The sequence below is a fragment of the Eleutherodactylus coqui genome, chromosome 6 (assembly GCF_035609145.1).
Source record: "Eleutherodactylus coqui strain aEleCoq1 chromosome 6, aEleCoq1.hap1, whole genome shotgun sequence".
In the NCBI taxonomy this organism is placed as follows: domain Eukaryota; kingdom Metazoa; phylum Chordata; class Amphibia; order Anura; family Eleutherodactylidae; genus Eleutherodactylus; species Eleutherodactylus coqui.
The window spans coordinates 21,409,543-21,481,631 of NC_089842.1; the positions used below are offsets into that span (position 1 = coordinate 21,409,543).

General features: G+C 46.7%; 1 long non-coding RNA gene across 1 annotated transcript; it reads right to left on the minus strand.

Annotated features, from left to right (window-relative positions):
- Positions 1-7,743: 7,743 nt before the first annotated feature.
- Positions 7,744-20,722, minus strand: LOC136572006 (uncharacterized). Its single transcript, XR_010785732.1, has 3 exons — positions 20,665-20,722; positions 12,529-12,573; positions 7,744-7,845 (listed from the first exon to the last, which is right to left on the minus strand). It is a non-coding gene; the product is annotated as an uncharacterized lncRNA (long non-coding RNA).
- Positions 20,723-72,089: the final 51,367 nt, after the last annotated feature.

Here is a 72,089-nt window from a genome sequence, read left to right on the forward strand (position 1 = left end):
GTGATCGTCCACCACTACGCCCCTCAGTACCTCACAATATATATATAAAGACAAAAGCCCTGACTGACTCACTGACTGACTCGCCACTAATTCTCTAACTTCCAATGTCGTAGAAACATGAAATTTGGCACAAGCATAAATTATGTCATAAATAGGAAAAGCTAATGGGTCCCAACTCGATTATTCATTTCTAAGTGCAAAAGAATTAGCGTCCAAATTTTATGTACGGAGTCTAATTCTCTCATTTCCCGATTTCATAGAAATTTGAAACAAGCATTGATTGTGTCATAAATAGGAAACGTTAATGGGTCCTAACTCGATTACGCAAGTCTAAGCACAAAAGAATTAGCGTCCAAAGTTATGTACAGAATCTAATTCTCTCACCTCCCAATGTCATAGAAATTTGAAATTCGGCACGGGCATTGATTGTGTCATAATTAGGAAAAGCTAATGGGTCCCAACTTGATTATTCAATTCTAAGCGCAAAAGAATTAGCGTCCAAATTTTGCGTACGGAATCTAATTCTCTCACTTCCCGATGTTATAGAAACTTGAAATTTGGCACGAGCATTGATTATGTCATAAATAGAAAAAGCTAATGGGTCCTAATTTGATTATTCAATTCTGAGCACAAAAGAATTAGCATTAGAGATGAGCGAACACCAAAATGTTCGGGTGTTCGTTATTCGGAACGAACTTCCCGCGATGTTCGAGGGTTCTTTTCGAACAACGAACCCCATTGAAGTCAATGGGCGACCAGAACCATTTTGTATTTCGCCGATGCTCGCTAAGGTTTTCATGTGTGAAAATCTGGGCAATTCAAGAAAGTGATGGGAACAACACAGCAACGGATAGGGCAGGCGAGGGGCTACATGTTGGGCTGCATCTCAAGTTCACAGGTCCCACTATTAAGCCACAATACCGGCAAGAGTGGGCCCCCCCCCCCCTCCCAACAACTTTTACTTCTGAAAAGCCCTCATTAGCATGGCATACCTTTGCTAAGCACCACACTAGCTACAACAAAGCACAATCACTGCCTGGATGACACTCCGCTGCCACTTCTCCTGGGTTACATGCTGCCCAACCGCCCCCCCTCCCCCCCCACAGCGCATACCAAAGTGTCCCTGCGCAGCCTTCAGCTGCCCTCATGCCACGCCACACTCATGTCTATTTAGAAGTGCGTCTGCCATGACGAGGAACCGCAGGCACACACTGCAGAGGGTTGGCACGGCTAGGCAGCGACCCTCTTTAAAAGGGGCGGGGCGATAGCCCACAATGCTGTACAGAAGCAATGAGAAATATAATCCTGTGCCATCGCCATCAGCAGCTGCACACGTGGGCATAGCAATGGGGAACCTATGTGCCACACACTATTCATTCTGTCAAGGTGTCTGCATGCCCCAGTCAGACTGGTTATATGCACCTTAACAGTAACCGCGTTGGTGGTAATGTGGTGGTGACTGCGGACCTAGTAGCACGGTTGTATTTTGTTGGTTTTCGGAATGCGGCCAGGATTAAGTGGGCCGTGGCGGGGGGATGGTGTGGGGGCTCTCTTGTTGTGTCGGTAAAGGTGAAATTCTTGGACTGCCACCAGACGAACCAATGCAAAGGCATTTGCCAAGAATGTTTTCCCTGTTGGAGGAGGAGGGGGATGTTTTTGAGGCACTACGTGTCCTCTCCACGTGTCCGTGGTTATATGCACCTTAACAGTAACCGCGTTGGTGGGAAATGGCCTCGCCGCCATCATGTCTTTGGGAAGCCTCCGTTTCCACACCCCAGAGACATACTATTAGCAGCGGTATAGGCAGAGCCCAGAATTCGTAACATTTCAGCCGTAGCATTAGGACAGGCCCCACTAACATATCAGTAGCAGCATTATAGGAGGAGCGCAGTCTTCGTTCCATGTCAGCAATAGTAGCACTCAAGACAGGCCCCAGTAACAATTCCGAAGCAGCAGTATAGCGGGAGCGCAGTCTTCGTTCCATGTCAGCAATAGTAGCACTCAAGACAGCCCCAGTAACAATTCCGAAGCAGCAGTATAGCGGGAGCGCAGTCTTCGTTCCATGTCAGCAATAGTAGCACTCCAGACAGGCCCCAGTAACAATTCCGAAGCAGCAGTATAGCGGGAGCGCAGTCTTCGTTCCATGTCAGCAATAGTAGCACTCAAGACAGGCCCCAGTAACAATTCCGAAGCAGCAGTATAGCGGGAGCGCAGTCTTAGTTCCATTTCAGTAGCTGCAGTATAGCCAAGGCACAAGTTACATTTATGTAGCTAAAGTGTAGGCCAACCCCACACACCTTTCTGTACCATGAGTGCAGGCAAAGAACATACAAATTGCTATGATTACACTGTAGGTGAGGGCCCCAAAAAATTGGTGTACCAACAGTACTAATGTACCTCAGTAAAAATTGGCCATGCCCAACCAAGATGGCAAGTGAATCGCTTTGGTTAATGTGGCTTAAGTGGTAACTAGGCCTGGAGGCAGCCCAGTGTAACGAAAAATTGGTTCAAGTTAAAGTTCCAACGCTTTTAAGCGCATTGAAACTTATAAAAATTGTTCAGAAAAATTATTTGAGTGAGCCTTGTGGCCCTAAGAAAAATTGCCCGTTCAGCGTGATTACGTGAGGTTTCAGGAGGAGGAGCAGGAGGAGGAGGAGGAATATTAGACACAGATTGATGAAGCAGAAATGTCCCCGTTTTGGATGGTGAGAGAGAACGTAGCTTCCATCCGCGGGTGCAGCCTACGTATTGCTTACGTATCGCTGCTGTCCGCTGGTGGAGAACAGAAGTCTGGGGAAATCCAGCCTTTGTTCATCTTGATGAGTGTTAGCCTGTCGGCACTGTCGGTTGACAAGCGGCTACGCTTATCTGTGATGATTCCCCCAGCCGCACTAAACACCCTCTCTGACAAGACGCTAGCCGCAGGACAAGCAAGCACCTCCAGGGCATACAGCGCTAGTTCAGGCCACATGTCCAGCTTCGACACCCAGTAGTTGTAGGGGGCAGAGGCGTCACCGAGGATGGTCGTGCGATCGGCTACGTACTCCCTCACCATCCTTTTACAGTGCTCCCGCCGACTCAGCCTTGACTGGGGAGCGGTGACACAGTCTTGGTGGGGAGCCATAAAGCTGGCCAGGCCCTTAAAGACTGTTGCACTGCCTGGGATGTACATGCTGCTCGATCTCCGCACCTCCCCTGCTACCTTGCCCTCGGTACTGCGCCTTCTGCCACTAGCGCTGTCGGATGGGAATTTTACCATCAGCTTGTCCGCAAGGGTCCTGTGGTATAGCAACACTCTCGAACCCCTTTCCTCTTCGGGAATGAGAGTGGGCAGGTTCTCCTTATAGCGTGGGTCGAGCAGTGTGTACACCCAGTAATCCGTTGTGGCCAGAATGCATGCAACGCGAGGGTCACGAGAAAGGCATCCTAACATGAAGTCAGCCATGTGTGCCAGGGTACCAGTACGCAACACATGGCTGTCTTCACTAGGAAGATCACTTTCAGGATCCTCCTCCTCCTCCTCCTCCTCAGGCCATACACGCTGAAAGGATGACAGGCAATCAGCCGGTGTACCGTCAGCAGCGGGCCAAGCTGTCTCTTCCCCCTCCTCCTCATCCTCCTCATGCTCCTCCTCCTCCTCCTGTACGCGCTGAGAAATAGACAGGAGGGTGCCCTGACTATCCAGCGGCATACTGTCTTCCCCCGCCCCCGTTTCCGAGCGCAAAGCAGCTGCCTTTATGGTTTGCAGGGAATTTCTCCAGATGCATAGCAGAGGAATGGTGACGCTAATGATTGTAGCATCGCCGCTCACCACCTGGGTAGACTCCTCAAAATTTCCAAGGACATGGCAGATGTCTGCCAACCAGGCCCACTCTTCTGAAAGGAATTGAGGAGGCTGACTCCCACTGCGCCGCCCATGTTGGAGTTGGTATTCGACTATAGCTCTACGCTGTTCATAGAGCCTGGCCAACATGTGGAGCGTAGAGTTCCACCGTGTGGGCACGTCGCACAGCAGTCGGTGCACTGGCAGCTTAAAGTGATGTTGCAGGGTGCGCAGGGTGGCAGCGTCCGTGTGGGACTTGCGGAAATGTGCGCAGAGCCGGCGCGCCTTTACGAGCAGGTCTGACAAGCGTGGGTAGCTTTTCAGAAAGCGCTGAACCACCAAATTAAAGACGTGGGCCAGGCATGGCACGTGCGTGAGGCTGCCGAGCTGCAGAGCCGCCACCAGGTTACGGCCGTTGTCACACACGACCATGCCCGGTTGGAGGCTCAGCGGCGCAAGCCAGCGGTCGGTCTGCTGTGTCAGACCCTGCAGCAGTTCGTGGGCCGTGTGCCTCTTATCGCCTAAGCTGAGTAGTTTCAGCACGGCCTGCTGACGCTTGCCCACCGCTGTGCTGCCACACCGCGCGACACCGACTGCTGGCGACATGCTGCTGCTAACACATCTTGATTGCGAGACAGAGGAGGAGGAGGAGGAGGAGGAGGAGGGTGCTTTAGTGGAGGAAGCATACACCTCCGCAGATACCACCACCGAGCTGGGGCCCGCAATTCTGGGGGTGGGTAGGACGTGAGCGGTCCCAGGCTCTGACTCTGTCCCAGCCTCCACTAAATTCACCCAATGTGCCGTCAGGGAGATGTAGTGGCCCTGCCCGCCTGTGCTTGTCCACGTGTCCGTTGTTAAGTGGACCTTGGCAGTAACCGCGTTGGTGAGGGCGCGTACAATGTTGCGGGATACGTGGTCGTGCAGGGCTGGGACGGCACATCGGGAAAAGTAGTGGCGACTGGGAACTGAGTAGCGCGGGGCCGCCGCCTCCATGATACTTTTGAAGGACTCAGTTTCCACAACCCTATACGGCAGCATCTCAAGGCTGATGAATTTTGCTATGCGGACGGTTAACGTTTGAGCGTGCGGGTGCGTGGCGGCGTACTTGCGCTTGCGCTCGAACACTTGCGCAAGCGACGGCTGGACGGTGCGCTGAACTACACTGCTGGATGGGGCCGAGGACAGCGGAGATGAGGGTGTGGGTGCAGGCCATGAGGCGGTAGTGCCTGTGTCCTGAGAGGGGGGTTGCATCTCAGTGGCAGGTTGGGGCACAGGGGGAGAGGCAGGGGTGCAAACCGGAGGCGCTGAACGGCCTTCGTCCCACCTTGTGGGGTGCTTGGCCATCATATGTCTGCGCATGGTGGTGGTGGTGAGGCTGTTGGTGTTGGCTCCCCGGCTGAGCTTTGCGCGACAAAGGTTGCACACCACTGTTCGTCAGTCGTCAGGCGTCTCTGTGAAAAACTGCCAGACCTTAGAACACCTCGGCCTCTGCAGGGTGGCATGGCGCGAGGGGGCGCTTTGGGAAACAGTTGGTGGATTATTCGGTCTGGCCCTGCCTCTACCCCTGGCCACCGCACTGCCTCTTGCAACCTGCCCTGCTGATGCCCTTGACTCCCCCTCTGAAGACCTGTCCTCCTGAGTAAGCGTTGCACACCAGGTGGGGTCAGTCACCTCATCGTCCTGCTGCTCTTCCTCCGAATCCTCTGTGCGCTGCTCCCTCGGACTTACTGCCCTTACTACTACCTCACTGCAAGACAACTGTGTCTGATCGTCATCGTCCTCCTCACCCACAGAAAGTTGTTGAGACAGTTGGCGGAAGTCCCCAGCCTCTTCCCCCGGACCCCGGGAACTTTTGAATGGTTGGGCATCAGTGACGATAAACTCCTCTGGTGGGAGAGGAACTGCTGCTGCCCAATCTAAGCAGGGGCCCGAGAACAGTTCCTGGGAGTGTTCCCGCTCCTGAGCAGGTGTCATTGTAGTGGAGTGAGGAGGCTGGGAGGAAGGAGGAGCAGCAGACAGAGGATTCGGATTTGCAGCAGTGGACGGCGCAGAACTGCGTGTTGACGATAGGTTGCTCGAAGCACTTTCTGCCATCCAGGACAGGACCTGCTCACACTGCTCATTTTCTAATAACCGTCTCCCGCGTGGACCCATTAATTGGGCGATGAATGTGGGGACGCCAGAAACGTGCCTCTCTCCTAATCGCGCAGCAGTCGGCTGCGACACACCGGGATCAGGAGCTCGGCCTGTGCCCACACCCTGACTTGGCCCTCCGCGTCCTCGGCCGCGTCCACGTCCTCTAGGCCTACCCCTACCCCTCAGCATGCTGTATTACCAGTGATTTGATTTCACAGGCAGGAAATAAATTGGCGCAAGACTGCAGCCAAATATAATTTTTTCCCTTTTTGGAAAACGAAAGGCCCCACTGCCTCTAGTGAATGAATAATCTAAGTTTAATAACTGTGCTGTGTCCCTGCTAATGTGTCACAGAACGTGAGGGTAGCAGAGTTATTAACTCTGGCAGAGCAGGTATTTTTTTTCCCAATTAAGGAAAGCAAATGGCGAAGCCAGGAGTAAAACGTAGCTGGGTGCGTCTGATTTTTAAACGTTGCACACGCAGCCGACACGTGTCCACCGCCCTTAGGACGGACAGAGGCTGGACAAATACAATTATTTTCAGTTTTTTTCCACCAAAAGGCAGCACTGCGTATATTCTATGAATAATAACTGTGTTGTGGCCCTGCCTACACAATTCTTTCCCTGTAGTATCAATGGAGGGTGCAATGCTCTGCAGAGGCGATTTTGAGAAGAAAAAAAATATGCAGCACAGCTAACAGCAGCCAGCACAGTACTGCACACGGTTAAATATGGCCCTAGAAAGGACCGTTGAGGTTCTTGAAGGCTACACTCACTCCTAACACTCTCCCTGCCTATGCAACACTTCTGTCCCTAATGCCGGGTGCAACGCTCTGCAGAGACGATTTTGAGAAAAAAAAAAAATTGCCACTGCTAACAGCAGCCAACACACAGCTATCAGTGGCCCTAATAAGGACCTTTGGGGGTCTTGAAGCCTACACTAACTACCAATTCTTTCCCTACAGCAGCTCCGGTACAAACAGCACTGTCCCTCATCTAACTCACCAGGCATCTGAGGCGAGCCGCGGGAGGGGCCGACTTTTATATTAGGCGGACACCTGATCTCCCCAGCCACTCACAGCAGGGGGGTGGTATAGGGCTTGAACGTCACAGGGGGAAGTTGTAATGCCTTCCCTGTCTTTCAATTGGCCAGAAAAGCGCGCAAACGTCTCAGGGAAGGAAGTGAAAGTAACCAGAACACCGCATGGTGTTCGTTACGAATAACGAACATCCCGAACACCCTAATATTCGCACGAATATCAAGTTTGGACGAACACGTTCGCTCATCTCTAATTAGCATCCAAATTTAATGTGCATAATCTAATTCTCTCACTTCCTGATGCCATTTATATAAAGGAAACGTCGCATGGTTACCTCCACGTGGTGTTTCCTTGGTAACGCAGAGAACTATGCAAAATGGTGAACATATTTTTTTTCTCGGTATCTGTAAAGTAACCACGACTTCATAAGATTTTCCACCAGTACTAAATTAACTCGGGCGAAGCCGGATATATCATATCAGCTAGTATATATATATATATATATCGGTGCCATATTTCTTATGACGGAGGCACTATACAACCCACAGTGCCTATATGTCCATTATACACAGCTGGATTTTATAGTAGTTTTGAGGCTTTACACAAATTCATAGAAAACCAATATAATGTCTGGCACAGGGCATTAGGCGTGGATTGTAAAAGAGAGGTTCTTTATTTCGTGCTGTTTACACCCCCCTCTGCCCCCTTGGGTTCTGTACTCAGTATAACACAGTGTATCAGATTTACCTGGCTCACCAGCATTGCATGGCTTATTGGAAGACTCGTAGTAAGTTCCGCCTTCTTCAGATAATTTGATATCGTAGACCTTCGGCAATGTTTCGTGCCCTCCACATGTGGATAAATATGTATAATATTACACTTCAGCTATATTATATAGTTACATATAAAGACATATCAAGTTTAAGCAGGAGGGGAGAAAGAACGGAATGACAGGAAAAGCAGGTCAAATCTTGTTCCTCTTGCTCATCCTAATATCTTCTAGAGTGAAGGAGCAGCTGCATCCCCCTCCTTACCTATTCCTGTCTACTGGTTAAAGGGGTTGTCCCGTGATAGCAAGTGGGGTTAAGCACTTCTGTATGGCCATAATAATGCACTTTGTAATATACATCGTGCATTAAATATTGGCCATACAGAAGTTATACACTTACCCCCTCCAGTGCTGGCATCCCCGCCTCCATGGCGCCGACCAAAGCTGCCTTCTGCCTGGATTAGACGCGCTTGCGCTGTCTGCCCTTTTCTGTCCGGCTTCGGCGTGCTTGCGCAGCACAGGTCTTCTGCGCATGCGCAGAATGTAATCCTGCCTGTGATGTTAAGGCCCATTATCGCTCAAAATTCATTCAAACGAACAACAACTGTTGAGCAACAATTGTTTAGTGTGAATGTAAAAAAATAGTTCACTTTGTCGTCACGGTTTGTTAAGCTGAGTTTTCAGTCAGCTTAAAAAACCTCGTTTGCTTTCTGGCTTCTTGTCCTGTGTAAATACTGCCTGCTCAGGGCTTTATGTGGGAGGTGAAGGAGCAAGAAGCGGATGAGAAGCCTGGGAACCAGCGACTAGTCGAGAAAGCTTAAAAATCACCAAAATTTCTTTAAAAATATATTTAGCACAAAAATGTGATTTATACAATAGGTCATTTTCTGATGGTACATTCCGTTAAAATAGACTGAAATATGAAAAAAACGCAATTGTGTTATTGTTTTTACGGCATGCACGGTGCTCTAAAAAGGACATGTTCACTTTATTCTGTTAGCACAGTTACACTGATAATTTTTAATTTTTTAAAAATCTTATTACTTCTAAAAATAAAAAAAAAACGATCACTTTTAAAACATTTTTTTCGCCACATATTGAGACATTACTTTTTTTTATTTTTCCCCTTATAGGGCTGTATGGAGGCTGTTTTTTTGTAGAGTGAGATGTAGATACTCAAAAATGCAATTTTGGCATTGCGTATTTTTTTAATGACATTTACTGTGCATTTTACAAAATGCTATATTTTAATAGTTCAGATTTTACATATGTAACAATACCAATTTGTTTGGACTTTATCACATCAGCATTTAGGAGTTCCTCTTTTCTGCTCCATTTGGCCTTATGGAGTTGTGTCCTTCCTGCTCTGTACACTGATACAGCAGCCTGGTTATCAGCCATGTGGACAGGGTCTCCAGCGCCAGACCCCTGCCGATCAGCCATTGATGACTTATCCTGACTATAGGTCATCCATCTGTCAGAGCTGGACAACACCTTTTACGGCTGTATGGTTTAGTTGTTAAAACCGCTGTTTGCTTGAAAATCGGATTGGCCAATAACAATCAGTGTAAAAACCATATCTAGAAGGAGTTGTCGGAATCAAATGAAACTTTCTATTTGTGATTGTAACATAGTTATACGTGATTACAATATCAGAGCAAAAGTATAATTTATTGTAGAATAACAACCTCTTGTAGGGAGGCTCTAGTACCGTGTTGGGCCGCCTGTAGCTTGGATACAAGATGTCATATGGGCGGCATGTGGGCTCTACTATCCTGTTGGGCCACCTCTAGCTTGGATACAAAATGTGATACGGGGGGCATGGAGGCTGTAGTACCCTGTTGTACCACCTCTGGCAAGATGTGATACAGGTGGGCATGGAGGCTCTAGTACCCTGTTGAACCGCCTCTAGCTTGCATGCAAGATGTGAAACAGGCAGATAAGGAGGCACACAGGTTCCTTTTGTTATCCTGCAGCAGGTTAGTCCTCATTTGCTGTAACTGAGCCTCTAGATTGTGTAGACTCAAAGGCTGTCAAAGTTGGCATCCTAGATGTTCCCATCTATTTTCTATTAATAATAAATCTGGTGACCCGGAAGCCACGGAAGTGTGGTAATGTTGGGAGGCATTCCTGTGACATCCTTGTGTGTGCAACCAAGCATTATTCTGCTGCCTCTTGGAAGCCGCCATAAGAGGAACACATGTGGTTGCAAAATGACCTGAACATATCGCTGAGCTGTCAATGTCCCTCGTACTTCTACTATGGGTGACCAACTATCATATGCGATGGCCCCCTAAACCATCACTCCAGCAGTGGGGGCAGTGTGCCACACCACAGCAAAGGCAGGATTGAGGTGCTAACCCCTAGGTCTCCAGACATGAGCATGTAGTGGCCCAAAACACCTATTCCTGGTTCCCCTCATGTGGTGAAGAATAGAAGAGTAAGAGCAGTTTCTTGAGGTCCGCAATGTCAAGAACCAATAGAGAGTGGGAAGTGAGTAAGAGAAAGAGAGCGTGAAGAGTGAGGAAAGTCTAGACCACCATGCAGAGGTACTGTAAGCAGTGAGTGTCTGTGGAGAGTTTTCCCCTTTCCAGGAGCGGCACCCTACAGATAACATGGACTGTAGGGCCGATATCATCCTGAGTATATTCTCTGAGAAAGTTCACCCTTCCAGGAGAAGTACCATACAGATAATGAGGACTGTAGGACCGGCATCATTCTGAGTTACCTCCCTGACCTCCCTTCTGCTGTCTCGCCTGCATTGGTGTTTTTATTCTGTAATGTGCTAAAGTTTTCCAAGTAAATTTTTACCAGGCCCTGACTATTCCCAGGGACTGAGGCACTGAAATACTAGAACGTGTGTTGACTCTCTTTATTAGTGCCGAGGTTCATTCCGGTGACTAGGGAACGGTGGTATCACGCATGACAAGTCAACAGTCCACTACATGTATATAAGCGATCCCTATCCTAGGGGTGTCCGGAAGAGGCCAGCGATACTCAGGCCAAAGTCACGTGCGTACCTCTAGGGAGGAGTCTGATAAGAGACAACCCGGTTCCACTGCATAGTAGTCCAGTTTCATCATTCATGATACCACTGCAAGTGAAATTGACAATGGGTGGGTATCAAAGGCAGTACATGTAATGCACAATGTGAGACCAAGTGTCGTTCAGCCAAGCATCTGAAAATAGTTCCAACAGACACAGGGACTTGTAACAAGGGTGCTATCTGTCCCTGTATGGTGGACAACGAAACAGTTGGAGCCGTTCATACTTGTCGGACGATCAGACCATGCTCTCTATTAGTGTTCTGTCGAGGGTGTCCTGAGCCCAGTTGCTTTGTGTGTGTGCCCTCATGCATCCACTGGTCCCAACACCTAACAGCCTGATCAGAATAGCCCAGGTGGTGGGCAATTTATTGATACGACTATCTAGCTTCTCGCATTCCAATAATGCAGCCCCTCTCAAACTCTTTTAACTGGGTGAAATCTCTTCAATTGCATTGTACAGGCATGTCTATTGGTCAACAAACTCTACACTAGCAGGAAAAAAGTCCACTACACACAAGTACCCTCTGAGAGCCTTTTTATAGGCCTATGGTGGAACCATTTTTAGGGTCTGCAGGTGGCAAGACCATTCATCTAATCATGTCACAACTCTCATCATTTACATACATCTGCATGCAAAAGTTTTAGAGCAAAAGGACAACTCCTTCTAGGTCCTTGATTTTTTTTTGACAAAGACTGTATTTACAGTAAAACTGCATGCTGTCATACGTTTCAAGCATATCTCAGATTCCTGGCAGCAGCTCCATGTGGTTGTGGCTTTAGTCACATTTTCTGAAAAGAATGAGCATGAGTAGAAATAATCTGACAGATGACCAGCAGAGCAGATTCATTGCCATTAACCCTTGCCTCATCACATCTCTGCTGACTAGTGAGTTCAGGTGACGGTGAAGCTACTATGGCTTACAATATGAAGAGGTATATTGCCTGATAGTGTGATGGGGCACTGGCTAGCATTGTGGTGGGGCACTGCAGCCGGCAATATGCAATACTATGGTTGGCATTAAGGTGGAGTACTGTGGCGGCATATAGGTCGCTATGGCTGGTATTGTGATTGGACACTGTAGCTGGCAATAAGCAATACTATGGTTGGCACTGAGGTAGAGTACTGTGACTGCAATATAGGTCGCCGTGGCTGGCATTGTGATAAAGCACTGTAGCTGGCAATGAGCTGGAGAATTGTGGCTGGGTCACTGTGGTTGGCATATTGGTGTTGCACTGTAGAAATGAATATTAAAATCTCATCTTTCATGTTTCACATTTTGGGTGTACTCTATAAACAGAAAAATTTGGCAATTAATATTATTTGACTTTTAGTGAATATTTGTAGTAAATGAAGGGGAGCCCTGGTGTGGGGGACGGCATTGTGGCAAATATGACTTCCCAACATTAACCATTGCAAGGTCATTTTATAGGAGGTGTTCACTAGTATTTGTATCTCTTGGTCCCGGTCAACATGGACATTGAACCAGCCATCTGCAGCGTGAGCCGCTATAACTTATAGCATTCTGAGCAATTTTAAAAAAAAAAATTGCTAGGAAACTCGTTTCTTTCTCAATGACTCCCAACAGTTCCAAGTAACCAACCCATATGACATAACATCATGTATATTATTTCTTACAAATCCGTCACTTCTTTATTAATATCTGGTAAACAGATTTCACATACTTACTATGTTCACATACTTATCATACTCACATTGCCCATTTACCAGTTCTTCACCAGATATTCCAGGTAAATTTCCTGTTAGAATTAAAGACAGAACATGTCTCTCCTCCGATCTCTATGAATTGTCATTCAGTCAGTCATCTCTACATCATAGAAGTTCCCTAAGTTTCCTCTAATTATGCTCTGGTATTAGGAAGTGCATTACTTCTAACAAACTGAGTAATAACAGACTGACACTAAGAACTTGTCCTACTTAGGGTTCAGTCGGACGAGCGTTTTTATGTGCGCATGTTACCTGCGTTTGCAATCTGCATGTATTAAGAACCAATGCTTTTCAATGGCAGCGGTCATATGCCTGATATTTACCTGAGCACAAAAATGTGCAGCGGTAAATATAGGGCAGCACATTTTAAAACGCAGGTAACTGCGGCATCCCTCTTTTTTTGGGTTGTGAAACCCCTGGATGCTATCACATCCAGGGGTTTCACCTTGTGTTCAATGGGGCCGGTGGCAGCAGTGCCGACTCCATTGAGAACATACAGTGAAGATCGCGATCCTCTGGCACAGCCGGCGCTACAGCTGGATCCATTGACAGCAATGAGCTGCCGGCAAGCCCTGCAGCAATTTTCGGGAAAGGGCTTTAAATATAAGTCCTTCCTTGAAAATCATCTCTAAAATCTGTAAAAAGTAATGACAATTATTGAATGACAGCTGAGAGCTGCCTCTGATTGGTCACAGTGCTCCGCTAATCAGAGGCAGCCCTTTCAGCAGAGCACTTCAGAGCAGAGCAGGGAGCAGACCCGGCTGGATGCGCCTAAGCCCCGGCAGCTGCAAAGAGGTGAGTATATATATATTTTATTTTTTTTACACATTTCAGGGATGATTTTTCACGGAAGGGCTTATATTTAAAGCCCTTCCCCGAAAATCACTGCAGGGCTTGCTGGCAGCGAATTGCTTTCAATGGATCCAGCTGTAGCGCCGGCTTCATTGAATTCAATGGGAGAACATCACGCTGCTCTGCTCATCTCTGCCGGGAGCCCCCTTGTCACTGGACAATGTGACAATGCTGTCACAGTGTTCAGTGACAAGGGGACTCTCCACAGAAATGAAGAAATCCTCTGCCAAAGCTGTCACAACTGTGGCAGAGGAGCTCAATGTTTTCTGCCACTGGCCCCATTGGCCGAAGGTGAAACCCCTGGATGTGACAGCATCCAGGGGTTTCACATCCAAAGAATCCTCTGCTGCAGCTGTCACAGTCTCAGCAGGGGATAGTGGGCAGCACAATTTAAGTGTGCAAAAATGCAGCCAAGTGAGGTTTTTTTCAGCGTGCCACCCACTTCAGTTACGCAAGTTTTTTTTAGGCATGTGATTTTGCGCACATAAATTAGCACATAAAATCACCGGTCTGACTGAGCCCTCATCAGGTATTTTCTCTGAGGCCTCTTCTCCTTCACACTCTTTTATCCTATGGTTTATCACATTTACCACCAGTCCACCATCAGGACTGGTGGTGCTTTTATAATTTTGCTGGTTCTACTATTTTTACTGGTATGTATCTATACTAGCATAACTTCTATTATCTCCTGATTAATTTCTTTATGAATGGAAACGTGTCAAGCAGATATGATTAGGACTGACAGTGCAGATTTATAAGCACAGGCACTAGCATGGTTATACCTCAGCCAGAGAGCAAATACTATCAGTGAGCATCGCAATAGTAGGGAAAAACTCACTGAGAGTGTGCGGTAGTGCTAGGTAATGCTATTTGAGTTTGCTCAATAGTGGACCCCAGTAATATGTCTGTAGCAAAAGTATATGTGAAACCCTGAAAACATTCAGTAGAAACTGCAAAGGCGGACCCCAGTATCACCTCTGTAGCAAGAGCATAGGCAGACCCCAGTAACATTTCTATAGCAAGAGTAGAGGCGGACCTCAGTAACATTTCTGTAGCAAAAATATAGGGATACCCCAGTAAAATTTCTGTAGCAAGAGTTTAGGCGGACCCCAGTAACATTTCTGTAGCAAAAGTATAGGAAGACCCCAGTAACATTACTGTAGCAAGAGTATAGGTTAACCCCTCAAACCATTCAGTAGAGACTGCATGGGCGGACCCCACTAACATTTCTGTAGCAAAAGCATAGGCGGACCCCAGTAACATTTCTGTATCAGGAGTATAGGCAGACCCCTGTAACATTCCTTTAGCAAGAGTATAGGCGGACCCCAGTAACATTTCTGTAGCAAAAATATAGGCGAACCCCTGTAAAATTTCTGTATCAAGAGTATAGGTAGACCCCTGTAACATTTCTGTAGCAAGAGTATATGCGGACCCCAGTAACATTTCTACAGCAAGAGAATAGGCGTACCCCTGTAACATTTCTGTAGCAAACGTTTAGGCAGACCCCAGTAACATTTCTGTAGCAAGAGTATAAGCGGACCCCAGTAACATTTATGAAGCGAGAGTATAGGCGGACCTCAGTAACATTTCTATAGCAAGAGTAGTGGTGGACCTCAGTAACATTTCTGTAGCAAAAATATAGGGAGACCCCTGTAACATTCCTGTAGCAAGAGTATAGGCGGACCCCACTAACATTTCTGTAGCAAGAGTATAGGCGGACCCCAGTGACATTTTTGTAGCAAGAGTATATGCGAACCCCTTAAATCATTCGGTAGAAACTGCATAGGCGGACCCCAGTAACTTTTCTGTAGCAAAAGTATAGGCAGATCCCTGTAACATTTTTGTAGCAAGAGTATAGGCGGACCCCAGTAACATTTCTATAGAAAGAGCATAGGCAGACCCCAGTAACATTTCTGTAGCAAGAGTATAGGCGGACCTCAGTAACATTTATGTAGCAAGAGTATAGGCGGACCCCAGTAACATTTCTATAGCAAAAGTATAGGCAGACCCCAGTAACATTTCTGTAGCAAGAGTATTGGCGAACCCCTCAAACCATTCAGTAGAAACTGCATAGGCGGACCCCACTAACATTTCTGTAGCAAAAGTATAGGCGGACCCCAGTAACATTTCTATAGCACGAGTATGGGCGGACCCCAGTAACATTTCTGTAGCAAAGATATAGATGAACCACTGTAACATTTCTGTATCCAGAGTATATGTGGACCCCAGTAACATTTCTACAGCAAGAGAATAGGCAGACCCCAATAACATTTCTATAGCAAGAGAATAGGCGGACCCTAGTAACATTTCTATAGAAAGAGCATAGGCAGACCCCAGTAACATTTCTGTAGCAAGAGTATAGGCGGACATCAGTAACATTTATGTAGCAAGAGTATAGGCGGACCCCAGTAACATTTCTATAGCAAAAGTATAGGCAGACCCCAGTAACATTTCTGTAGCAAGAGTATTGGCGAACCCCTCAAAACATTCAGTAGAAACTGCATAGGCGGACCCCACTAACATTTCTGTAGCAAAAGTATAGGCGGACCCCAGTAACATTTCTATAGCACGAGTATGGGCGGACCCCAGTAACATTTCTGTAGCAAAAGTATAGATGAACCACTGTAACATTTCTGTATCAAGAGTATATGTGGACCCCAGTAACATTTCTACAGCAAGAGAATAGGCAGACCCCAATAACATTTATGTAGCAAGAGAATAGGCGGACCCTAGTAACATTTCTGTAGCAAAAGTATAGGCAGACCCCAGTAACATTTATGCAGCAAGAGTATAGGCGGACCAAAGTAACATTTCTATAGCAAGAGTAGAGGCGGACCTCAGTAACATTTCTGTAGCAAAAGTATATGTGAACCCCTCAAACCATTCAGTAAAAACTGCATAGGGGGACCTCAGTAACATTTCTGTAGCAAAAGTATAGGAAGACCCCAGTAACATTTCTGCAGCAAGAGTATAGGCGGACCCCTCAAACCATTCAGTGGAGCCTGCATGGGTGGACCCCACTAACATTTCTGTAGCAAAAGTATAGGCAGACCCCTGTAACATTCCTTTAACAAGAGTATATGCGGACCCCAGTAACATTTCTGTAGCAAAAGTTTAGGCAGACCCCAGTAACATATCTGTAGCAAGAGTATAAGCGGACCCCAGTAACATTTATGAAGCAAGAGTATAGGCGGACCCCAGTAACATTTCTATAGCAAGAGTATAGGCGGACCTCAGTAACATTTCTATAGCAAGAGTTGTGGCGGACCTCAGTAACATTTCTGTAGCAAGGGTTTAGGCGAACCCCAATAACATTTCTGTAGCAAAAGTATATGCAAACCCCTCAAACCATGCAGTAGAAACTACATAGGCGTACCTCAGTAACATTTCTGTAGCAAAATATAGGCTGACCCCAGTAACATTTCTGTAGCAAAAGTATAGGTGAACCCCACAAAACATTCAGTAGAGACTGCATAGGCCGACCCCTCTGACATTTCTGTATCAAAAGTATAGGCGAACCCCAGTAACATTTCTGTAGTAAATGTATATGCAAACCCCTCAAACCATTCAGTAGAAACTGCGTAGGCGGACCTCAGTAACATTTCTGTAGCAAAAGTATAGGGAAAGACCAGTAACATTTCTGTAGCAAGAGTGTAGGTGAACCCCTCAAACCATTCAGTAGAGACTGCATAGGCGGACCCCAATAACATTTCTGTAGCAAAAGTATAGGCAGACCCCAGTAACATTTCTGTAGCAAAAATATACGGAGACCTCAGTAACATTTCTGTAGTAAGAGTATAGGCGAACGCCTCAAACCATTCAGTAGAGACTGCATAGGTGGACCCCACTAACATTTCTGTAGCAAAAGTATAGGCGGACCCCAGTAACATTTCTATAGCAAGAGTATAGGCGGACCCCAGTAACATTTCTATAGCAAGAGTATAGGCGGACCCCAGTGTGGGGGGTCAAACTCTGACCGTTGAGCGGATGCTGCCTGCTTCCAAATTAGTCTTTAGATATGGGTACCCATAGACGACACAAATGGACAACCACATGCAGGATGAGATTGCCAGAGTGAAGTAAGTTTATTCAAAGAATTTACAGATGATATAGGAAAGGTTTGCTGACGTATTGATTTGATTACTGCGCATGCCCCAGGCATGCATAACATCTGCAGATTTTTAATGAGCATTACACATCTTTCAAAGGAGTCTCCTACATGAACAATGTATCAATGTCCGGTGACACCTGTAATAAAAACAAAACATTCCTTGACGCTTCTGCTAGAAAGGAGTGAACTCTCTCAAGGGAAAGAATGCATGAGAAAGAGGGGAAGCTGATAAGGATTCGAAGTCATTATTATAATTGGGTCTAACATTCTTCTAGGTAAAAGGTGAAATTAATACAGATACATGATTGAAGCAATACAAGCAAAAAGATACAAAATGGAGTCGCTGTAAGAAGACGCAAATTATAAACACATAAGTATTCTGTGAAATACACTTATCAATTTAAAGGCATAAACGTGAATTAACCCCTCACACCAGTAACATTGCTATAGCAAGAGTATAGGCGGTCCCCAGTAACATTTTTGTAGCAAAAGTATAGGTGGACTATAGAGCAGGGCCCAAATAAATTACCCCACTGTACAGCACTGATAACTGGGCCTTAATTCACTGCACACAGAGACTTGTAGATAGCGGAGGCTCTAAGCTGTGACTTGAAAAAATTAACCCGCTGTCTTGTGCTGATACCTAGGGGTCATTTACTGCTCGCAGAGACTTGTAGATAATAGAGGCTGTGTGGAGTGGGAGAAGACTCTAAAGCCAGTGGATAGTGCTGGTAACTGCGGCTATCTCAACCCCACCAAGGAAGTGGTATTGTGAGACGCTCTACACAGCGGCAGAGCTGAAATACTTTGCAGTGGCCCCGGTAATATTACAGTACTGTTTACCGGTGAGACTGCTGTCTAATTCACTGCAGACACAGAACTGTATAACTGAAGTCATTTGCAGTAGGCTAGGAAATGTTAGAGTGCAGTTTCACGGTGAGAGCTGTTTGTACGGCACTGCAGGCTGAGAACACTATTACTGAAAGGCTGGGAACAGGCCTAGATGCATAATACAAAAATTGGTGCACTACTGCTCCCAGCCAGCCACAACTGTAAAGCACACGGTCAGATGTAGCGCTAAAAAGGACCATTGGGGTTCTTGTACGGAGGATCAGCTGTGTATAACTTTCCCTATAGAAGCAGCTCTGTCCCTAAACTCTGCGTTATGCACTGCAGACACAAAACGCTATAGTTGAAATGGCCTGAACAGTCCGAGATGCTTAAAAAAAAAAATGGTGCATTACTGCTCCCAGCCAGCCACAACAGTAATGCACACTATGAGGAATAGCCCTAAGAAGGACCGTTGGGGTTCTTGATGACACGATCCTACTCTAACACTGTCCCTTTATCAGCAGCAGCACTAGCCCAAACCTCTGCCAGCATGCGTCTGAGGCGAGCCGCGGGCGGGACCACTTTAAATACTCGGCGGTCACCTGATCGGCCCAGCCACTCACTACTGTGGGGGGAGAGGACTGGCATGTAACAGCAGGAAGTGGTAATGCCTTCCCTGCAGGTCTATTGGCTAGAAAATGGCGCTAAACATGCGGGAAAGGAAATGCAATTGACTCGAGTACCGCAGGGTGTTCGACTTGAGTAACGAGCATCTCGAGTACTCTAATACTCGAACGAGCATCAAGCTCGGACGAGTGTGCTCGCTCATCTTTAGTTTTTACCATTAGAAAGTCACATTGACAATCGCTTAAAAAAAACCGCAGCGATACAGCGTTAAAATACGCGCAAGAAAAACACAAGTGGGTGTCCACCCTGAGAGGGGAGAACCAACTAACAGTGTGCTGTGGTGTAAGAAAATGTGTCTGTGTGCTCTTAACTAAAGGAAGTATAATTATATTAGATACTATCAACAGTGAACTATATTTATCTAGTGTACTATATATTGATATTACAGCCTGAGTAATACAGAGGGAAGTTCCCAGAACCTGACTGAGGGACTTCTTCATGAATGACCTTAATGAATAGAGTGTAATCACTTATTATACATCCCTATCAAGTAGGAGATTGAGCTCAACACGTTTATGAGAACTCTCTCTATTGTTTGGAGCGGAGGCCCATGCATCATGGAGTCTTATTATTAACCATAACTATGTGGGTTGTCTTTATATACGTGTCTTGCCTTTTTGGCCAATTATTGTAATAAATATCTTAATAAAGTTATATTTTAACAGGGACCTTATTTCTGTGATTCCCCTCTTTTATCATATGGTTTAATATTTGCATTTACAGCCAGTGAAAGCATGTATCTCAACTAGAGATGAGCGAGTATACTCGCTAAAGGCAATTGCTCGAGCGAGCATTGCCTTTAGCGAGTACCTGCCCGCTCGAGACTGAAGGTTCGGGTGCCAGCGCGGGGGAGCAGTGAGTAGCAGCAGTCAGCAGGAGGGAGCGGGGGGGAAGAGAGGGAGAGAGAGATCTCCCCTCCGTTCCTCCCCGCTCTCCCCCACAGCTCCCTGCCCGCCGCCGGCACCCGAACGTTCAGTCTCGAGCGGGCAGGTACTCGCTAAAGGCAATGCTCGCTTGAGCAATTGCCTTTAGCGAGTATACTCGCTCATCTATAATCTCAACCATTTTGAATTTGGTGGAGCAGTCCCATATAAATCCCAGTGGGCAGGAGACATGTCCTCTGGGGTGCCATGAATGGAGGAAAATAAAAAAAGGTTTACACCCCCCATTTACTCCCTGATGCACCAGTCCACACCTCTATGGCCCCTTCTCTGCTGATTTGCCTTGTGGTAGCATGCGATTGCTGCATTACCGATTCTGTGGCTGGTCACAGTGATCATTATGCAGAGTGATAGCACTCCAGCACTCTCCTATACTAATGCAGGGTAGGAGCTGTCATTTTGCATACTGTGGGCAGTGAGAAGCTGGTAGGCTGGTGCAGCCCAGCCCTCCTCCATGACTTGGAGCTCAGCTCTGAGTCAAAGTTCAAAGTTTGTTTATTTATAAACATTACCATTTCAGAATTAAACACCCACGGGGTCATCGTACATACCTGTCCCGGGTTCATGCTGCTCGTAGTACAAGAAGCATGAACCTGATGACAGAATCCCTTTAAGTGGTTAGGTGAGATTCTTGATTACTGATGAGGCAGACAGCCCTATATATTTTTCTAATAAGTAATTAATTTCCATTTGGATCTTACCATAGAATAACACTCCCCATATGTAAAGTTGTGCAATCCAGAGCGCCGCCATCTCTGCAGATAGAAGAGACACAGAATTATACATTATAGAGGACAGGAACCAGCAGTGATATTTATCATATATACTGATTGGGTGAAAGGCTAGGTATAAGGGTGCGTTCCCACGAACGTATATCGGCTCGGTTTTCACGCCGAGCCGATATACGTTGTCCTCGTGTGCAGAGGGGGGAGGCTGGAAGAGCCCAGGAGCAGAAACTCTGCTCCCGCCCCCTCTCTGCCTCCTCTCTACCCCTCTGCACTATTTGCAATGGGGAGAGGCGGAACGGGGGTGGGGCTAATTCCCAGACCTTAGCTCCGCCCCCGTTCCGCCTCCTCTAATTGCAAATAGTGCAGAGGGGCGGAGAGGAGGCAGAGAGGGGGCGGGAGCTCAGTTCCTGCTCTGAGGCTCTTCCAGCCTCCCCCCTCTGCACACGAGGACAACGTATATCGGCTCGGCGTGAAAACCGAGCCGATATACGTTCGTGGGAACGCACCCTAAAAGAGAGGTCCCGGGCTTTGGTGTAACTCAGCAGCTTCACAGAGTGCAGGAAAGAGAGAAACTAAATTAGTAAGAGCTGCAGCAGAGCTGACCTGCAGCTGGACTTATGTACACGAGAGAGGGAGACTCGGGTGATTGAAGCATTGGTCGCTGACAGATGCAGCCCAGGCTCCAGACACAGACACAGATTCAACTGGCACTTGGAAATTGTGGTCACAGATAGCAGGCTCCAAGAGTTTAACGGAGTAAAGGACAATAGCGATGACACAAAGATTGGAGAAACTATCTGAAAAGCTAAGTTTCAAAAGCTTTTGCTGTGGCAAGTGCCACCGCCCCACATCATCTGTAAATGGATTGGATTGTGTTTGACTCACCTGTGTAGAGTCTCGCCAAAGCTACTGTGCTAATCAATTCAATGGACTGTGAATGTATATCCTAATGAGCTGGATTTCAATATTTGGTTATAACCCAAGATTCTGTAGGACTAAAGGCCCATTTACACCAGCTGATGATCTCTAAAAAAAAAATCGCTAATCGGCGATCATTTTAGCGATAATCGGCGCGTGTTAATGTGTGCCCATCATGCGCTTTTCAGGTACTGCTAGCTGATTGTTAAATTCAAGCTAACCTAAAAATCTTTGTTCACTCTTATCAGAAGTTCTCCACGGGGAGTGCTAATAGCATTGTTCCCACCCACCCCCCATGGAGAAAAATGGATCTGAGTGCAGATTATAGCCCCAGATTATAGGATATTAACTTGGTTCATTGAAGACTTCATTTGCACATGTAATTGGAACCTAAGTAGCTGAGTAGCTACTTAATACTTTATGCAAAATGATTGCTCAAAGCTGTCACTCAAACTGTCATTTGAGCGATCATCGGCCCATGTAAACTAGCCTAAGGCTTTTTCACACGAGCGCATATTGGCCGGACGTTTTCGCAGCTGGCCGATATACGCTACATTGTAATTGAAAAATCTGGCTAACGGGCGCTCAAATCAAACGTTTGTGCGCCCGTTCATATGGCCTGATGAGGCTGGCGCAAATGCGTTGAGCTCACCAGGCCACCGCACATTTCCCCTCCCTCCCCATCGCTTGTTCTGTGCAATGGGAGAGGTTGGGATGGGGCAGAGCTAAGCTCTAGCCCGCCCCGCCTCCTCCCAATGATGGCTATTGACAAGGGGTGGGGAGAGGATGGGCACTTGGCTCTGCCCACATGCCGACCCTTCTCTATAGTCATCAATGGGAGGGGTGACTCTTAGCTCCGCCCACACTCCACCCCCTACCATTGCACGGACTGAGCGGGGAGGAACAGAGGTAAGCCTGCACGGGGGGGGGGGAGGAGAACAGAGGGAGGAAGTTTAGCAGCCACACTGCTAAGCTCCCTCCCACCATCCGCTGCTGCCATGGGCTCCCATAGGAGCCTATGCAGTGCCCGGCGTATTCTCGGCACAAAACATAGTTCCAGGACTATGTTTTGGGCTCGAAATAAAAACGCCCGGCACTATATTGGCTTGTCTGTGCATTTTTACGTCTCAGAAATACGTCCATGTAATCTGATTAGAGATGTGTGAGCACCCAAATGCTCGGGTCCGCATTATTCGAGTCGAGCTTTTCATAAAATTCGAGAGCTCTACTCGAGAAAGGGACCCTATTGACTACAATGGGAGACTCGAGCATTTTTGTATGTGGAACGCAGGGTCCCGAGCTTTTTTTTTTTTTGCTTCCTTGGTTCTCTCTCTCTCTCTCTCTCTCTCTCTCTCTCTCTATCCAAAGGAGGGGGCTCATTATCCTGTCCCCAAGTGCAGTGTGTCATTATCATGTCCCCCAATTGTCAGTGTGTCATTATTCGCTCCCCCAAGTGTCAATGTGTCGTTATCCGCTGCCCCAAATCTCAATGTTTCATGACATGTCAAGGACCAAACTACTCACCGACTGTCTATCCGCTGTCTCTAACACCAGGTCCTCTCTCTACCTAAAACTGAACCTCTCTAAAACTGACTTACTGGTATTTCCACCCTTCACTAACCGACCTCATCCTGACATCTCCATCTCAGTGTGTGGAGCCACCATAACTCCTAGACAGCATGCCCGCTGCCTTGGGGTCATATTCGACTCTGATTTATCATTTACCCGCTACATCCAATCTCTCGACCGAACATGTCAGCTGCACCTCAAGAACATCGCAAGAATCCGCTCTTTTCTCACTGTGGACACGTTAAAAACGCTTACTGTTGCCCTCATCCATTCCCGACTCGATTATTGCAACTCGTTGCTGATCGGCCTCCCCTGCACCAGACTCTACCCCCTCCAATCCATCCTGAATGCGGCAGCCAGGCTCATCTTCCTGTCAAGCCGCTACTCGGACGCCTCTGCCCTGTGCCAGTCACTGCACTGGCTGCCCGTTAAATATAGAATTCAATTCAAACTTAATACCTTCATCCACAAAGCCCTCCACAGTGCAGCACCACCCTATATTGCCTTCATCTGAATCCATCACCCAGCCCGGGCTCTCCGCTCTGCTAATGAAACCAGACTGAGCGCCCCTTTAATTCAAACTTCTCATTCCCGCCTCCAAGACTTCTCCAGAGCAGCACCGGTTCTCTGGAACACACTACCAAAGGCTACCCGAGCAATCCAGGACTCGCAGAACTTCAGGCGTGCTCTAAAAACGCACCTCTTCAGGGAGGCATACCGCATTCCCTAAACAAACTCCTCTGTACTCCGCCTGATAACATGCTCTCTGCCCTAGTGACTGCAATCCCTGCTAGCCACCATAAACTGCTCCAGCAGTCATACCGATTCTGCCATCACATGGCCAAATGTCTGACCATTGTCTATATCTATAGCATCCCTCACTCTCCACCCTGCCATACCGTGCACACCGCCAGCCCCTTTACCTTCTGTATCACCCCATTACATGTAGTATGTAAGCTCGTTGGAGCAGGACCCTCACCCCTACTGTTTCCATCAACTGATTACTATGTAACCGTGGTTCTGTAATTTTTGTATTTTGTCTTTCTGTATTCCCCCTGTCTATGTAAGCGCTGTGGAATATGTTGGCGTTATACAAATAAAGTTTATTATTATTATTGTACATTGGAGGCAGTATTATAGTAGTTATATACTTGTACATAGAGGGCAGTATTATAGTAGTTATATTCTTGTACATAGGGGCAGTATTATAGTAGTTATATTCTTGTACATAGGGGCAGTATTATAGTAGTTATATTCTTGTACATAGGGGCAGTATTATAGTAGTTATATTCTTGTACATAGGGGGCAGTATTATAGTAGTTATATTATTGTACATAGGAGGCAGTATTATAGTAGTTATATTCTTGTACATAGGGGGCAGTATTATAGTAGTTATATTCTTGTACATAGGGGGCAGTATTATAGTAGTTATATTCTTGTACATCGGGGTGCAGTATTATAGTAGTTATATTCTTGTACATAGGGGGCAGTATTATAGTAGTTATATTCTTGTACATAGGGGGCAGTATTATAGTAGTTATATTCTTGTACATAGGAGCAGTATTATAGTAGTTATATTTTTGTACATAGGAGCAGTATTATAGCAGTTATATTCTTGTACATAGGGAGCAGTATTATAGTAGTTATATTCTTGTACATAGGAGCAGTAATATAGTAGTTATATTCTTGTACATAGGGGGCAGTATTATAGTAGTTATATTCGTGTACATAGGAGGCAGTATTATAGCAGTTATATTCTTGTACATAGGAGCAGTATTATAGTAGTTATATTCTTGTACATAGGTGAAGTATTATAGCAGTTATATTCTTGTACATCAGAGCAGTATTATAGTAGTTATATTCTTGTACATATTAGCAGTATTATAGTAATTATATTCTTATACATAGGAGCAGTATTATAGTAGTTATATTCTTGTACATAGGGGGCAGTATTATAGTAGTTATATTCTTGTACATAGGGAGCAGTATTATAGTAGTTATATTCTTGTACATATGGGGCAGTATTATAGTAGTTATATTCTTGTACATAGGAGCAGTATTATAGTAGTTATATTCTTGTACATAGTGGGCAGTATTATAGTAGCTATATTCTTGTATATAGGGAGCAGTATTATAGTAGTTATATTCTTGTACATAGGGGGCAGTGTTATAGTAGTTATATTCTTGTATATAGGAGGCAGTATTATAGTAGTTATATTCTTGTATATAGGAGGCAGTATTATAGTAGTTATATTCTTGTATATAGGAGGCAGTATTATAGTAGTTATATTCTTGTACATAGGGAGCAGTATTACAGTAGTTATCTTCTTGTACATAGGAGCATTATTATAGTAGTTATATTCTTGTACATAGGATACAGTATTATAGTAGTTATATTCTTGCACATAGGGGACAGTATTATAGTAATTATATTCTTGTAAATAGGGAAGCAGTATTATAGTAGTTATATTCTTGTACATAGGGAGCAGTATTATAGTAGTTGTATTCTTGTACATAGAGGGCAGGATTATAGTAATTATATTATTGTCTGTAATCCTGATACCATGGATTTACATTTGAATGAATGAACTGTTAACACTGCCTGTACTGTCTTTCTATGCAAACTAATCATAGCAGTTATAATGTATAATATACCTTGTCCTGGGAGCATACAGTAGATTAAATTGTATTCAACAACAAATTTATAGAAATATTTCATTCACATCAGCATCAGAGGTTCTATTCGTAACCTTAGTTACTGATTTCTGCTACAAAATAGGACAAAATAGTGCTTCATGTAGTTCTATTTCATTATGTAAATTATGTCAAAATGGTGGGTAGAAATCAAACATACCCCATAATAGTAAACTGGGGTCCCTTTTAATCTGTTCATTTCACTCATAAGACAGAAATGTTCGGTCAGAGCATGCCGGTTTCCTGCTCCCTGAACAGAACAGGAAAATAGAATTCGCTAATGTGACTGGCCTAAATTCTCTGACTAAGGGTGAGTACCCACTTGCATTTTTCTTGCGTGTTTGTTTCATGCGATATCGCTGCTTTTTTTAACGCAATTGTCAATGGGACTTTCTATTGTTAAAAATTAGAGATGAGCGAACGTACTCGTCCGAGCTTGATACTCGTCCGAGTATTAGCGTGTTCGTGATGCTCGTTACTCGTGACGAGTACCACGCGATGTTCGAGTTACTTTCACTTTCATCTCTGAGATGTTAGCGCGCTTTTCTGGCCAATAGAAAGACAGGGAAGACATTACAACTTCCCCCTGCGACGTTCAAGCCCTATACCACCCCCCTGCAGTGAGTGGCTGGCGAGATCAGGTGTCACCCGAGTATAAAAATCGGCCCCTCCCGCGGCTCGCCACAGATGCGTTCTGACATACTTTAGGGAAAGTGCTGTCTTGGTGGAGTTGCTATAGGGAGAGCGTTAGGGGTATTTTAGGCTTCAAGAGCCCCAACGGTCCTTCTTAGGGCCACATCTAACTGTGTGCAGTACTGTGGAGGCTGCTTTTTGCAGTGTTGCACTTTTTTTTTTTTTGGTATATCAGCCGTGCAGAGCATTGCGCCCTGCAGTAATACTCCAGAGCCAGAAGTGGTGGGGAGGCAGGGACAGAACACATATATTGTGAGGCAGGGACAGAACACATATATTGTGAGGCAGGGACAGAAGACATATTTATTGAATATAGGCAGTGGGCCTTTGCAAAAACATTTGGGGGAAAAAATCTATTTGGGCTGCCTGTGACTGTCCTCAGTGTTCTGGGTCTGTGCTGGGTGTAGTAGTCCTCCTAATTCATACGCAGCCAGCTAAGTGTTACAGCAGGCTTGTGCAAAATTATTTCCTGGCTCTGTGTTGGCTGTTAAATCACCGCTGTATTCCAGTCCACAGTACAACACTCTGCAGTTATTTGACATACTCCAGGGCCAGTAGCGGTGACGCCGAGAGAGAAGAGATATATTTATTGAATATAGGCAGTGGGCCTTTGCAAAAACATTTGGGGAAAAAAATCTATTTGGGCTGCCTGTGACTGTCCTCAGTGTTCTGGGTCTCTGCTGGGTGTAGTTGTCCTCCTAATTCATACGCAGCCAGCTAAGTGTTACAGCAGGCTTGCACAAAATTATTTCCTGGCGTTCCGTAAGCGAAGTCAGCCTCCAACCACAGGCCAATAAGCGGCACATTTAATTACAGCGTTCTGTTTCTGCACTACTGGTAATACACCATGCTGAGGGGTAGGGGTAGGCCTATAGGACGTGGACGCGGGCGAAGACGCGGAGGCCCAAGTCAGGGTGTGGGCACAGGCCGAGCCAGTGCGGTGGCCAGGGGTAGAGGCAAGGCCAGACTGAATAATCCACCAACTGTTTCCCAAAGCGCCCCCTCGCGCCATGCCACCCTGCAGAGGTCAAGGTGCTCAACAGTGTGGCAGTTTTTCACAGAGACGCCTGACGACCGACGAACAGTGGTGTGCAACCTTTGTCGCGCCAAGATCAGCTGGGGAGGCACCACCACCAGCATGCGCAGGCATATGATGGCCAAGCACCCCACAAGGTGGGAAGAAGGCCGTTCACCGCCTCCGATTTGCACCACTGCCTCTCCCCCTGTGCCCCAACCTGCCACTGAGATCCAACCCCCCTCTGAGGACACAGGCACTACCGTCTCCTGGCCTGCACCCGCACCCTCACCTCCGCTGTCCTCGGCCCCATCCAGCAATGTCTCTCAGCGCAGCGTCCAGACGTCGCTAGCGCCACTGTTTGAGCGCAAGCGCAAGTACGCCGCCGCGCACCCGCACGCTCAAGCGTTAAACGTGCACATTGCCAAATTGCTCAGCCTGGAGATGCTGCCGTATAGGCTTGTGGAAACGGAGGCTTTCAAAAGCATGATGGCGGCGGCGGCCCCACGCTACTCAGTTCCCAGTTGCCACTACTTTTCCTGATGTGCCGTCCCAGCCCTGCACGACCACGTCTCCCGCAACATTGTACGCGCCCTCACCAACACGCTTACTGCCAAGGTCCACTAAACAACAGACACGTGGACAAGCACAGGCGGGCAGGGCCACTATATCTCCCTGTCGGCACATTGGGTGAATTTAGTGGAGGCTGGGACAGAGTCAGAGCCTGGGACCGCTCACGTCCTACCTACCCCCCGAATTGCGTGCCCCAGCTCGGTGGTGGTATCTGCGGCGGTGTATGCTTCCTCCACTAAACCACCCTCCTCCTCCTCCTCCTCCTTCAACGCAACCCTTTGTCTCGCAATCAAGATGTGTCAGCAGCAGCACGTCGCCAGCAGTCGGTGTCGCACGGCACGGCAGCACAGCGGTGGGCAAGCGTCAGCAGGCCGTGCTGAAACTACTCAGCTTAGGAGAGAAGAGGCACACGGCGCACGAACTGCTGCAGGGTCTGACAGAGCAGACCGACCGCTGGCTTGCGCCGCTGAGCCTCCTCACTGGGCATGGTCGTGTGTGACAACGGCCGTAATCTGGTGAAGACTCTGCAGCTCAGCAGCCTCACGCACGTGCCATGCCTGGCCCATGTCTTAAATTTGGTGGTTCAGCGCTTTCTGAAAAGCTACCCACACTTGTCATACCTGCTCGGAAAGGTGCGCCGGGTCAGCGCACATTTCCGCAACTCCAAGACGGACGCTGCCACCCTGCAGACCCTGCAACATCGGTTTCATCTGCCAGTGCACCGATTGCTGTGCGACGTGCCCACACAGTGGAACTCTACGTTCCACATGTTGGCCAGGCTCTATGAGCAGTGTAGAGCTATTGCGGAATACAAACTCCAACATGGGCGGCGTAGTGGGAGTCAGCCTCCTCAATTATTTACAGAAGAGTGGGCCTGGTTGGCAGACATCTGCCAGATCCTTGGAAACTTTGAGGAGTCTACCCAGATGCTGAGCGGGGATGCTGCAATCATTAGCGTCACCATTCCTCTGCTATGCCTCTTGAGAAGTTCCCTGCAAAGCATAAAGGCAGATGCTTTGCACTCGGAAACGGAGGCGGGGGAAGACAGTATGTCACTGGATAGTCAGAGCACCCTCATGTCTATATCTCAGCACGTTGAGGAGGAGAGGGAGGAGCATGAGGAGGAGGGGGAAGAGACAGCTTGGCCCACTGCTGAGGGTACACATGCTGCTTGCCTGTCATCCTTTCAGCGTGTATGGCCAGAGGAGGAGGAGGAGGAGGGGGAGGAGCATGAGGAGGAGGGGGAAGAGACAGCTTGGCCCACTGCTGAGGGTACACATGCTGCTTGCCTGTCATCCTTTCAGCGTGTATGGCCAGAGGAGGAGGAGGAGGATCCTGAAAGTGATCTTCCTAGTGAGGACAGCCATGTGTTGCGTACAGGTACCCTGGCACACATGGCTGACTTCATGTTAGGATGCCTTTCTCGTGACCCTCGCGTTACACGCATTCTGGCCACTACAGATTACTGGGTGTACACACTGCTCGACCCACGGTATAAGGAGAACCTTTCCACTCTCATTCCCGAAGAGGAAAGGGGTTCGACAATGATGCTATACTACAGGGCGCTGGTGGACAAACTGATGGTAAACTTCCCATCCAACAGCGCTAGTGGCCGAAGGCGCAGTTCCGAGGGCCAGGTAGCAGGGGAGGCGCAGAGATCAGGCAGCATGTACAGCGCAGGCAGGGGACCATTATCCAAGGCCTTTGCCAGCTTTCTGGCTCCCCAGCAAGACTGTGTCACCGGTCCCCAGTCAAGGCTGAGTTGGCGGGTGCACTGTAAAAGGATGGTGAGGGAGTACGTAGCCGATCGCACGGCCATCCTCGGTGACGCCTCTGCCCCCTACAACTGCTGGGTGTCGAAGCTGGACACGTGGCCTGAACTCGCGCTGTATGCCCTGGAGGTGCTTGCTTGTCCTGCGGCTAGCGTCTTGTCAGAGAGTGTGTTTAGTGTGGCTGGGGGAATCATCACGGATAAGCGTACCCGCCTGTGAACCGACAGTGCCGACAGGCTTACACTCATCAAGATGAACAAAACCTGGATTTCCCCAGACTTCTCTTCTTCACCAGCGGACAGCAGCGATACCTAAGCAATACGTAGGCTGCACCCGCGGATGGAAGCATCGTTCTCTATCACCATCAAAAACGGGGACCTTTTTGCTTCATCACTCTGTATATAATATTCCTCCTCCTCCTCCTGCTCCTCCTCCTGAAACCTCACATAATCACGCCGAACGGGCAATTTTTCTTAGGCCCACAAGGCTCAGTCATATAATTTTTGTAAACAATTTTTATACGTTTCAATGCTCATTAAAGCGTTGAAACTTTCACCTCAACCAATTTTTATTTTAACTGGGCTGCCTCCAGGCCTAGTTACCAATTAAGCCACATTAACCAAAGCGATTAATGGGTTTCACCTGCCCTCTTGGTTGGGCATGGGCAATTTTCTGAGGTACATTAGTACTGTTGGTACACCAATTTTTGGGGGCCCTCGCCTACAGTGTAATCAAATTAATTTTTTGCCCACCTGCATTAAAGCTGACGTTACATCAGCTGTGTTGGGCACTGCAATGGGATATATTTATGTACCGCCGGTGGGTTCCAGGGAGCCACCCATGCCGTGGGTCCACAGGGAGTTGTAACTGCATGTGTCCACTTCTAAAGAACCCCAGTCTGACTAGGGCATGCAGTGTGGGCCGAAGCCAACCTGCATTAAGCACGACATTACCTCAGCTGTGTTGGGCACTGCAATGGGATATATTTATGTACCGCCGGTGGCTTCCTGGCACCCACCCATGCTGTGGGTCCACGCGGAGTTGTAACTGCATGTGTCCACTTCTAAAGAACTCCAGTCTGACTGGGGCATGCAGTGTTGGCCGAAGCCCACCTGCATTAAGCACGACATTACCTCAGCTGTGATGGGCAATGCAATGGGATATATTTATGTACCGCCGGTGGGTTCCAGGGAGCCACCCATGCTGTGGGTGCACACAGAATTCCCATTGCGGAGTTGTACCTGCCTGTGACTATTTATAAAAAAACGCGGTCTGACTGGGGCATGCAGACACCTTGACAGAATGAATAGTGTGTGGCACATAGGTTCCCCATTGCTATGCCCACGTGTGCAGCTCCTGATGGCGGTGGCACAGGATTATATTTCTCATTGCTTCTGTACAGCATTGTGGGCTATCGCCCCGCCCCTTTTAAAGAGGGTCGCTGCCTAGCCGTGCCAACCCTCTGCAGTGTGTGCCTGCGGTTCCTCTGGCAGACGCACTTATAAATAGACATGAGGCCAGCGTGTGGCATGAGTGCAGCTGAAGGCTGCGCAGGGACAGTTTGGTATGCGCTGTGGACACTGGGTCGTGCGCGGGGGGGGGGGGGGGGGGGGGCAGCATGTAACCCAGGAGAAGTGGCAGCGGAGTGTCATGCAGGCAGTGATTGTGCTTTGTTGGAGGTAGTGTGGTGCTTAGCTAAGGTATGCATTGCTAATGAGGGCTTTTCAGAAGTAAAAATTGTTGGGAGGGGGGGGGGCACTCCTGCTGCTATTGTGGCTTAATAGTGGGACCTGGGAACTTGAGATGCAGCCCAACATGTAGCCCCTCGCCTGCCCTATCCGTTGCTGTGTCGTTCCCATCACTTTCTTGAATTACCCGGATTTTCACAAATGAAAACCTTAGCGAGCATCGGCGATATACAAAAATGCTCGGGTCGCCCATTGACTTCAATGGGGTTCGTTACTCGAAACAAACCCTCGAGCATCGCGATAATTTCGTCCCGAGTAACGAGCACCCGAGCATTTTGGTGCTCGCTCATCTCTTTTAAAAATGCATCTAACAAAAATTGCAAAGCGCCAACTTGCGATGCGTTGTTAATAGAGATGAGCGAACGTACTCGTCCGAGCTTGATACTCGTTCGAGTATTAGCGTGTTCGAGATGCTCGTTACTCATAACGAGTACCACGCGATGTTCGGGTTACTTTCACTTTCATCTCTGAGACGTTAGCGCGCTTTTTTGGCCAATTAAAAGACAGGGAAGGCATTACAACTTCCCCCTGTGACGTTCAAGCCCTATACCACCCCCCTGCAGTGAGTGGCTGGCGAGATCAGGTGTCACCCGAGTATAAAAATCGGCCCCTCCCGCGGCTCGCCACAGATGCGTTCTCACTTAGCTGAGGGAAAGTGCTGCTGCTGGTGCTGCTGCTATAGGGAGAGTGTTAGGAGTTATTATAGGCTTCAAGAACCCCAACAGTCCTTCTTAGGGCCACATCTAACCGTGTGCAGTACTGTGGAGGCTGCTTTTTGCAGTGTTGCACATTTTTTTTTTTTTTGGTATATCGGCCGTGCAGAGCATTGCGTCCTGCAGTAATACTACAGGGACAGAAGTGCTTAGGCAGGGAGAGCGTTAGGAGTATTTTAGGCTTCAAGAACCCCAACGGTCCTTCTTAGGGCCACATCAAACCGTGTGCAGTACTGTGGAGGCTGCTTTTTGCAGTGTTGCACATTTTTTTTTTTTTTTTGGTATATCGGCCGTGCAGAGCATTGCGCCCTGCAGTAATACTCCAGGGACAGAAGTGGTGGTTAGGCAGGGACAGAAGACATATTAATTATTGATTGAATATAGGAAGTGGGCCTTTTCTAAAAACTATTGGGCAAAAAATCTATTTGGCCTGCCTGTCACTGTGCTCAGTGTTCTGGGTCTCTGCTGGGTGTAGTAGTTCTACAACAAAATCATATGCAGCCAGCTAAGTGTTACAGCAGGCTTGGGCCAAATTATTTCCTGGCGTTCCGTAAGTAAAGTCAGCCTCCAACCACAGGCCAATAAGCGGCACATTTAATTACAGCGTTCTGTTTCTGCACTACTGGTAATAGAGCATGCTGAGGGGTAGGGGTAGGCCTAGAGGAAGTGGACGCGGGCGAGGACGTGGAGGCCAAAGTCAGGGTGTGGGCACAGGCTGAGCCAGTCCGGTGGCCAGGGGTAGAGGCAGGGCCAGACCGAAAAATCCACCAACTGTTTCACAAAGCGCCTCCTCGCGCCATGCCACCCTGCAGAGGTCAAGGAGCTCTACAGTGTGGCAGTTTTTCACCGAGACGCCTGACGACCGACGAACAGTGGTGTGCAACCTTTGTTGCGCCAAGATCAGCTGGGGAGGCTCCACCACCAGCATGCGCAGGCATATGATGGCCAAGCACCCCACAAGGTGGGACGAAGGCCGTTCACTGCCTCTGGTTTGCACCACTGCCTCTCCCCCTGTGCCCCAACCTGCCACTGACATCCAACCCCCCTCTCAGGACACAGGCACTACCGTCTCCTGGCCTGCACCCAAACCCTCACCTCCGCTGTCCTCGGCCCCATCCAGCAATGTCTCTCAGCGCAGCGTCCAGACGTCGCTAGCGCCACTGTTTAAGCGCGAGCGCAAGTACGCCGCCACGCACCCGCACGCTCAAGCGTTAAACGTGCACAATGCCAAATTGATCAGCCTGGAGATGCTGCCGTATAGGCTTGTGGAAACGGAGGCTTTCAAAAGCATGATGGCGGCGGCCCCGCGCTACTCGGTTCCCAGTCGCCACTACTTTTCCCGATGTGCCATCCCAGGCCTGCACGACCACGTCTCCCGCAACATTGTACGTGCCCTCACCAACGCGGTTACTGCCAAGGTCCACTTAACAACCGACACGTGGACAAGCAGAGGCGGGCAGGGCCACTATATCTCCCTGACGGCACATTGGGTGAATTTAGTGGAGGCTGGGACAGAGTCAGAGTCTGGGACCGCTCACGTCCTATCCACCCCCCGAATTGCGTGCCCCAGCTCGGTGGTGGTATCTGCGGCGGTGTATGCTTCCTCCACTAAACCACCCTCCTCCTCCTCCTACGCAACCTCTGTCTCGCAATCAAGATGTGTCAGCAGCAGCACGTCGCCAGCAGTCGGTGTCACGCGGCGTGGCAGCACAGCGGTGGGCAAGCGTCAGCAGGCCGTGCTGAAACTACTCAGCTTAGGAGAGAAGAGGCACACGGCCCACGAACTGCTGCAGGGTCTGACAGAGCAGACCGACCGCTGGCTTGCACCGCTGAGCCTCCACACCGGGCATGGTCGTGTGTGACAACGGCCGTAACCTGGTGGCAGCTCTGCAGCTCGGCAGACTCACGCACGTGCCATGCCTGGCCCATGTCTTTAATTTGGTGGTTCAGCGCTTTCTGAAAAGCTACCCACACTTGTCATACCTGCTCGGAAAGGTGCTCCAGCTCGGCGCACATTTCCGCAAGTCCCACACGCACGCTGCCACCCTGCGGACACTGCAACATTGGTTTCATCTGCCACTGCACCGATTGCTGTGCGACGTGCCCACACAGTGGAACTCTATGCTCCACATGTTGGCCAGGCTCTATGAGCAGCGTAGAGCTATTGTGGAATACCAACTCCAACATGGGCAGCGTAGTGGGAGTCAGCCTCCTCAATTATTTACAGAAGAGTGGGCCTGGTTGGCAGCCATCTGCCAGGTCCTTGGAAACTTTGAGGAGTCTACCCAGATGGTTAGCGGGGATGCTGCAATCATTAGCGTCACCATTCCTCTGCTATGCCTCTTGAGAAGTTCCCTGCAAAGCATAAAGGCAGACGCTTTGCGCTTGGAAACGGAGGCGGGGGAAGACAGCATGTCGCTGGATAGTCAGAGCACCCTCATGTCTATATCTCAGCGCGTTGAGGAGGAGGGGGAGGAGCATGAGGAGGAGGGGGAAGAGACAGCTTGGCCCACTGCTGAGGGTACAGATGCAGCTTGCCTGTCATCCTTTCAGCGTGTATGGCCAGAGGAGGAGGATGAGGAGGAGGAGGAGGATCCTGAAAGTGATCTTCCGAGTGAGGACAGCCATGTGTTGCGTACAGGTACCCTGGCACACATGGCTGATTTCATGTTAGGATGCCTTTCTCGTGACCCTCGCGTTACACGCATTCTGGCCACTACGGATTACTGGCTGTACACACTGCTCGACCCACGGTATAAGGAGAGCCTTTCCACTCTCATTCCCGAAGAGGAAAGGGGTTCGAGAATGATGCTATATCACAGGGCGCTGGTGGACAAACTGATGGTAAACTTCCCATCCGACAGCGCTAGTGGCCGAAGGCGCATTTCCGCGGCCCAGGTAGCAGGGGAGGCGCAGAGATCAGGCAGCATGTACAGCGCAGGCAGGGGAACACTCTCTAAGGCCTTTGACAGCTTTATGGCTCCCCAGCAAGACTGTGTCACCGGTCCCCAGTCAAGGCTGAGTTGGCGGGAGCACTGTAAAAGGATGGTGAGGGAGTACGTAGCCGATCGCACGACCATCCTCGGTGACGCCTCTGCCCCCTACAACTACTGTATGTCGAAGCTGGACACGTGGCCTGAACTCGCGCTGTATGCCCTGGAGGTGCTTGCTTGTCCTGCGGCTAGCGTCTTGTCAGAGAGTGTGTTTAGTGTGGCTGGGGGAATCATCACGGATAAGCGTACCCACCTGTCAACCGACAGTGCCGACAGGCTTACACTCATCAAGATGAACAAAGCCTGGATTTCCCCAGACTTCTCTTCTCCACCAGCGGACAGCAGCGATACCTAAGCAATACGTAGGCTGCACCCGCGGATGGAAGCATCGTTCTCTATCACCATCCAAAACGGGGACCTTTTTGCTTCATCTATCTGTGTATAATATTCCTCCTGCTCCTCCTCCTGAAACCTCACATAATCACGCCGAACGGGCAATTTTTCTTAGGCCCACAAGGCTCAGTCATATAATTTTTCTAAACAATTTTTATATGTTTCAATACTCATTAAAGCGTTGAAACTTTCACCTCAACCAATTTTTATTTTTACTGGGCTGCCTCCAGGCCTAGTTACCAATTAAGCCACATTAACCAAAGCGATTAATGGGTTTCACCTGCCCTCTTGGTTGGGCATGGGCAATTTTTCTCAGGTACATTAGTACTGTTGGTACACCAATTTTTGGGGGCCCTCGCCTACAGTGTAATCAAATTAATTTTTTGCCCACCTGCATTACAGCTCACGTAACATCAGCTGTGTTGGGCACTGCAATGGGATATACAGTATTTATGTACCGCCGGTGGGTTCCAGGGAGCCACCCATGCTGTGGGTCCACAGGGAGTTGTAACTACATGTGTCCACTTCTAAAGAACCCCAGTCTGACTGGGGCATGCAGTGTGGGCCGAAGCCCACCTGCATTAAACATGAATTTATTACCTCAACTGTGATGGGCACTGCAATGGGATATATTTATGTACCGCCGGTGGCTTCCTGTCACCCACCCATGCTGTGGGTCCACAGGGAGTTGTAACTACATGTGTCCACTTCTAAAGAACCCCGGTCTGACTGGGGCATGCAGTGTGGGCCGAAGCCCACCTGCATTAAACATGACATTCTTACATCAGCTGTGATGGGCAATGCAATGGGATATATTAATCTACAGCCGGTGGGTTCCAGGGAGCCACCCATGCTGTGGGTCCACAGGGAGTTGTAAATCCATCTGTCCACTTCTAAAGAACCCCGGTCTGACTGGCGCATGCAGTGTGGGCCGAAGCCCACCTGCATTAAACATGACATTCTTACATCAGCTGTGATGGGCAATGCAATGGGATATATTAATGTACCGCCGGTGGCTTCCTGGCACCCACCCATGCTGTGGGTCCACAGGGAGTTGTAAATGCATCTGTCCACTTCTAAAGAACCCCGGTCTGACTGGGGCATGCAGTGTGGGCGGAAGCCCACCTGCATTAAACATGACATTCTTGACATTCCCATGCTGTGAGTGCACACGGAATTCCCATTGCGGAGTTGTACCTGCCTGTGACTATTTATAAAAATCCACGGTCTGACTGGTGCATGCAGACACCTTGACAGAATGAATAGTGTGTGGCACATAGGTTCCCCATTGCTATGCCCACGTCTGCAGCTCCAGATGGAGGTGGCACAAGATTGCATTTCTCATTGCTTCTGTACAGCATTGTGGACTATCGCCCCGCCCCTTTTAAAGAGGGTCGCTGCCTAGCCATGCCAACCCTCTGCAGTGTGTGCCTGCTTTTCCTCTGGCAGACGCACTTATAAATAGACATGAGGGTGGCGTGGCATGAGGGCAGCTGAAGGCTGGGCAGGGACAGTTTGGTGTGCTCTGTGGACACTGGGTCGTGGGGGGGGGGGTTGGGCAGCATGTAACACAGGAGAAGTGGCAGCGGAGTGTCATGCAGGCAGTGATTGTGCTTTGTTGGAGGTAGTGTGGTGCTTAGCTAAGGTATGCATTGCTAATGAGGGCTTTTCAGATGTAAAAGTTGTTGGGGGGGGCCACTCTTGCCGCTATTGTGGCTTAATAGTGGGACCTGTGAACTTGAGATGCAGCCCAACATGTAGCCCCTCGCCTGCCCTATCCGTTGCTGTGTCGTTCCCATCACTTTCTTGAATTGCCCAGATTTTCACAAATGAAAACCTTAGCGAGCATCGGCGATATACAAAAATGCTCGGGTCGCCCATTGACTTCAATGGGGTTTGTTATTCGAAACGAACCCTCGAGCATCGCGAAAAGTTCGTCTCGTGTAACGAGCACCCGAGCATTTTGGTGCTCGCTCATCTCTAGTTGTTAACATTAGAAAGTCCCATTGACAATCGCGTTAAAAAAAAGCAGCGATATTGCTTGAAAAAAACCCGCAAAAAAAACGCAAGGGGGTATTCATCCTAACACTAATACTTTCTAGAGCAAACTCTTAATCCTTTACTGACTAATAATTTATATCTACACATTCGTTCCAACGTTTGAGCAACAAAAAAAGAATAAATCTGCTCCCCATGGCATTTTTTGTTAAGTTATTCATCACATTACGCCCACACAATAATACTGCCCACTAGTGACCCTCTCCTAGTAACATTGTCCCTCAGTGACCCCACACAGTAATCATTCCCTTAGTGACACCCTGACAATAAGGAGACCTCTGATACTAACCATGTGTGCTGTCTCTGCTTCCTCAGAACCTTCACCTATATCTCTGGCCAAGCTGAGCGGGTGAGGCTAAGCATGTCTTTACCCCTCATTTCTGCACTATTCCTGTGGTAATCTTTCTTGTAGTGCTGGGTTTGAGGCAAGGTATTTGCTGGCCCAGGGTTCTCTCCCACATCCTATTAGGGCGGCTCTGGATTTGGCAACTGATGTCACAGTGAGCACATACTCACTGCTCAAGTCAGAACAGGGACATACAAGGAACTCATGGGGCCACCCCTCTCACCCCTCAAAAAAAATATATAGACAGAATATTATATATATTCTATAAAGCATTTTTTTTACATCGCTAACTTAGATATAGCAGCTCAGCTCCAATATACCTCTAAATAATGCAGTCAAAATATCATAATCAGATACCAGCTGTAAGCAGTGATAATGATTGCAGTACAATTACCTCCAGTGATCACTGGAGATGTCTTCTCTGATTGCAGTCATCCGTTTTCATTTTTCTTCCTTCTGGACACAGACCTCCATGAAGAATTTTCCAACTCATGACTCTTTCCTGCATAATCTTCCAAGAGCCCCTCTCAGTATCCCCAATCCTCACTATAATACTAATGCCTCACTCTGGCCCCAATTCTTCTATAGACTATTAAACTCGTCTTCTACATTGAGAAAACATAAAAGTAACAAGCATAGTCAAAAGGGCACAATTCCCAGATGACCACTACAGCCCTTTATTTCAATGATCAGTGGTGGTCTTAGCACTCAGACTCCCATTAATCAAAACTTTTAATACGTCTCTATGATCTGTCAAACATTTTACAAAAGTACACTTACTCTTGAGAAATATTCTAATATATGAAAAATGCATCACAAATAAATTGTAAATTAAAGGTTGAAACGGGTTAACAGTAAAAATATTTGGCTTATTTTTTTTTTTCTTTTTAACAAAATTAAATTTGGAAAATGAAACAATTAGATCTCATAGACTTCATAGATAAATGTAATGCCTACCTGCTCCTCGTCTGCCCAGGACTCTGACTACCTTGGCATGGAAAGATCTTTATATAGTTTAATGGATCATAAATGTAACCACACCCAGTGAACCGCCCTTCATAATTATGCAAGAAGCATCCAATTCACTGTCAGAGGACCAACATGAAGATTTCTATGGAAGCGACGGGGAGATATCTTGTGATCATTCACATCTTTATGTGGCATCTCTATAAGATTGTGTGTTACTGTATTACTTGGATTTAAAAGTCTTCACTCCACTAAGTATGTGAATGCATACTTCCTTTATGTCCTACACAGCAACACAATCATAGGGTATGTCTGCCCCTGTGTATTAGTAGGTTAGATGTCATCTTCAATAGATAACTAGAGCTACCTATGCCTATGAGGCTGGGTTTCCACAGGACATCTGTAGTGCAGCAGTGTGCCACACAACCACGAAGCATGCAGCATAACTGTACATGGATTACAATTTTGCAGCAAGTACAGGTGAAGCACACAGGATTTTATGTGCTTAACGTGTACTTTTAGTTTTGCATTAACCCTACTGTAAATGAGGCTCTCAATCTTTGAACCTGCTATAGCCGACTATTATGTATTTTTGCCTCCTTGCACTTGTGAAGGCTTTAGGCCTAAAAGACTCCATGATGTCTGTTTCTATTGCTTGTCCGCTATAATACTTAGCTACACATATATTTGCATGGTTTTTAATTTTGACTGAATGGTTTGAACTTTCACCTAGAAATATGCTAGATTTCACTTTGAATCCAGCTGGAGGTACTAATTGGACCTCCACAAAGTTTCCTGTTCTGTGTTCTTATCTTAAGATATTTCTTGACAAAACTTACTAACAAGCGTTACAGGATGAATCTCAAGGCTAACATCTGCAGAGAGAAGGACAAATTAATAGGAAACTGAATTGTATTAAACCGCTATATGTGCATATTAATTGTATTTTTAATTGTATTTAGCATAAAGCCACTCACTTTGTAAAATCCTATAAAGATTGAGCGTATGGCATAATAAACCAGAATGCGTTAAACATAGCATCATGCCTGTGTGTCTCTGTGTTCTCATGACCGGTCATATTACTTTAATTTCGAGCCCAACAGCATATCAGGAAACCATTGAATTTCCTTACACAATAATAGGTGTGGACCCCCCCTCCCCACAGGCAGGTAGAGAAGGAGACAGTTCAGAATATAACAGGAATAATCTTTACTTGACATTTGAACAAGCAGGACAGTTTCTTTAATTAAGTATAACAGTTTCAAAACATTGCAACACATTCGGCAATACTGTTGGGATACAAAATGTAATTGTTCTCATTAAGAGAAACCAAGTAATCTTATACATTTTTTTGACTAACAAGAAGACGATGTTATAGTGAACTTTCAAATCTACTTAGTGTTCTTTTTCAGGCTTAATGGAATAGATCCTGAAGGAGTGTGTGTATCTCTCTCTCTCTCTTTCTTGAAAAGGGTAGGACAAAAATAACAAAATGAGAATACTTCTTAGCTCATATAATATATATATATATATAAACATTACAGTCTCTTTACCAACTCACCAGACCTGGCGTTGCTTAGTGGACACTCTTAACAGCTTACAATTATGTAATCTTTTCATTCCTATATCAAATATATTTTTACTTTTCCTCCCACTAAGAAGCTCATCTTAACATCTGATTGAAAATTTAGAAAAAAAAGATCAAGAGTCCCCTGGGATAATTATTATAAGAAGATGAGGCCTCCTCTGTTTTCTGTATACATCCTTGTTCTTAAAAATGCCTTTCAGTCAGGAAATTAGATTCCTTAAGGTGACTGTACTGTGAATGAATCTTCATCTCTCTTTGACTCTAGTTTTGCACTTTTTAGATTGGACATAATACAGCTCAGCCTCTGGGTGCCACCTGTTCTTGGTTGTGTACTTACCTGCCCTGGAGCGCTCTGAAGGTATTTGTACACCTGTGAAGCAAGTTATTGTATGCAAATTTGTTCCTTATTAATATGCTTTTATAATTGTTATCTTTTTTTAGACCTTTTTTTAGCAATTTATAGAGGAAGAAAAACCATTTTCAAATGATAGCATTTTTTTCAACAGGGTTTGTGTTATTCCCCTGCCTGATAGCTATGAATTTCTAACTGGCAGGTTTGTCAAATTTGTGACCTTCCTGGGAAATATCTCTGCAAGATATACTCAAGTGAAGGAAGTCCGAACATCCACGCTCAGATGAAAAAGTTATTCTCTCTTCTATCAGTAAAGTGTAAGTGCTGCTGTGTACAACGCCCACAGTTGGAACATCATTATGTTAATTAATTAAGTTTTTTCTGCTGGATTTAAGCCTCATCAGTGCCAACACAGGAGACTGGCCCCACTCCTGATAAAGAATAGAATAAATGGAGGGAGTATTTTTTCCATGAAAAACACAAAAAACTGTTGAAGTCCATCTGGTCAAGGGACCAGGATGTCAAATTGGTGGAAGCTCTGATCTCCTCTTCTAGATGCCATAGAAATATACAAAGTGGATGAAAGTTTGAAAAAAGCTATGATGGCAGAGGGAAAATTTCCTAAGAAGGGACAATCCTCACTATAGATTGAAGTCCAGGTAACCTCTGTATATATTTGTCACCATGTTAAGCTGAAGGTGCCTGCTCTCGAAGTGCAGGTGATGCTAAGATTTAGACCTGGCAAATGTCCCTTAAAGTGTGGGATCCTGTTACAAAAGTTTTTATGGCTATTGCTAAATTCTCCAAGCATGCTGAAGTACATAATGAGGACAGGTTAGATCTTCAAGATACTATGTATTGCCGTACTAAGTTTACAGTTAGAGAAACCAATCCTTCAGCCAGGGCTTGATAACTTGGAGACTACTGAAGTCTCCAAGTCTCTAAGATAATACATGTTTCAGGAGTACAAAGATTTTAATCTCCATCAGTAGTCAGGGTGGCAGCACTCCCCTATCAGGTTAGAGGCACAGTGCCTCATCCAGAAGCTACACCATCTTTGGCTCAGATACTGGACAATTGTAGAAAGACCCTGGTGGTCACCCTCCTAACAATTTAGTTGGGCCAGAGCATAAATAGCAAGGCACACGCGCTGGCACATCTTAGCTAAGCACCACACTAGGTGGAACAAAGGCCAATCACAGCCTTTGGGTGACAACACTGCCTTTTCTCCTGTGTTACATGCTGGCATTGCTGTTCAATCCCCCCAGGATGCAGGCACAAGCCTGCATCCACAGCGTACTGAAATTTTTCCCAGCGCAGTGTCCAGCTGTCCCCATCCCAGACGGGGTAAGGCCCACCCCTTTGCCTACTCAGTAGGCCACAGCATACTGAAATTTTTCCCAGCGCAGCATTCAGCTCTTCTCATGCCACACTGTCGCTTGATAGCCACACCACACTCATGACTATTTATAAGTGCGGATTGGATGAGGAGGAACAGGAGACACGCAGTGAAAAGGGTTGGCAGGGCCCGGCAGCGACCCCATTTGAAATTGTGGGCGATAGCCCACGATGCTGATGAGAATTGCTGATGAATTAATGTATGATCATAATTCCAATCCCATGTCACAAAATTTCATGAGCCATAAACATGGGCATAAAGGGGACGCAGATGCCAGTACTTGTACCCATCTCCACAATTCAACAACCCATTCTAAAACAAAAGATTTTTTTTGCAGAGTGCAGGTGAACCCCTGAAAATGTGTTTCCCAAGAGTGTAGTTGATCCCCTGAAAGATTTGTTTACCAAAAGTGCAGGTAAAAACCTGAAATATTTTTTTGAGCGACAGCTCGTACTTTCTTAATGGGTTTTAGGTGGCGGTCCACCGACAGGCAAGCTACCGCCTGTCCCAGCCCTTACCTCTCCCCGTGGGGCTTGTTAACCAGTGCCCCCGGGAAAGACAGCATGAAATGTAAAGAGATTAGAGGCCTAAAATGGACACCTCGCTGGGACACATTTCCGTAAGCTGTGTGACCCTTTTAAAATTGTGCTTCATTGCTGACAAATCGCATACAAATTAATGTATAATTATAAGTGCCATCCCATGTCACCTCCATCGCAGCATTTCATTAACCACAAACGCCAGCATAGGGTGGACTCAGAGGCAAGTTCTTCTACATTTTTAATGAAGAAAGCAACCCATTTTAAAAAGAAAACTTTTTTTTACCAAGTTTGCAGGTAAGAACCTGAAAGATTTTTTGAGCGAGAGTGCAGAGTATTTGTTTACCAAGAGTATAGGTGAACCCTGAAAAATTCCTGTGCCAAGAGTATAGGTGAACCCCTGAAAGGTTTGTTTACCCAGAGTGCAGGTGAACCCCTGAAATATTTTTTTTAACATAGAGCACATACTTGCTTAATGGGATCCAGGTGGCGGTCTACCGACAGGCAAGCTACCGCCTGTTCCAGCCTCTGCCTCCCCCCAAGGGGCTTTTTAACCAGCGCCCCAGGGAAAGACAGTACGTACTATGAAGAAATTAGAGTGGCCAAACCAGGACAATTCATTCTGTCTTTGTGTCAGATAGTTGGCCACTGCACTGGGATACATTTGTTGACTCTGTGGGCGTATGAATCTGAAACCAGCACGTTTGCTGAACTCTAGTGGTGAACCTCTTCAAAATTGGGTGTGAGAACCTGGAGGCGGCCCTCAGAAAAAATTGTTTTGAGAAAGCCTGGAGGCAGCCCTCCGAAAGAAAATAGTTTTTACAGAGCCTTTTGGCCCTTTGAAGAATTTGCTGTTCAGCGTGCTGACATGCTGGTTTAGGAGGAGGAGGATTAGGAGGAGGAAGATCAGAGAAGGATAGACCAAGCTACTTCTACCCTTTTTTGGGGTGATAGAAGGTGCATGGTTCTCCAGTTCCAGCTTAAAGATACTTTATATTAAGCTGCTGTGGAGAAGAGAAGTCTGGGGAAATCCAGGCTTTGTTCATCTTAATAAGTGTAAGCCTGTTGGCGCTCTCAGTTGACAGGCGGGTATGCTTATCCATGATAATCCCCCCAACAACACTAAACACCCTCTCTCATAACACGCTAGCGGCAGGGCAGGCCAGCACCTCCAAGGCGTACAGTGCAAGTTTGTGCCACGTGTCCAGCTTTGACACCAAATAGTTGTATGGAGCAGAGGGATCATGGAGGAAGTTGGTATGGTCGGCTATGTACTCCCTTACCATCTTTTTAAACTGTTCCCTCCTACTCAGTCTAGACTAGGGAGTGGTGACACAGTCTGGCTAGGGTTAAATAAAACTGGCAAAGGCCTGGAGAGTGTTCCCCTACCTGCGCTGGGCATGCTGCCTGTTACCATCATTTCCCCTGCTAGTTGGCCCTCTGAACTACGTCCTCTGCCGCTAGCATTGTCAGATGGAAACTTTAGTATCAGTTTTTCCACCAGGGCCTTGTGGTATTGCATCACTCTCGTACTCATTTCCACTTTGGGAATGAGAGGGGAAAGGTTCTCCTTATACCATGGGTTGAGAAAGATGAACAACCAGTAATCCATGTTCGCCAAAATTCATCTAACGTGAGGGTCACGGGAAAGGCAGCTTAACATGAAGTCAGCCTTGTGTGCTAGAGTCCCAGTATGCAACACATCGTTGACCTCACTAGGAGGATGACTCTCAGTCTCCTCCTTCTCTTCAACCCATACATGCTGAACAGATGTGAAGGAAGTAGCATGGGTACCCTCTGCAGTGTGGGCATCAGTCTCTTCCCCCTCCTCCTCCAATACGCGCTGAGAAACAGACCTGAGGGTGGTCTAGCTATCAAGCGACATATTGTCATCCCCATCTCCTGTTCTATCCACAAAGCGTCGGCCTTAATACTTAGCAACGACCTTCTCAGCAGGCAAAGCAGCGGATGGTTATGCTGATAATGGCGGCATCACCGCTCATCATTTGTGTTGACTCCTCAAAGTTTCCTAAGACCTGATAGATAAAAAGATAATCAGGGAGGCGCTTCAACCGGTAAACTAGGGGGTTAAATTCGGTTGTCAATAATATAAGTAAAATAAAAATGAAATAAAAGGGACTTACCCGGTGTATGGTGGAAACCCCTGTGGAGAGGAGTCCCACCAACACCTCCTTGTCCGAGTTTGCTTATCAGACCTCTCAGGGATCTTATTCCTCTGGTGTCAACCAGGTCCCCTGGTTGCTGGAGTCTGCTGCAGGGCTTCTGTTTCCAATACTGGATTGGACCCACGGTGCCGTGATGAGAGTTTTATAAAAAATGAAAAATTGCTCCTGCGCTGCCTCAACAAACAACCGGGCTCGACAATAAGAATATTGTCTAAAAAAAGTTTATTGAAGCACAACTCGTTTCGTCGCGTGCATGCCCACTACTCTGTGAAGAAGCGCAGAGGCTGACTACCACTCTGACGGCCATGTTGCAGCTGGTATTTAACAATGGCTCTACGCTGCTCGTAAACACAGGCCAACATGTGCAAAGGTGAATTCCAGCGCGTGGGCACGTCACACAACAGTCAGTGAACTGGCAGCTGGAAGCGATGTTGCAGTGTCCTGGGGGTGGCAGCATCTGTGGTGGACTTTCTGAAATGTGCACACAGGCGATGCACCTTGCTGAGCAGCTCAGACAAATTGGGATAGTTTTTAAGAAAGCGCTGAACCACCAGATTGAACATGTGGGCCAAGCATGGCACATGTGTTAGTCTGCCAAGCTGCAGAGCAGCCACCAGGTTACGCCCATTGTCACACACAACCCTGCCTGGTTGGAGGTTCAGCGGTGAAAGCCACAGACATGTCTGCTCCGTCAAACCCTGTAATAGCTCTTGGGCGGTGTGCCTCTTGTCACCTAAACTCAGGAGTTTCAACACGGCCTGTTGATGCTTCCCCATGGCAGTGCTGCAGCGCCTCGAGCTACCGACTGAAGGTGTCGTGCTCACAGATGGTAATTGAGAGGTGGAGGAGGAGGAGAATGGGAGGGGGATGGAGGAGGTGGCATAATAAGCCGGAGAAACCATGACTGAGGTAGGACCCGCAATCCTCGTTGTGGGTAGCACTTGAGCGGACCCAGGGTCAGACTCTGTCCCAGCCTCAACCAGGTTAACCCAATGTGCCGTCAGGGAGAGTTAGTGTCCCTGCCCGCCAGCACTTGTCCACTTGTCGGTGGTTCAGTGGACCTTCCCCTTAAACGTGTTGGTGTAGGCACGGTTTGTATTCCGTGACACATGCTGGTGTAGGGCAGGGACGACACAGCGGGAAAAATAGTGGCGACTGGGGACTGAGCAGCACGGCCGCCACCAGGAGGTTGCGGAAAGCCTCAGTTTCTACCAGTCTATATGGCAGCATCTCTAGGCTCTGCACTTTGGAGATATGCACGTTTAGCGATTGTGCATGATGGGTGGCTGCATATTTGCGCTTGCACTCTATTGCTTGGGTTATGAACAGGCGAATACTGCTCTGGGAGGAAGGAGGATCAGCATGAGGATTCACAGGTCCAGTCCCTTGGTTAGCATGAGTGGACTGCGTGGAAGACTGGGTGTTGGATAAATTACTGGATGTGTTATCCGCTATCCATGTCATCACCTGATCGCACTGTTGTGGTTTTAATAATCGTGTACCACGCGGATCTGCAAACTGCGAGATGAAGCTAGGGACTGTAGATATGCAGCGTTCTACTTCTCCATCAGCAGCAGGCACTCTTTCACCACACCCAGGACCTCGGCCTCTGCCCACACCCTCATTTGCATGCCCACGTCCACGTCCTCGTCCTCGACCTCGACCCTTACCCCTAGTCTTGATCATGGTGTATAATGCACTGCATCAAAATGCTACGCAAACTACAAGGTATTTTGCGTATGCTTTAAGGCAAAAATAGACAGTGAAAAATCTGTACAGTCTTGTTATATAGTGTGGATCAACAGGACACACACTTAGGTATTTGGCGTACACTATAGCAAAAAATAGACTGTGAAAAAGCTGTACAGTCTTTCACAAAAACAAATAAAAAAATGAAAAATGAGAGGAGTTGTGTTAGTTCCCATATAGTCTGTGTACACCACTAACAGTATACTGTATAGAACCGGTAACAGTATACAGTATACAGTCGGGATGCTTGTGAGTGCTTTGTGTGCACTACTGGTCCCAGGCAGCCAAACTGCTGATGCACAAAAGTGGAGTTGTAGTCCTAAAAAGGACTGTTGGGTTCTTTGAAAATGGATCCCTGCCCAAACGCTCCTTCTAACCTACACTACCACTCTCCCTCATTCACAGCAGCTCTGTCCCTCAGCTAATCCAGTTTCCGTGTGAGGCGAGCATTTGGTGACCTGAGTTTTTTTGCTTCTAGGTTACCTGATCGGGCCAGCTATTCACTGCTATAGACATGCACAGGGTTGGCATGTCATAGCAGGAGTTGCCAAAGCCGTCCCTGCATGTTCATTGGCTAAAAAAGCTGCTAAGCATGTGGGGAGGTGAGGGTGAAATTTTCTCGAACACCGCGTGGTGCTCGCTTGAGTAACAAGTACCTTCGAGTATGCTAATGCTCGAACAAGCATCAAGCTTGGACGAGCATGCTCACTCATCTCTAATAATAATTGCGTATTTGAATAGGTGGGTATGGATGCACTGCATGATAGTAAAAAATCACTGAAGTTAGAAAAAATGTACAAAGACATAACTCACAGAAAAGGAAGTCAAATACGCACACCTGACAAACTGCAGGCCAGGGTCAATTACCATATACCCTGGTAGCATGCAGAAAGCCAGATTGCAATATGGAGGAGCTAAAATGTTCATGTGCAGACTAATGTGTAGCCATTCACCTCAACCCAAATTGTGGGAGGGGTGACTGCAGACAGACATAGTCTGCACATATGAACTGATACCAAGGATGCCGGCCATAGATAAGTGCGCCACACCATATAGTAATGCAACCCCTACTGGCAAAGCAATGGATTGCCCTGTATCACCACAGTATGCCACACTGGCATAACATCCTGGGCTCCCCCAGCATCCATAGCAAACTGCATGCAAAAAAACACTGCTAAATGCGGGTGTTAGTTTGCAATTTGGCCAAAACACACACGCTGACCAGGTGCAGCAAGGCCACCACATAGCGTCCAAATTTTACGTACGGAATGTAATTTTCTCACTTTCCGGTGTCATAGAAACGTGAAATTTGGCACGAGCATTGATTATGTCATAAACAGGAAAAGGTAATGAGTCCCAACTCGATTATTCAATTCTATGCGCAAAAAAGTTAGCGTCCAAATTTTGCGTACGGAATGTAATTTTCTCACATAGAAACTTGAAATTTGGCACGGGCATTGAATATGTCACAAATAGGAAACACTAATGGGTACCAACTCGATTATTCAATTCTATGCGCAAAAGAATTAGCGTCCAAATTTTACGTACGGAATCTAATTTTCTCGCTTCCCAATGTGATAGAAACTCGAAATTTGGCACGAGCATTGAATATGTCATTAATAGGAAAAGCTAATGGGTCCCAACTCGATTATTCAATTCTATGCACAAAAGAATTAGCGTCCAAACTTTACATACGGAATCGAATTCTCTCGCTTCCCAATGTAATAGAAACTCGAAATTTGACACGAGCATTGATTATGTCATAAATAGGAAAAGTTAATGGGTCCCAACTCGATTATTCAATTCTATGCGCAAAAGAATTAGCGTCCACATTTTACGTACGGAATCGAATTCTCTCGCTTCCCAATGTAATAGAAACTCGAAATTTGACACGAGCATTGATTATGTCATAAATAGGAAAAGTTAATGGGTCCCAACTCGATTATTCAATTCTAGGCACAAAAGAATTGGCGTCCAAATTTTATGTACGGAATCTAATTTTCTCGCTTCCCAATGTCATAGAAACTTGAAATTTGGCACGAGCATTGATTACGTCATAAATAGGAAAAGCTAATGGGTCGCAACTCGATTATTCAATTTTAAGCACAAAACAATTGGCGTCCAAATTTTACGTACGGAATCGAATTTTCTCGCTTCCCGATGTAATAGAAACTTGAAATTTGGCACGAGCATTGATTATGTCATAAATGGGAAAAGTTAATGGGAAGTTGTTGAGTACACTCCTGGGAAGATTACTGGCATAGTACAACTATCCCACGATAGCTGGCGCGCGCGCGTGCGAGCGTCGTCGACAGTTATGCCCCCCCAGACAAAGATCGTTTGATTTCCATCTCAAGCACAAAAGCAAAAGCCATTACGAGCAACAGGATGCATGTTCAACTACAAAATGATGCATCCGCCGAACGTATCACAAGACAATTCCTGGATATTGAGAATGCTGAGGTAAAATAAAAGCTGTGCTGTGATTGGTTGCTATATATTATACCGCTGAGGTAAAATGAATGCTGCGCTGTGATTCATTGCTATTTTTTATATTGTTGAGGCAGAATAAAAGTTGCACTGTGATTGGTTGTTATTTCTCTTACTGCTGACGTAACATGAAAGCTGCACTGTGATTGGTTGTTATATTTTATACTGCTGAGGTAACATATAAGCTGCCCTGTGATTGGGTGTTATATATTATAAAGCTGAGGTAACATATAAGCTGCGCTGTGATTGGTTGTTATATATTATACCACTGAGGTAACCTAAAAAAGCTGCGCTGTGATTGGTTGTTATCTAGATATATAAAAACGAATGTTTGTCTGTCTGTCTTCGCAGCAACGCGCGACGGGTAAGCTAGTCTATATATATAAAATTGAATGTATGCGCGTGTGTGTGTCTGTCTGTCTGTGTGCGTGTCTGTTTGTCCTTTATGCGCTACTACACCATTCATCTGATCGCCATGAAACTTTGGGAAGTTGTTGAGTACACTCCTGGGAAGATTATCGGCATAGTACATTAATGCTACCATAAATGGCGCGCGCGCGTGCGTCGTCGACAGTTACGACCCCCCCACGTAGATCGTTCTATTTCCATCATTGCCACTAATTCTCTCGCTTCCCGATGTTGTAGAAACATGAAGTTTGGCACGAGCATTGATTATGTCATAAATAGGAAAAGCTAATAGGTCCCAACTCGATTATTCAATTCTAAGCGCCAAAGAATTAGCGTCCAAATTTTACGTACGGAATCTAATTTTCTCGCTTCCCAATGTCATAGAAACTTGAAATTTGGCACGAGCATTGATTATGTTATAAATAGGAAAAGCTAATGGGTCCCAACTCGATTATTCAATTCTCTGCGCAAAAGAATTAGCGTCCTAATTTTACGTACGGAATGTAATTTTCTCACTTTCCGGTGTCATAGAAACGTGAAATTTGGCACGAGCATTGATTATGTCATAAATAGGAAAAGTTAATGGGTCCCAACTCGATTATTCAATTCTATGCGCAAAAAAGTTAGCATCCAAATTTTGCGTACGGAATGTAATTTTCTCACATAGAAACTTAAAATTTGGCACGGGCATTGAATATGTCATAAATAGGAAAAGCTAATGGGTCCCAACTCGATTATTCAATTCTATGCGCCAAAGAATTAGCGTCCCAATTTTACGTACGGAATGTAATTTTCTCACATAGAAACTTGAAATTTGGCACGGGCATTGAATATGTCATAAATAGGAAACGCTAATGGGTCCCAACTCGATTATTCAATTCTAGGCGCAAAAGAATTAGCGTCCAAATTTTACGTACGGAATCTAATTTTCTCGCTTCCCAATGTCATAGAAACTTGAAATTTGGCACTAGCATTGAATATGTCATAAATAGGAAAAGCTAATCGGTCCCAACTCGATTATTCAATTCTATGCGCCAAAGAATTAGCGTCCAAATTTTACGTACGGAATCGAATTCTCTCGCTTCGCAATGTAATACAAACTTGAAATTTGACATGAGCATTGACTATGTCATAAATAGGAAAAGTTAATGGGTCCCAACTCGATTATTCAATTCTAGGTGCAAAAGAATTGGCGTCCAAATTTTACGTACGGAATCTAATTTTCTCGCTTCCCAATGTCATAGAAACTTGAAATTCAGCACGAGCATTGATTATGTAATAAATAGGAAAAGTTAATGGGTCCCAACTCTATTATTCAATTCTAAGTGCCAAAGAATTAGCGTCCAAATTTTACGCTAATAGAAACGTGAAATTTGGCACGAGCATTGATGATGTCATAAATAGGAAAAGCTAATGGGTCCCAACTCGATTATTCAATTCTATGCACAAAAGAATGAGCGTCCAAATTTTACGTACGGAATGTAATTCTCACTTTCCGGTGTCATGGAAACGTGAAATTTGGCACGAGCATTGATTATGTTATAAATAGGAAAAGTTAATGGGAAGTTGTTGAGTACACTCCTGGGAAGATTACTGGCATAGTACAATTATCCAACGATAGGTGGGGTGCGTGCGAGCGTCGTCGACAGTTATGCCCCCACAGACAAAGATCGTTTGATTTCCATCTCAAGCACAAAAGCAAAAGGCATTACGAGTAACGGGATGCGTGTTCAACTACAAAATAATGCATCCGCCGAACGTTTCGCAAGACAATTGCTGGATATTGAGAATGCTGAGGTAAAATAAAAGCTGCGCTGTGATTTGTTGCTATATATTATACTGCTAAGGTAAAATGAATGCTGCACGGTGATTCGTTGCTATTTTTTATATTGCTGAGGCAGAATAAAAGTTGCGCTGTGATTGGTTGTTATTTCTCTTACTGCTGACGTAACATGAAAGCTGTGCTGTCATTGGTCGTTATATATTATACCGCTGAGGTAACATGAAAGCTACACTGTGATTGGTTGTTATATTTTATACTGCTGATGTAACATATAAGCTGCGCTGTGATTGGCTGTTATCTATATATATAAAATTGAATGTATGCGTGTCTGTGTGTCTGTCTGTCTGTGTGTGTATGTTTGTCCTTTATGCGCTACTACACCATTCATCCGATCGCCATGAAACTTTGGGAAGTTGTTGAGTAAACTCCTGGGAAAGATTATAGGCATAGTACAACTATCCTACGATAAATGGCGCGCGTGCGAGCCTCGTCGACAGTTACGCCCCCCCCCCCCCCCCCCCACATAGATCGTTCGATTTCCATCACTGCCACTAATTCTCTCACTTCCCAATGTCGTAGAAACATGAAATTTGGCACGAGCATTGATTATGTCATAAATAGGAAAAGCTAATGGGTCCCAACTCAATTATTCAATTCTAAGCGCCAAAGAATTAGCGTCCAAATTTTACGTACGGAATCTAATTTTCTCGCTTCCCAATGTCATAGAAACTTGAAATTTGGCACGAGCATTGATTATGTCAAAAATAGGAAAAGCTAATGGGTCCCAACTCCATTATTCAATTGTAAGCGCCAAAGAATTAGCGTCCAAATTTTACGTACGGAATCTAATTTTCTCGCTTCCCAATGTCATAGAAACTTGAAATTTGGCACGAGCATTGAATATGTCATAAATGGGAAAAGGTAATGGGTCCCAACTCGATTATTCAATTCTAAGCGCCAAAGAATTAGCGTCCAAATTTTACGTACGGAATTGAATTTTCTCGCTTCCCAATGTCATAGAAACGTGAAATATGGCACGGACATTGAATATGTCATAAATAGGAAAAGTGGGGGGGGGGTGGCCTAGCCAGCGGAGAGTGCAGACGTGTGGGACTTCAGCTCCTGCTACCACACCGGGAAAACCGACTTTACCGGCGCTTCTGACACCGGACTACTCTGCCAAACATCAGCACAAGCTGCTCCGCGGGCCGAGGAACAAAACAAGCAGCTCCAGGCCCTATACGGCAAAAGAAAATTCTCGGGCCTAGTGGGCAGGAAGAAGCCGGGGACTAAATTTTCGCGCCGCACCGGAGGCGCGTGGCGGGAAGAGACGGGAGGAAGCCCCCACAGCTACACCTACTAGCGGCACGGTCCGGCAGCCCTCAGAGGGGCTTCCCGGACGGAAAGTTTGAAGGGGGGAGGTTTAGGTCAGCAGGCAGCCAGCAGCGCCGCGGCGATTAACGCGGAGGGGGAGTAAACATAGCCAGATCAGAGAGGAGGACTAAAAGCAGTTCCCCTCACCACCGGGGAGAAACAAAAGAGGCCTAATTCTAAGCTTACCAGGCGGCGCTGCTCAGTCCCTGTTGTCAGCAGGACGACCCCTCCTCACTGCACCTCTGCTTCTCATCCGTAAAGGAGCCTCTGACATCCCTTCTGGGCAAGCCCCCATCTACAACTGCAGGACTGCCTCCTGCTAGAGACCTGAAAGCAAGGTTTACAGGGAATCCATCTGCCATACAGGCACTGAGAGACTCTCTCCCCCCTGCTTACTCCCCCCATACTGGGCCACTTATCTGCGACCCCCCCCCCCCTCCTTCCCTCCGACCTCCCACTTCCTTGCTCTACCCCTGCCGCTTAGAGCAGACATAAGGATATTAGATACCAGCTCATCTAAAAGAACATACACAGGCTCTGCCTGAATTTTTTAGGGGACCCCAGTCACGGACCCCGCGTGAACTTTGCTACACAAGTCCCCACCTGGTGCGACTGTTGCTTTGCTCGGACGCATTAGCGGAGGCATCTCAACCCACGGCATGCTATCTAGACCGCGCTGTCTGCACAGTCCAACCTTGAAACAAACCATTTCCGCCAGGATCCATTTCAAAGGGATATCGGGCAGTAGGGCCCTTCTGATGAATCGAGAATAAAACCACTCCAGGGAGCGGACCTCATCGCACGAACGGGACTGAATCAACTCCAACTCAACATGGGGAAAAACATCAGAGATAAAAGCAGCGATTCCCTGAGTACACCCCGACCAGCAAAAGGCCAGTCAGATATGCAAAAGTTTCTTAAGGAGAGACCCTCCAGATCCCCACATTCCTCTAGCAAAAAAGCCTTGAATCTATCCGCACCACCGCCGACCAACATAGAAAGAGACGGAGAGGCGTCATCAGAAGGAGAGGAAACAGAGCAAGTATCCAGAAGCTTCATGAGAGACCTAATCACTAAAGCTCTACAACCAATTGTCTCGGATCTCGCTGAGATCAAAGAAGAGGTCAAGCACACAAGTAGAAGAGTAGAGGCCCTGGAAGCCTCCTCAATCTCAATAATTTCACATTCAACAGAGCTCGAGCAAATGATCAGAGAACACCACCACCAGCTAAACCAAACCCTATTGCTCCAAGAAGACCTGGAAAATCGCAATAGGCAAAATAACATCAGAATGAAAGGTATTCCGGAAACATGGGCTGCGGAGGCCCTTACCAAGATCGCGACTGAACTGTTTGTACTACTCTTGGGGCAAGAAAGAGCTGCCCTAATTACAATAGAGCGAATCCACAGATCATTGCGACATCCCCCCCCCCCCCTGGTGGCTTGGATCCACCCAGGGATGTAATCTGTAAGTTACTATCGCACACAGATACCCTGGCCATATTGGATTCTGCAAGGCGCAATAAGGACACACTGTATGATGGAGCGCCAATTCAGTTCTTCCAAGACCTTTCCCCAACAACCTTAGCCAAACGGCGCCTATTGAGACCCTTACTAGAGGCACTGAGAGCCAGGGACATCAGATATTCCTGGCTCTTTCCCTTTGGACTGGGACTTAACATTAAGGGTCGCCGGTACAACATTCGCTCACCGGAAGATCTGCAGAAATGCTGGCTCATCCTAGAGATGGAACCTATTGACATCCCCTCTTGGCTCCCGCTTCCAGAGTTCCCCACGCTCCCCTCTCTACTCCCGGTGGAGGCCGCTCAGAATTCAGGAGACACCAGATCCCCTAGAGGAAAGAAAAAGAAAAACAAAGAGGGCTCTCTGCAGGAGATCACCTGAGTAACTGTCATGCCGAAACTCATGGCTAATCTAATGTTGGGAACTTAGACAGAGGAGATGTTTACTTTCCCTCTGGCTGACAGTTCCCCATAGGAGTTGATAACATTTGCGTTTATACATTCTTAGATATTATGACCTGTTGGTAGTGGCGAGGCCTGCCCCACCTGGGCCCAGGCCTAGCCTAACTGCTGTTAATTTGTTACTGTTCTTCACCCCTTTCTCTCCATCAGATTGCGGATTGGTGGGACTCCCAGTTGGACTAGTGTCGTTCCTGACAATGGGACACCGTACCTAATACTCGGCCTTTGCCCGAGCTGCCCTCCAATACTGCAGTCTCACTCTCAACTCCCCCTGTGTCTAATTGTGTCTGACGGACTTTCTAGTCAGTCTGTTCTTTAAAACCCTTACCGCCCTTTCCCCCTCCTCTCTTCCTCCCCCACTCTTACCTCCACTCCCCCTTCCACCCTTACCGAGGTCTCCTCGGGCGCACTTGTTCTAACGCCCACACTCTATAAAGCCCCTAAGGGATCGCCGAGGCAGTCAGTACGCGACATAGTCTTATTCTCTCTCTCTCGTCTTTTGAACTTGCAGGTCTAGATCCTCTCCTGTGAAATCGGATTCACCATGTCTCCTGTGCGTATCACATCGCTCAACGCTCGAGGTCTGAATTCGCCAGGCAAGAGGCATAACGTCGCACATCTCCTCAAAAAATGTAAGACAAAAATCCTAATGCTACAAGAAACACATTTCAAAAAAGATAAACACTATACCCTCCCAGGGTTGGGATTTCAACAGCATTACAATAGCACCAACCCAGTTTCGGCCTCCAAGGGGGTTGCTATTATGATACACAAGTCGGTTCCCTTTAAACTAGACTCCCTTTTGCAGGACGGAGAGGGTAGAGCGATATTTCTAAAAGGCTCAATTAACAACACAAAACTAACGCTAGCCAATCTCTACGCACCAAATGTAGACCAAATTCCCTGGTTAATCAGACAACTAGAGACTCTAAAACAATTCGCGGTGGGTCATATCATCTTAGGGGGGGACCTAAATGTTACACTGAATCCGCTTTTAGATTCCTCAACAAGCCGATCCCAAATCCCTCAAACAAAATTAAGAAGGCTGCATAGAGCTATGCGAGAGGTGGGGGTTTTGGATGTTTGGCGCCTCCGGCATCCCTCCACCAGGGACTACTCCTTCTTTTCCCAGGTACATGCTTCTTTCCAAAGACTCGACTACCTTTGCGTCTCCCCAGGTTTACTATCCCACGTCAGGAACGCCTGTATCGACTCTATCACTGTCTCTGATCATGCCCCTATCCACCTAGACGTTTCTATACCACAGCCTGTCCCTGGCGAGTGGAGGTGGCGCCTCAATGACTCCCTTCTAGATTCCCTGGAGGATAGATCTAAGATAGAAACCCTTCTGGAGGAATACTTCAATATTAACGCAGAGGGGAGTGTTGAAAAGCCTGTAGTTTGGGAAGCCCACAAGGCCTATGTAAGGGGGTTATTGATAGCGCTTGGCTCCAAAGTAAAAAAGCAAAAACAAAAACAAATAGATAACCTGCTATCATTAATAGCTACAACTGAACAGGCCGCTAAACACTCCCAAACAAAAAACAATCTGGACACACTAACCTCTCAAAGACACCAACTCCGCTGTCTCCTTACAGACAAGTACAACAAAAAACACCTGTATCGCAAACAGGCATACTACACCCACGGCAATAGAGGCAGCAAACTCACGACAGCCCTACTAAAGAAGGCAAGAACTAGAAACGCGATCCACTCCATAAAAACGCAGTCGGGAATCTCGGTCTCCTCCACGCATGAAATTGCGAAAGAATTCCAGCTCTTCTACACAAAGCTTTATAACCTGGAGGAGAGCGTGACCCCCCTTATGGGGCAGAATATGACAGAAAATATAGACGCGTTCCTCGGGTCCCTAAACCTCCCTGAACTAAAAGCAGCAGAAGCCTCATCACTAACAGCCCCGATTACGGAAAAAGAAATAGAAGATGTCCTCAAATCTTTCCCTCTAGGCAAAAGCCCAGGGCCTGACGGTCTCTCACTAACCTACTATAAGGCCTTTATGAAACAATTAATTCCCAGATTAGCTGAAACGTTCAACGCCCTTCTGAGTGGAGCTGAACTCCCTAGGCAAGCACAGGAAGCGCACATCACCCTCATATTAAAGGATAGCAAAGACCCTGAGCAGTGTAGCAGCTACAGGCCCATCTTGCTTATAAACCAAGACGTAAAGACTTGGGCCAAACTCCTGGCTAGGAGAATGGGTGATTTTATCCCTGCACTGATAACACCGGAACAGGCAGGCTTCGTCCAGGGAAGAAAGGGTAGGGAAAATTGCCTAAGACTCCTCCATGCTGCAAAATATGCACAAACACGTAAAATACCGACTGCCTTCGTTAGCACTGATGCTGAGAAGGCGTTTGATAGGGTGAACTGGATCTTCATGGAAAGAGTGCTGCTTAGATTTAAATTCCCTCCTACCCTTGTCGCAGCTATATTCTCCCTCTGCTCAAAACCGCATGCTAGACTCAAAGTCAACGAATCCCTATCGCCACCATTTGATATTCGTAACGGGACAAGGCAAGGCTGCCCTCTGTCCCCCACGCTTTTCATTCTCACCATAGAGCCGCTCCTCCAATGGATAAGACAGGATCCAGTTATTAGGGGACTGAAGGTACACTCACACACCTTGTCGACGGCGGCATTTGTGGACGACATAATGTTCATGGTTACCAAACCAGAAAGGAGCCTACCCAGACTCACTTCAATACTAAAAGACTTTGGAGTTCTTTCAAAATTCAAGGTAAATTTTGACAAGTCCATTATACTTAACATCTCAATCCCGAAGGCACAAAGCAACTCCCTGAGATCCAGTTCACCCTTCAAATGGTCAGAGACGGTGGTAGACTATTTAGGAGTGAAGCTTCCTAAAAAGATAGAGGACTTATACCTCCATAACTTCCAACCACTTATCGCTCAAATAAAATCCTTATTGAGGCAATATGATCTCCCCCTACTTTCCTGGTTCGGGCGGAAAAACATTCTAAAGTCCTACGTACTTCCTGTAATCATTTACAAACTGCGCATGATCCCGATCCGCCTACCCCTTTCTTTCTTTAAATTGCTTAAATCGCTTTTCACAAGCTTTGTCTGGAGACAAAAAAGACCCAGACTTGCGTTCAGTTTAATTACAAGATGGAGAACAGAGGGGGGGATGGATTTGCCGAACATCCAGGACTATTATCAAGCTATGCAAATTAGCTACTGGGTAGACCTGACACACCCGGCGAGAGACCCAATACTTCAAAACCTGGCGAAGGCCTCCCAGAACGATTCTCTATCTGAGGACCTGTGGTTCCCGCCAAAACACCAATATAGGGCAAAAGGATTTAATCCCCTACTTAGAGGCCCCTGTGAAACATGGGATAAATTCAAACAATCGCTCGCGCCAGACCCTTCGCCATTGCTACCCATCAGAGGACTGGGCAGATTAGTAGGGATCCATCAAGATTCAGGCTCCATAAGCATCTGGAAACAATTCGCCAATAGTAAGCTGGAAGACATCCAGAATTTAGCACATAAATCGTCAGAGGAGATCATGACCACCCTAGCCCCCAATAACTCCCTCTCCTTCCTGCAAAAAGCGCACGTGAAAAAAGTACTTAGTGACTTCCAGGCTAAGTTCAAATCAACCAGACCCAAGACACAATTTGAAAACGCCTTGAAAACAAATTCATCGGGCTCAAAGAAAATCTCTATCATAAGAAAGAGCTTCATAGCGCCCCCTCTACATGCGAAACCCACCTTCTTAATTACTTGGGAGAAAGATCTGGGGATTTCGCTCTCCGACACCAAACTAATACTGAGCCTGGCATATGGCCTATCCCCCTGCGTTCTTATGCAGGAGTGTCATTATAAATTATTAGTTAGGTGGTATAAAAAACCCCAATGGCTCTTCAGCTATAAATTAGCCCCACACAATAGGTGCTGGAGGTGCGGAGGAGATGTGGGCTCCTTCCTCCACATCTGGTGGGAATGCTCAAGTATCTCAGGATACTGGACGGAGGTAGAGAGAGACTTGAGAGCTCTGTCCCCGGACCTCACTCTAACACCAGACATGGTTTTCCTGTGGAAACCATCGACCCATTTTCACCCGCGCAAAAATAAGCTAATCGCACAATTGATTGATGCAGCCAAAGCACTAATACCCCTGAACTGGCTCCAACAAACCCCGCCCTCTGTAAACAAGTGGAGAGAAAAGGCCGATCTAATATGCAACCTTGAGGAGATCACGAGCTGGTCAAAGGGCAACCAGGAGGACTTTATCACTACCTGGTACCCCTGGAGAGACCTGAGAAAGAAAGCCACTGAACATCATCACCTAGCCTTGGGTCTGGACAGGGGAGGCAAGGCAGCTTCCCCGCCCCTGCACCTGCCGGTTGCGGAGGAGACGGGCGACAACACGGGATCTCGGAGCGATGAGGTTGGCCTCGGGCGTTGAGCGGTGACGCACCTACACCTTGAGACATGGGGCTCCGACGAGCGGAAGGTAAGGGAGAGAGGATCCTGAAGCAAGTCGCCTTGGGACTCCTTCCCAGCCCCCTGAACCCGACCCATCCTCTCCTCCCCCAATTTCCCCTTTTTATCCAGTTAACCTACCCTACCCTTCCCTTTTCTTCTATAGCCATAATTCTACGAGTTGGAGCCACAGTCCTAGGACTGTGCTCCCCCGCATCCTACTCCCGAAAGGAATCTTTCATAGTGTTTTCTGTTGATTCCCTCCCTCGGTTACGCCACCGACATCGGGGGGGGAGGGGGGGGGGCTGAGGAAGGAAGGAACTTATCTTTCAAAAACAGTTGTGCTACATGGACAAAGCCAATAATTCTTCTTTGTAATTCTTGAGTAATGTGGCTATTGCGTATGTTAACTTGAAAAATTCAATAAAAAACTTTGAGTTTAAAAAAATAAATAAGTAGGAAACGCTAATGGGTCCCAACTCGATTATTCAATTCTATGCGCCAAAGAATTAGCGTCCAAATTTTACGCACGGAATCGAATTCTCTCGCTTCCCAATGTCATAGAAACTTGAAATTTGGCACGAGCATTGATTATGTCATAAATAGGAAAAGCTAATGGGTCCCAACTCGATTATTCAATTCTATGCGCAAAAGAATTAGCGTCCAAATTTTACGTACGGAATCTAATTTTCTCACTTCCCAATGTCATAGAAACGTGAAATTTGGCACGAGCATTGATTATGTCATAAATAGGAAAAGTTAATGGGTCCCAACTCGATTATTCAATTCTATGCGCAAAAGAATTAGCGTCCAAATTTTACGTACGGAATCTAATTTTCTCACTCCCCAATGTCATAGAAACGTGAAGTTTGGCACGAGCATTGATTATGTCATAAATAGGAAAAGATAATGGGTCCCAAATCGATTATGCAATTCTAGGCGCAAAAGAATTGGCGTCCAAATTTTACGTACGGAATCTAATTTTCTCACTTTCCAATGTCATAGAAACTTGAAATTTGGCACGAGCACTGACTTTGTCATAAATAGGAAAAGTTAATGGGTCCCAACTCGATTATTCAATTCTAAGCGCCAAAGAATTAGCGTCCAAATTTTACGTACGGAATCTAATTTTTACACTTCCCAATGTAATTTGGCACGAGCATTGATTATATCATAAATAGGAAAAGGTAATGAGTCCCAACCAATTTATTCAATTCTAAGCGCCAAAGAATTAGCATCCAAATTTTACGCACGGAATCTAATTCTCTCACTTCCCAATGTCATAGAAACTTAAAATTTGGCACGAGCATTGATTATGTCATAAATAGGAAAAGTTAATGGGTCCCAACTCAATTATTCAATTCTAAGCGCCAAAGAATTAGCATCCAAATTTTACGTACGGAATCTAATTTTCTCGCTTCCCAATGTCATAGAAACTTGAAATTTGGCATGAGCATTGATTATGTCATAAATAGGAAAAGTTCAAGGGTCCCAACTCGATTATTCAATTCTAAGCACCAAAGAATTAGCGCCAAATTTTACGTACGGAATCTAATTTTCTCACTTCCTGATGTCATCTATATATATATATATAAATGAATGTATGTCTGTCTGTTTTTCCTTTATGCATTACTACACTAGATATATAAAAACGAATGTATGTATGTATGTCTGTCTTCGCAGCAACGCGCGACGGGTAAGCTAGTCTCTCATAAATATCATGATTAGAGTTCATGATTAGAGCTTTGAAAGTCCAGACTGACCAAATGCTTTCAGCACTAATCAGATTGCTATAATTAGAGATGAGCGAGCACCAAAATGCTCGGTTGCTCGTTGCTCGAATCGAACTTTTTGCGATGCTCGAGAGTTTGTTTCGAGTAACGAACCCCATTGAGGTCAATGGGCGACTGGAGCATTTTTGTATATGACCCATGCTCCGCTAAGGTTTTCATTTGTGAAAATCTGTAAAAAACCCAAGAAAGGGATGGAAACGACACAGAAACAGATAGGGCAGGCGAGGGGCAACATGCTGGGCTGCATCTCAGGTTCCCAGGTCCCACTATTAAGCCACAATAGCGGCAAGAGTGCCCCCCCCCCTTAACAATTTTTACTTCGGACAAACCCTCATTAGTAAGGCACACCTTAGCTAAGCACCACACTGCCTCCAACCAAGCACAATCACTGCCTGCGGGACACACCGCTGCCTCTTCTCCTCGTTTACATGCTGCCCAACCCACCCACCCCCCCCCCCCACACACACACGACCCTGCGTCCGCAGCGCACACAAAACTGTCCCTGCGCAGCCTTCAGCTGCCCTCATGCCACACGCTCACTTCATAGCCACACCACCCTCATGTCTATTTATAAGTGCGTCTGCGATGAGGAGGAACCAGAGGCACACACTGCAGAGGGTTGGCAGGGCCAGGTAGCGACCCTCTTTAAAAGGGGCGGGGCAATAGCCCACAATGCAGTTGAGAATCAATGAGAAATTGACGTTCGATCTTCATTTCAATAAAGTGTCAACCTCCGTCAGGAGCTGCAAACGTGGGCATGAGTTACATAGCTATGGGGAATCCATGTGTCCACACAGTATTCATTCTGTCTAGGTGTCAGATAGCTCAATCGACACCGCAAGGGGAAAGCCATCTGCACTCTGCCCCCTACCCAAGTCAGAGTGTGTTTTCTTGCCAGACAGGTCAAACACCGCGATGCGAAGTCTGTGTGCACCAACAGCATAGGTGGGTCCAACGCAACTCAAGACATAAACAATAATGAAATCAGAGTGGCCAAACATGGCAGACTTACACTGCACCAACGTAATAGGCCTTGGGGCGACAGCTTTAGCAATCGTAGGCATGAAGCAGACTTCAATGCTAGTACACCTGTGAAGGTCTCATTAAATCACTTACGTTTTCTTTCACCGCTCCAAAGACTGCATTAGCTAGGAAAAAGTTCCACAGGCCCAACCTGGCGCCGTTGCAGTTCCCCCGAGACATAGACCTCGGCCAACAGCTTCAGCAATCGTAGGCAGGAAGCGGACTTCGACGCTGTGAAGGTCTCAGTAAATCCATTACATTTTCTTTCACCGCTCCAAAGACTGCATTACCCAGGAAAAAGTTCCCCAGGGCCAACCTGGCGCCATTGCAGTTCCCCCGGGACATAGGCCTTGACCAACAGCTTCAGCAATCGTAGGCAGGAAGCGGACCTCAACGCTGTGAAGGTCTCAGTAAATCCATTACATTTTCTTTCACCGCTCCAAAGACTGCATTAGCTAGGAAAAAGTTCCACAGGTCCAACCTGGTGCCATTGCAGTTCCCCAGGGACATAAGCCTCGGCCAACAGCTTTAGCAATCGTAGGCAGGATGCGGACTTCGATGCTAGTACACCTGTGAAGGCCTCATTAAATCTGTTACGTTTTCTTTCACCGCTCCAAAGACTGGATTAGCTAGGAAAAAGTTCCACAGGTCCAACCTGGCGCCGCTGCAGTTCCCCCGGGACATAGGCCTGGGCCAACAGCTTCAGCAATCGTAGGCATGATGCAGACATCGATGCTAGTACACCTGTGAAGGTCGCAGTAAATTTGTTACGTTTTCTTTTACCGCTCCAAAGACTGGATTAGCCAGGGAAAAGTTGCACAGCCCTAACCTGGCGCAGTGGCAGTTCCCCCGGGACATAGGCCTCGGCCAACAGCTTCAGAAATCGTAGGCAGGAAGCGGACTTCGATGCTAGTACACCTGTGAAGGTCTCATTAATGCAATTACTCTCCTCTCTTTTGGCCCAATCAAGTTTTTCAGATAACTGTGGTAACACGAGAGAAAATGCATGATGCGCATTGCTGATCCCCTGACCCCAAGCAGGAGGAGGAGGTGGCCTTACTAGGCCAAGAAACCATGACCAGGGGCCGCTGTAGCCTGTGTGGGAAGGATGTGAGCGGGCCCTTGGCCAGCCTCGGTCCAAGCAAACACCTTGTGAGACCCAAGGTGCCACGACTGACATAGCAATGGGAAGTACATGTGCCCACACAGTATTCATTCTGTCTAGGTGTCGGATAGCTCTATCCACACCGCAAGGGGAAAGCCATCTGCACTATGCACCATACCTAAGTCAGTCAGTGACTTTGTGCCGGACAGGTAAATCACCGCTATGGGAAGTCTTTGTGCACTCACAGCATAGGCGAGCCGAAGGAACCCAAAGACAGTAATAAACATGAAGAAATGATAGTGCCCAAACATCCCAGACTTTCACTGTGCCGAGGACATGGGCCTCTGCACACACCCTCAGCTATCGCGGGCATAGAGCGGACTCCGATGCTGGTACAGCTGTGAAGGTCTCATCAATGCAGTAACGCTCCTCTTCTTTGGCCCAAACAGTGTCTCAGATAACTGTGGTGACACGGGAGAAAATACATGATGCCCAGTGCTGATCCCCTAACCACAAGCAGGAGGAGGAGGTGGCATTACAAGCCCAAGACACCATGACCAGGACCCACTATAGTCTGTGTGGGAAGCACATTAGCAGGCCCAGGGTCAGGCTCGGTTCCAAGCCTTCACCTTTGTGACCCAAGATGCCCTGAGTTACATAGCAACGGGAAATCCATGTGTTGCAACATAGATAGCTCAACACTGGAAGGGGCAGTCTTTGAGTTCCTTGGCCTAGCCTATGCTGTAAGTGCACAAATATGGTATTACACAGGAAGAAATCGGAGTGCCCAACCATGGGAGAGTTTCACCCCGCCAAGCAACTTGGCCTCGGCCAGCAATTCTGGCCTAGTCAGCAGTATAGTCAGCAGTATAGGCAGACCCCTGTAATGTTTTTGCAGCTGTAGTATAGGCAGACCCCAGTACCATTTCTGTAGTTGAAGTATAGTCAGACCCCAGGAACATTTCTCTAGCAGCAGTATACGCACACCCCTGTAACATTTCTGTAGCAGCAGTATCAGTAGACCCCAGTACCATTTTTGTAGCAGCAGTATAGGCTGTGAGGAAGGAGGAGCAGCAGCCAGAGGATTCAGAGTTTTAGCAGTGAACTGCGTAGAAGACTGGGTGCCCGATACATTGCTGGATGCATTTTCTGCCATCCACGACAGGACCTGCTCACACTGCTCTGTTTGCAATAAAGGTCTACCACGTGGACCCATAAATTGTGATATGAAACTGGGGACCCCAGAAACTTGTCTCTCTCCTAATCCCGCAGCAGCCGGCTTGGATACACCTGGACCAGGAACTCGGCCTGTGCCCACACCCTCACTTGAAACTCCGCATCCTCGTCCGCGTCCACATCCTCGACCCCTACCCCTACCCCTCAGCATGGTGGATTACGAATAGAGCAGACACAGATCGCTGTAAATAATTATGCAATTATATGCGTACACTTTCACGCAGAGAGCGGAATCGTAACGCTAACTCCAGGCAGAAAAAAATGGAAGGAAGGCCGCAAACAGGCCTAGCAATGCAATAGTGATGTACCAAAACTCCCACCAGGCACCCAGTAAAATGCAGACGGTCAGAGGTAGCCCAACGAAGGAGCTTTTTAGGTTTTTTTTTAAAAAGAAGACAGGCTATATAGTGTGTATATCACTTTCCCTCTATAAGTGCCTGTGTTGGCCGTACGCTGAGTGTCAAATTCACTGCTGACACAGGGCGGTGTAAATAATCTTGGAATTATGTGCGTAGACTTTGTCGCTGAGAACGTTATAGTAAGGCAAACTCCAGGCAGAAAAAAATAGTCAGGAAGGCCGCAAACAGGGCTAAGTGCAATAGTGATGGACTAAAACTCCCACCAGACAACCAGTAAAATTTAATCAGTCAAAGGTAGCCCAACTGAGGAGCTTTTTGTTTTTTTTTTTGGTCAAAGAATACAGGCTATATAGTGTGTATATCACTTTCCCTCTATCAGTCGCTGTGGCCGTATGCTGTGCGTCCCTAATTCACTGCAGACACAGCCCGCTGTAAATAATCTTGGAATTATGTGCGTAGACTTTGTCGCTGAGAGCGGTATAGTAAGGCAAACTCCAGGCAGAAAAAAAATAGTCAGGAAGGCCGCAAACAGGCCTAAGTGCAATAGTGATGGACTAAAACTCCCAGCAGACACACAGTAAAATTTAAATGGTCAGCGGTAGCCCAAAGAGGGAGCTTTTTGTTTTTATTGGTCAAAGAATACAGGCTATATACTGTGTATATCACTTTCCCTCTATCAGTCGCTGTGGCGGTATGCTGTGCGTCTCTAATTCACTGCAGACACAGGCCGGTGTAAATAATCTTGGAATTATGTGCGTAGACTTTGTCGCTGAAAGCAGTCTATTAAAGCAAACTTCAAGCAGAAAAAAATAGTGAGGAAGGCCGCAAACAGGCCTAAGTGCAATAGTGATGGACTACAACTCCCATCAGACAACCTGTAAAATGCACACGGTCACAGGTAGCCCTAAGAAGGACCGTTGGGGTTCTTGTAGACAGGATTCCACACTGCCCACTGTCCCTGACTGACCAATACTGCCCCTATACTATGTAGTACAGACTGCAGTCTGAGAACACTATAGCTGTAATGGGGCTGCACGCCCGATATACAAAAAAAAAAAATTTGCAAAACTGCTACCAGCAGCCACAACAGTAATGCACATGGTCAGATGTGGCCCTAAGAAGGACCGTTGGGGTTCTTGTACACAGGATCCTACACTAACACTTTCCCTATAGCAGCACCAGCACTGTCCCTGATCTCTCCCAGTGTGTGACTGTGGCGAGCCGCGGGGGGGGCCACTTTAAATACTCGGGGGTCACTTGATCTCGCCAGCCACTCACTGCAGGGGGGTGGGATAGGGCTGGAACGTCACAGGTGGAAGTTGTAATGCCTTCCCTGCGTTTCTATTGGCCAGAAAATGGCGCAAAACTTTTAGGGAAGGAAATGGAATTGACTCGAACATTGCGTGGTGCTCGCCTGGAGTAACAAGCATCTCGAGTACCCTAATACTCGAACGAGCATCAAGCTCGGACGAGTACGCCCGCTCATCTCTAGCCCCTTCCCGCTCCAGGACGTACCGGTATGTCCTGGGAGCCTGGTACTTCCCGCAACAGGACGTACCGGTACGTCCTGGGGATAGCGCGAGATCACATATGATCCTGCGCTATCCCGCAGCGGGAGCTGGCTGTCAGTCACAGTCGGCGTCCCGCTGTTAACCCCTTCGATGCCACAATCTAAGTAGATCGCGGCAGGGAAAGAGTTCACAGAGGGACCGCACTCCCTCTGTGTCTCCGGCCGGAACTCGCGATGTCATCGCGAGAGCCCGGCCTGTCAACATGGCAACAAAATGCCAGACACTGGCGTCCTGTATTACCAGTGCCTGAGATCGCTGTATAAGCGATAAGGCATGGCAGAGCAGTAGCTCTTCCATGCTTTATGACAGCGATCATCGGTACAGTGATGTAAGTCCCTCAGAGGGACTCAAATTATGTAAAAAAAAAAAAAAAATGTTAAAAAAACCCTTTTTTTATGCTTTTTCTAATATTAGCATAAAAAAAGGTTAAAAAAAAATGAAAACCCCACATTTGGGTATTGACGCGTCCGTAACGACATGTACAAATAGTTGAATACACTTTTTATTTTGTACGGCAAAAAGCGTAAAAAAAACACTAAAAAACAGAGGCAAAATGCTAATTTTTAGCATTTTGCCTCACAAAAAATGCAATAAAAGTGATCAAAAAAGCCGTACATTCCCCAAAATGGTACCAACAAAAACTACAGCTCGTCTTGCAAAAAATAAGCACTTATAGAGCTCCGTACATAGAAAAATAAAAAAGTTACAGGACTTTGAATGCAGCTATAGAGAAAATAAAAGATTTCCAAAAAAAATGGCTTTTTATTGCAAAAAAGTGTAAAAAACCTTAAAAAATATAAGAATTTTTGTATCGTTGTAACTGTACCGACCCACAGAAAAAATTTAGTGTGTCATGTATGCTGCATGATTAACGCTGTGAAAAAAAAAAAAAATCTATGTCAGAATTGATGCGTTTTCTCTCCCTGTTATCATAAAAAAAATAATAAAAGTTTTACGATATAGTCTATGTACCCAAAAGTGGCACCGATAAAAGCTACAGCTCGCCACGCAAAAAACAAGCCCTTATACGGCCGCGTCGACGGAAAAATAAAAAAGTTATGGCTTTTGAAAAATGGAGATGGAAAAATACCAAAAATCGCTTGGTCCTCAACGCCAAAATAGGCCGTGTCATTAAGGGGCTAGCTATAATGCTTTTCCTCCACCACTCTGTTAGTGCAATAAAATGTAGCCATTTTGCATTCATCTTCCATCTTGTATGCTTTAGCCTGTCATATCATATTGTGTCGCTTTCCTTTACGAGAACTTTTCAGATGTACATCTAGTACACAAACTTGCTTGGTCAGAACAATCCCATACTGTTCAGTACTTGTTGACAAGAGAACCAAACTACACAACCTTGGTGTTATCAGTAGAGATGAGCGAGTATACTCGCTAAAGGCAATTGCTTGAGCGAGCATTGCCTTTAGCGAGTACCTGCCGCTCGAGACTAAGGGCTCATGTCCACGGGCAAAATATGATTTAAGATCCGCAGCGGATCTCCCGCATGCGGATCCGCACCCCATAGGGATGCATTGACCACCCGCGGGTAGATAAATACCCGCGGATCGTCAATAAAAGGGATTTAAAAAAAAATGGAGCATGGAAAAATCTGGACCATGCTCCATTTTCGTGCGGGTCTCCCGCGGGGTCGGCTCCCGCGGGCTTCTATTGAAGCCTATGGAAGCCGTCCGGATCCGCGGGAGACCTAAAATAGGAATTTAAAGTATTTACCATCCGTAGCGGACCGGGAAGGTCTCCTCTTCCTCACGGCCGCATCTTCCTTGCTTCGGCTCGGCGGATGTGCCCGGCGCATGCGCGCGGCACGTTGACGACGTGCCGGCGGCGTCAGAAATTCATCCGCCGGCCGAAAATGAAGATCCGGCCGTGAGGAACAGCTGACCTTCCCGGTCCGCTACGGATGGTAAATACTTTTAAATTGCTATTTTCGGCGCTCATGTCCGCGGGGCAGGAGGGACCCGCTGCAGATTCTACATTGAGAATCTGCAGCGGATCTGATTTTCCCCGTGGACATGAGGCCTAAAGGTTCGGGTGCCGGCGGCAGGCAGGGAGCTGCGGGGGAGAGCAGGGAGGAACGGAGGAGAGATCTTTCTCTCCCTCTCTCCCCCCCAGCTCCCTCCTGCTGACTGCCACTACTCACCGCAAAGAATGCAGTGATTTTCTCTTTTCTGGGAAATACTGGCAGAGCACTCTATAAACAAAAGGTTAAAAAACTTATTTTTTGCTAAATTATCTGTCTTTCCCTGAAGCTGAGATTATCCCCGTCGCTGGCCAAGGAGGGCAGCTGTTATGCTTTGAGATCCGTGTTAAAGAACCCAACAGATGGTATCTTTTGGGGTAAGAAATCTGTATGTAAATGGTGAACTGCTGTCTGCAGTGTGTGTGTAGTGTGAACCTGTTACACAAGGACATTTATGAGTGTTATGTTTTGACGCTATGAATGTGTATGATGTTTAAACCAAGAGAGCGTACATATCCTTGTGTCAAAATATATATTGTTCTGGGATAAAATTGAGTGAATGCTTCAGTAGCAAATTGAATGAATCTGAGAGAAAAAAGTAGAAAAAGTTTGCTGTGTGATCAAAATTATTCACAATGGTTTAATAAGTACAAAATCTATGTTATATGGTTGGTCTTGCAAATAGTTAAAAAGCCTGTTTCCTTTGGAATGCATGTTTTTTGCAAAGGAAGATAGTGATGTCTATCTGGCCTATTCATTCTTCCCCCTCTAACATTCCTAAGGCTACACTATTCTATGTATGAGACTTGGTACAATTTGTGTGTGTAGCGTGGCAATTGCTGGAGAGCAACATGGTTATTTTTAATTGAAGGAAATTGGTGACCCAGTACCTGCGAATAAGACAGAAAAACAATCGACTTGATGATATAGTAGTACCTACGTTATAAATTTACATGTTCAACCTGACCTGGGCTATAAAGGGAAACTCTGGGATTGAGTTGGGTGGGTATGTTCTATTTGACCACTAACTTGTTCAGATGGACAGTTGTTAAGATTTAACCCTGTAGATGAAGTTTATGATAGTAATTGAATTTGACAAATATAAATTAGAGTAGAGCATGAAATTATTATGTAAATTATCCTGGGATTGTTTGCCATTGTTTTATGTGGAACACTGTATGTGATCAAAGGGCTGGAACGCTGTCAGAAGGTGTGAAGAGATTCTTAAACAAACAGGCATGCAGTCGGAGGGGCTTTTGGATGCGGAGAAATGGAAAAAAATTACCTTTGAACATAGGGGATGGTTGAGTGATAATGAATTTACCGACATGGTTAACAAGTGGAAATAGGTATCAGAGGAGGTGACAAGATGTGGTTTTAAAGAGTATAAGGGCAAAGTGATAACACGAAGTTAATGACAACTGTGACAGAAAGAATCCTTGTACCCCTCCTGACTATATATTGACAGCCATTTAGCAATGCACCATATTGGATATGTTCATTCCCCTTATTAGTGTACATGGACAGACTTAAAAAATAAAATGGAGGCAAAAGCAGGTCCTATTGTGACCTGCATTATACATGAATCAGTGAAAAATGCTTGTCTATGTCCAGCACATATGTTACTACAAGACTATGACAAAACTCTTCGATCAGTAGTTCATTGCATTGCACGCGATACTCGAGTCAATTCTATTTTCTTCCATGAAAGTTTTGTGCCATTTTCTGGCCAATAGACATGCAGGGAAGGCATTACAACTTCCTCCTGTGACGTGCCAGCCCTATCCCACCCCCCTGCAGTGAGTGGCTCGTGAGATCAAGTGACCGCTGAGTATATAAAGTAGGCTCGCCCGCGGCTCGCCTCAGACACACGCTGGCAGAGATTAGGGAAGGTGCTGTTGCTCATTCAGGGATAGTGTTAGCGTCTACAAGAACCCCAATGGTTCATCTTAGGGCCACATCTGACCTGGTGCATTACTGTTGCGGCTGCTGGTAGCAGTTTTGCAAATTTTTATTTATTTTGTTTGTATATCGGGCGTGCAGCACCATTACAGCTATAGCATTCTCAGGCTGCAGTCTGTACTACATAGTTTAGGGGCAGTATTGGTCAGGCAGGGACAGTGCTAGTGTGGAATCCTGTCTACAAGAACCTAAACGGTCTTTCTTAGGGCCACATCTGACCTAGTGCATTACAGTTGTGGCTGTTGGTAGCAGTTTTGCCATTTGTTTTTTTTATATCGGGCGTGCAGGCTATAGCGTTCTCAGGCTGCAGTCTGTACTACATAGTATAGGGGCAGTATTGGTCAGGCAGGGACAGTGCTAGTGTGGAATCCTGTCTACAAGTACCTCAACGGTCCTTCTTAGGGCTATCTATGACTGTGTGCATTTAAATCCGTGGCTGCTGGGAGTTGTAGTACCTCACTATTGCACAGATAGGCCTGCTTGCATCCTGCCATATAATTTTTTTCTGGCTGCATTTTGTGTAACATAAGCGCTGTCTGCCTCCAACTGCATGCCAATAATTCAAAAACTTTCTGCAACGCTCTGTGTCTGCCGTCAACTGCACGTACAGCGTACGGCGAAAGCCACTGATAGAGGGAAAGTCAGATACACGCTATATAACCTGCATTGCATTCCCCCAATTTTTTTTTTTAAAACTCCTTCTTACGGCTACCTGTGACCATGTGCATTTCACTGCGTGGCTGCTGGGAGTTGAGGTGCATCACTATTGCATATTGCACAGCTATGCCTGCTTGCATCCTTCAGTATAATTTTTTTCTGGCTGCAGTTTGTGTAACATAAGCATTGTCTGCCTCCAACTGCACGCCAATAATTCAAAAAATTTTTACACTGCTCTGTGCCTGCAGTCAACTGCACGCACAACGTACTGCGACAGCACCTGATAGAGGGAAAGTCAGATACACGCTATATAGCCTGCATTGCATTCCCAAAAAATTTTACAAAAAAAAAAGACACTTCTTACGGCTACCTGTGACCGTGTGCATTTCACTGTGTAGCTGCTGGGAGTTGAGGTGCATGACTATTGCATATTGCACAGCTAGGCCTGCTTGCATTCTTTAGCATAATTTTTTTCTGGCTGTAGTTTCCATAACATAAGCGCTGTCTGCCTCCAACTGCATGGCAATAATTAAAAATTTTTTTACACCGATCTGTGTCTGCCGTCAACTGCACACACGGCGAACGGCGACAGCCCCTGATAGAGGGAAAGTCAGATACACGCTATATAGCCTGCATTGCATTCCCAAAAAATGTAACAGAAAAAAACTACTTCTTACGGCTACCTGTGACCATGTGCATTTCACTGCGTGGCTGCTGGGAGTTGAGGTGCATGACTATTGCATATTGCACAGCTAGGCCTGCTTGCATCCTTCCGTATAATTTTTTTCTGGCTGCAGTTTGCGTAAAATAAGCGCTGTCTGCCTCCAACTGCACGCGAATAATTCAAAAAATTTTTACACCGCTCTGTGTCTGCCGTCAACTGCACGCACAGCGTACGATGACAACCCCTGAGAGAGGGGAAGTAAGATACACGCTA